This window comes from Aspergillus candidus (genome assembly GCF_002847045.1).
Source record: "Aspergillus candidus strain CBS 102.13 unplaced genomic scaffold BDW47scaffold_99, whole genome shotgun sequence".
NCBI lineage: Eukaryota > Fungi > Ascomycota > Eurotiomycetes > Eurotiales > Aspergillaceae > Aspergillus > Aspergillus candidus.
The window spans coordinates 1-54,270 of record NW_020194104.1 but is presented as its reverse complement, the minus strand read 5'-3'; the positions used below and the strand labels follow the sequence as shown (position 1 = coordinate 54,270).

General features: G+C 51.9%; 19 protein-coding genes across 19 annotated transcripts; 7 read left to right on the top strand and 12 right to left on the bottom strand.

Annotated features, from left to right (window-relative positions):
- Positions 1-81: 81 nt before the first annotated feature.
- On the bottom strand, positions 82-2,898 carry BDW47DRAFT_135276 (putative C2H2 zinc finger domain protein). The gene is made up of 4 exons (XM_024818292.1): positions 2,658-2,898; positions 1,551-2,628; positions 738-1,514; positions 82-677 (listed from the first exon to the last, which is right to left on the bottom strand). Exons 1-4 carry the CDS (start codon positions 2,775-2,777, stop codon positions 145-147), a joined length of 2,508 nt encoding a protein of 835 aa, XP_024667302.1. The 5' UTR covers positions 2,778-2,898; the 3' UTR covers positions 82-144.
- Positions 2,899-6,801: 3,903 nt separating this feature from the next.
- BDW47DRAFT_114295 (60S ribosomal protein eL21) lies at positions 6,802-8,053 on the bottom strand. The gene is made up of 4 exons (XM_024814624.1): positions 7,959-8,053; positions 7,791-7,858; positions 7,658-7,705; positions 6,802-7,540 (listed from the first exon to the last, which is right to left on the bottom strand). Exons 1-4 carry the CDS (start codon positions 7,992-7,994, stop codon positions 7,216-7,218), a joined length of 477 nt encoding a protein of 158 aa, XP_024667301.1. The 5' UTR covers positions 7,995-8,053; the 3' UTR covers positions 6,802-7,215.
- Positions 8,054-8,227: 174 nt separating this feature from the next.
- On the top strand, positions 8,228-9,392 carry BDW47DRAFT_114292 (40S ribosomal protein uS4). The gene is made up of 6 exons (XM_024814623.1): positions 8,228-8,287; positions 8,355-8,392; positions 8,457-8,475; positions 8,555-8,653; positions 8,721-8,954; positions 9,012-9,392. The coding sequence occupies exons 1-6, from the start codon at positions 8,280-8,282 to the stop codon at positions 9,187-9,189; spliced, it is 576 nt and encodes a 191-aa protein (XP_024667300.1). The 5' UTR covers positions 8,228-8,279; the 3' UTR covers positions 9,190-9,392.
- A 26-nt stretch (positions 9,393-9,418) lies between these two features.
- Positions 9,419-10,763, bottom strand: BDW47DRAFT_114290 (uncharacterized protein). The gene is made up of 3 exons (XM_024814622.1): positions 10,395-10,763; positions 10,123-10,342; positions 9,419-9,984 (listed from the first exon to the last, which is right to left on the bottom strand). The coding sequence occupies exons 1-3, from the start codon at positions 10,608-10,610 to the stop codon at positions 9,563-9,565; spliced, it is 858 nt and encodes a 285-aa protein (XP_024667299.1). The 5' UTR covers positions 10,611-10,763; the 3' UTR covers positions 9,419-9,562.
- Positions 10,764-12,965: 2,202 nt separating this feature from the next.
- On the bottom strand, positions 12,966-14,419 carry BDW47DRAFT_114289 (uncharacterized protein). Its single transcript, XM_024814621.1, has 2 exons — positions 14,163-14,419; positions 12,966-14,041 (listed from the first exon to the last, which is right to left on the bottom strand). The coding sequence occupies exon 2, from the start codon at positions 13,725-13,727 to the stop codon at positions 13,419-13,421; it is 309 nt and encodes a 102-aa protein (XP_024667298.1). The 5' UTR covers positions 13,728-14,041; positions 14,163-14,419; the 3' UTR covers positions 12,966-13,418.
- Positions 14,420-16,854, top strand: aspE (septin). The gene is made up of 2 exons (XM_024814620.1): positions 14,420-14,967; positions 15,036-16,854. Exons 1-2 carry the CDS (start codon positions 14,453-14,455, stop codon positions 16,159-16,161), a joined length of 1,641 nt encoding a protein of 546 aa, XP_024667297.1. The 5' UTR covers positions 14,420-14,452; the 3' UTR covers positions 16,162-16,854.
- An 844-nt stretch (positions 16,855-17,698) lies between these two features.
- On the top strand, positions 17,699-20,952 carry anxc4 (annexin ANXC4). Its single transcript, XM_024814619.1, has 2 exons — positions 17,699-20,492; positions 20,561-20,952. Exons 1-2 carry the CDS (start codon positions 18,171-18,173, stop codon positions 20,870-20,872), a joined length of 2,634 nt encoding a protein of 877 aa, XP_024667296.1. The 5' UTR covers positions 17,699-18,170; the 3' UTR covers positions 20,873-20,952.
- Positions 20,953-21,497: 545 nt separating this feature from the next.
- Positions 21,498-22,272, bottom strand: BDW47DRAFT_114283 (uncharacterized protein). The gene has a single exon (XM_024814618.1). The coding sequence runs from the start codon at positions 22,200-22,202 to the stop codon at positions 21,678-21,680; it is 525 nt and encodes a 174-aa protein (XP_024667295.1). The 5' UTR covers positions 22,203-22,272; the 3' UTR covers positions 21,498-21,677.
- A 1,343-nt stretch (positions 22,273-23,615) lies between these two features.
- gta1 (glutaminase GtaA) lies at positions 23,616-26,268 on the top strand (the record flags this gene model as incomplete). Its single annotated transcript, XM_024818291.1, has 8 exons — positions 23,616-23,809; positions 23,867-24,159; positions 24,217-24,659; positions 24,718-25,301; positions 25,357-25,559; positions 25,610-25,753; positions 25,802-25,937; positions 25,986-26,268. 8 exons carry the CDS (start codon positions 23,616-23,618, stop codon positions 26,050-26,052), a joined length of 2,064 nt encoding a protein of 687 aa, XP_024667294.1. The 3' UTR covers positions 26,053-26,268.
- A 770-nt stretch (positions 26,269-27,038) lies between these two features.
- Positions 27,039-29,226, bottom strand: cps1 (Gly-Xaa carboxypeptidase). The gene is made up of 3 exons (XM_024818290.1): positions 28,639-29,226; positions 27,275-28,581; positions 27,039-27,217 (listed from the first exon to the last, which is right to left on the bottom strand). The coding sequence occupies exons 1-3, from the start codon at positions 28,962-28,964 to the stop codon at positions 27,156-27,158; spliced, it is 1,695 nt and encodes a 564-aa protein (XP_024667293.1). The 5' UTR covers positions 28,965-29,226; the 3' UTR covers positions 27,039-27,155.
- A 225-nt stretch (positions 29,227-29,451) lies between these two features.
- BDW47DRAFT_135264 (MDR family MFS transporter) lies at positions 29,452-31,359 on the bottom strand (the record flags this gene model as incomplete). Its single annotated transcript, XM_024818289.1, has 4 exons — positions 29,452-30,200; positions 30,278-30,704; positions 30,770-31,149; positions 31,273-31,359. The coding sequence occupies 4 exons, from the start codon at positions 31,357-31,359 to the stop codon at positions 29,502-29,504; spliced, it is 1,593 nt and encodes a 530-aa protein (XP_024667292.1). The 3' UTR covers positions 29,452-29,501.
- Positions 31,360-35,619: 4,260 nt separating this feature from the next.
- Positions 35,620-35,938, top strand: BDW47DRAFT_114274 (uncharacterized protein). Its single transcript, XM_024814617.1, has one exon. It carries the CDS (start codon positions 35,641-35,643, stop codon positions 35,839-35,841), a length of 201 nt encoding a protein of 66 aa, XP_024667291.1. The 5' UTR covers positions 35,620-35,640; the 3' UTR covers positions 35,842-35,938.
- Positions 35,939-36,933: 995 nt separating this feature from the next.
- BDW47DRAFT_96936 (WSC domain-containing protein) lies at positions 36,934-38,427 on the top strand. Its single transcript, XM_024820333.1, has 2 exons — positions 36,934-37,469; positions 37,564-38,427. Exons 1-2 carry the CDS (start codon positions 37,160-37,162, stop codon positions 38,124-38,126), a joined length of 873 nt encoding a protein of 290 aa, XP_024667290.1. The 5' UTR covers positions 36,934-37,159; the 3' UTR covers positions 38,127-38,427.
- Positions 38,428-38,560: 133 nt separating this feature from the next.
- On the bottom strand, positions 38,561-41,903 carry BDW47DRAFT_114270 (uncharacterized protein). Its single transcript, XM_024814616.1, has 4 exons — positions 41,594-41,903; positions 39,924-41,406; positions 38,809-39,876; positions 38,561-38,743 (listed from the first exon to the last, which is right to left on the bottom strand). Exons 1-4 carry the CDS (start codon positions 41,793-41,795, stop codon positions 38,680-38,682), a joined length of 2,817 nt encoding a protein of 938 aa, XP_024667289.1. The 5' UTR covers positions 41,796-41,903; the 3' UTR covers positions 38,561-38,679.
- A 652-nt stretch (positions 41,904-42,555) lies between these two features.
- Positions 42,556-44,630, bottom strand: BDW47DRAFT_96924 (UPF0016-domain-containing protein). The gene is made up of 3 exons (XM_024820332.1): positions 43,688-44,630; positions 42,726-43,632; positions 42,556-42,670 (listed from the first exon to the last, which is right to left on the bottom strand). The coding sequence occupies exons 1-3, from the start codon at positions 44,276-44,278 to the stop codon at positions 42,600-42,602; spliced, it is 1,569 nt and encodes a 522-aa protein (XP_024667288.1). The 5' UTR covers positions 44,279-44,630; the 3' UTR covers positions 42,556-42,599.
- A 1,095-nt stretch (positions 44,631-45,725) lies between these two features.
- Positions 45,726-46,719, bottom strand: BDW47DRAFT_114264 (SEC14 family lipid-binding protein). The gene is made up of 3 exons (XM_024814615.1): positions 46,634-46,719; positions 46,178-46,549; positions 45,726-46,107 (listed from the first exon to the last, which is right to left on the bottom strand). Exons 2-3 carry the CDS (start codon positions 46,490-46,492, stop codon positions 45,754-45,756), a joined length of 669 nt encoding a protein of 222 aa, XP_024667287.1. The 5' UTR covers positions 46,493-46,549; positions 46,634-46,719; the 3' UTR covers positions 45,726-45,753.
- On the bottom strand, positions 46,720-47,513 carry BDW47DRAFT_114262 (uncharacterized protein). Its single transcript, XM_024814614.1, has 2 exons — positions 46,842-47,513; positions 46,720-46,775 (listed from the first exon to the last, which is right to left on the bottom strand). Exon 1 carries the CDS (start codon positions 47,259-47,261, stop codon positions 47,037-47,039), a length of 225 nt encoding a protein of 74 aa, XP_024667286.1. The 5' UTR covers positions 47,262-47,513; the 3' UTR covers positions 46,720-46,775; positions 46,842-47,036.
- Positions 47,514-47,987: 474 nt separating this feature from the next.
- Positions 47,988-50,451, bottom strand: BDW47DRAFT_135262 (sodium:solute symporter family protein; the record flags this gene model as incomplete). The annotated part of the gene is made up of 4 exons (XM_024818288.1): positions 49,916-50,451; positions 49,602-49,863; positions 49,265-49,542; positions 47,988-49,205 (listed from the first exon to the last, which is right to left on the bottom strand). The coding sequence occupies exons 1-4, from the start codon at positions 50,201-50,203 to the stop codon at positions 47,988-47,990; spliced, it is 2,046 nt and encodes a 681-aa protein (XP_024667285.1). The 5' UTR covers positions 50,204-50,451.
- Positions 50,452-52,172: 1,721 nt separating this feature from the next.
- On the top strand, positions 52,173-54,243 carry BDW47DRAFT_130072 (putative MFS transporter; the record flags this gene model as incomplete). The annotated part of the gene is made up of 3 exons (XM_024817058.1): positions 52,173-52,377; positions 52,443-54,118; positions 54,190-54,243. 3 exons carry the CDS (start codon positions 52,173-52,175, stop codon positions 54,241-54,243), a joined length of 1,935 nt encoding a protein of 644 aa, XP_024667284.1.
- Positions 54,244-54,270: the final 27 nt, after the last annotated feature.

The following is a 54,270-nucleotide window of genomic DNA, read 5'->3' as shown; positions in this document are numbered from 1 at the left end:
AAGGAAAAAGAAAAAAAAAAAGAATGAAAGAAAACAGGTAAAGCGAAGAATAAAATTAGAAATAAAAATAGAAAAAAAAGGGGGATAGAGTATGAACACCTCGACAAACAACAATGCTGGCAAGAACGTATGGTGATGCAGTCGTCAAAGAAAAGAGAGCTGACTCAAGTCTATACTGCCCGAGTAGCCCGGACCCTGCACAATATTTGCCAAGGTACTCATAAAAGCGCTCACGACAAAACTCTTTTCGTCATCAATAACAGCCCCAGAGGCTTGGAGCGACTTGAATGAAAGGTGGTCCATGAGGCCCGCATTCCAGTCCCCGATGACCTGCACGATATGCGAGAGCAAATTATAAGAGTAAGGCATGCAAATCTCTGCATCAACCTTCGGGGATTCCAGAGTGTATGGGATGAGACCATTGTCGTCGAGGTGATCCTGTTCAACAGGTTCGGCGTCTGATTGTGTTTTCGCGACGGACGCATGCAGTGTGAGGAGTCCGACCACTACCTGCACTGTGCCTTTCAGCGAGTGTCTTCTGAGCGACAAGCGGCATGTCGCAGACGGTGTAGATTCGAGCAATAAGGCAGTCTTTCTCCGCTTCTGTGAATCTAGCCTGTGGTCTAGGGGAATCCGAAAAGGGATATTAAACACATGGATACCTTGCCTCAACGACCCTAATTCCATATGAATATCAGTGTCCGCCTTCTAGGAGGATAGAGGGTAATTCGACATACCTTGTAGAAACCGTGCAATGTAACGATCTCTTTCGAGGGATATCCTTTGCTGACGCCAAGTATCAGAGGAGAAACGTTCCAATCGCGGTATGATATAATTGGGTGCGGTTGCGCCGTCTTCATAAGCACGGTGAATGGCTGTTTTGTCTAGAAGGGACCCAGACACGGAGTTTCGGTTTCCACAAGGCGCTCTTAAAGCACCTTGCTTTCTCGCGATGACGGTCAAGGAGTTATGTAACTCTTGAAGAGCTATATCACGTTCTCCTGGATGACGACCATGTGCTTTTTCTTCGGGGTGTGAAGTCGGCAAAGACTTCAAGGCCATTCTGGTTTTGTCCTTTCGGTAGGGAGGAAGTGAGCGGGACTTCCTCAGCGCGAGCGCAGACTTGGGATCAAGAGGGCCAAAATGAGGAGACAAGGCTTCATCCGCAGGGTGAGGCATTTGCAGGTGAGGCATTTGCAGGCGAGGCATTTGCCGAACACAGCTCTTATCCGCACAGTTGTGACAGCGGTCGGCTGCTGCACCAAAAGTTTTGCATCTTGCACAGCCGTCGATACTGTGTCCGCAAGACCTGCATCGTCGAATCTCGGTAGTGTCAGGTTCCCGTGGGAGACTCTTGCCCAGAATTCCATTGGTGGATCCTCGGAGATGGGTCCTTCTATCCTCGGGCTGGTCGCTAGGATCCAACGAATCGTGCTGAACTGGCATCGCTGGTGACTTTTTTTGCGTGTCAGTGTTTTGGGTTTGGTGGTCCGGATGGTCCTTGCATTTCTCGACTGGATCGAACTTCTCTCTCTTGTTTGTTGACTCACATTGGCTGGTGTGTTTATCGTGTGGATCCTGGTTCCTTGGTGCGCTGGACTGACCTTGATGGGGATCGACTACATCCTTGGAGCATTGGTTGTTGTATCCGAAAGATTGTCCAAAATGAGGATTGGAGGGGCCTCCAGAGTAACCATCCCCGTTTCCATACGAAAAAGCGGAGGGTCCCCCAGGCCCGCCAAAGTTATTGAAAGACCCGTTTTGTCCACTGAAGCTACCGCCACCATTTCCGCTGTCGTCGCTGTTCTTTCTACTCCCAATGTGGCTTGTCTCGCCGGAATTATTTCCCAAAACACGACAGTGCCTTGCAAAACACTCGAAATAAGCAGCATACGAGTTCACAGGTTGAGGACAGATCCCGCAGTTCTGTGGCGCAGGTAGCCTCACTCCAAGGCTGTTGACTTGCCCTGCCGTCAAGCGTCCTATTAACCCGTGATATTTTCGATAGTGATCGTGTACCTTGTCCCGTCTGTGTGTATACCAGGGGCAAACAGAACAATTGTACTTGTACTCCGGTTCGTGTCTGTCGGTAACGTGCCGCTTGAATGCCCCTCGCTTGGAGCATTTTTGGTTTCTGCTGCTCGGGCACAGGAGACAACGATAGCTGAACTCATCTTCTGGGCTTTCGGCGGGGGACGGCGGTATCCTCAGCTCGATCACGGATTGGACCATGGACTCAAGCATTGGAAGGGTTTGTGACAAGAGATCCTTAAGCTCACTCAGTTGGGAAACTTCCAGGCAACCGAGGCTCGACTGTACAGTCGCACTAAGCCGTTGCAGATCGGTTCTAACGTCGCTGAGGGGATCGAATGTATAACCGCCAGTAGGTCCGGTCCAGGTCGGGTTGAAAAGTTCGATACAAGAAGCCTCTAGACCCTCCAATTCCGTGATGTGGGAAGATATTCCAGCTAGGGTATTTGCATTTCCCGTCACAAAGCCCTGATCCCCACCGGGTATTGACCCAAAGTCCGCTGCTAGGGTATCTGGGCCTCCACTGCCTGGGGAGATGGGAGACGGGTTCGAGGATGGGCTCTGAGACTGTGAGTGACTATCTGTCAGTCGAGAGTTCTGTACTCTTGATGGCAAAGGCAACGTACCTCCATGCCTGTGTCCAGTCTAGGTACCGATAACAGGGGACCCGGATTGTAGTCTGGAACATTAAAGACCAGTGGACCCTGGCCCATGACGGGCCCTTGGGCGCGACGGCGTTGTGTCATAAAGGGCAGGGGATTGGGTCGCTGTCTTGGTTTGGCAAGACAGCAGGGGATAAGAGGATCAGGTAAGAAGGACGACGATCAAGGAGAGATACTCGAGCAGAGAGTGTTATAAGAAGGCGAGGTATGCTAAAGATAATATGGATCAATCGGCAGTATATCTACTACCTAGATATATAAGGTAATTGACCCAAGGCCAACAAGGTAAGGATTGACGCTCTGATCAAATAGTACAATACCAGATATTTGACCAAAGGATGTCGACAGTAAGATCGACAAATTATATAGAGGGGAATAAAATATATTGACCACCCCTCTCCCAGTTGTGAAACTCGAGTGGAAGAAAAGTGAGAAGAGTAAAGAGAAATTGGAGGAAACTGGAGGGTCATCCAGTACTTAAGTGCTCCCTGAGGGAAAGCTATGTCTAAATGTACATTTCGCCCGTTGTTCATGACACCATCTAGGAACAAAGTTTGTGCCCAAAAAAAATACACGTATGCCCTAAAAATCATTTTTCCTTCGCCCTGGGCGATATCCTGCAGATCGGCTATTGAAAGTACTATAATTCATAGATATTGGCAAACCAAGCCCTTTATGGCGGTATGATTCTCGACCGTCCATCATTCCAAAGCCGCCTTACCAGAGTGGACTCATATGGGACGCATGATAGGCTGGTCCGGTCACTCGAAACGCGGTGTTTTTACCCCCTGCAAACAGATCCTGGAAATACTGGGATGGCTTTGCTGGGCGATGGACATACTTAGGTGGAAATCCATCCAACTACAAAGCTGTATTCTTGTTGGTTTCGAGGTATCTTGGTTGCCTGAGAAGAGACTCGAATGTGAGGCAAAGGGCACGGAGAAATACGGATACCACTGCATATACCTACCACCAAGCGACGACAGCGGAGAATTCTCAGTCGCCTCACCTTCAAATCTACTAGTTCGGACATTGACATCTACACAGGACGTTTTCGGGGATGTTCAACTTTCTTTTCCCTAGCGGTCTTGTCGATGTGGGCTCCCGTGGCGTCAACCGTGGATGATGGGCTTCAAGCTCCATCCCGCTGATGGAAATCTTGGTACTACACTAAGCACACTGCATCAACCTCCGATGATCTGGGAGCCGGTATTGGTCCAGCGATAGCCCCCTGACATGGGGACGATACATTGGAATTCAATTAGTCCGTGACGTAATGCGGCTCTGCGTCTGCCCTCACATTATCAGCTGGGAAAACAAGAATAAAAAAAATCTTCTCGAGGAAACATCCCCATGAGTTTCCCATACTGATACATCAAATCTGCATTTAGTCCATATCGCAGGACGAACTGTATTCGACTAGTAACGTGGGGATCCCATCGGACCCCACCAGCCCGTCAACATGCCAAAGCAAGTATTCCCCGCTTGGAGTCTTCCCGTTTCCCCAAGCTACTAAAGCCAATCTGACCATCATCAATTTCTCCTGCCCGATGCGAGCCCCGTAATAGTGGCAGCAAGGCTCTCGACATTGTCGGTTGCACTGCCTCGTTATTACCTAAGTCATCATCAGCCACGATCAATCCTCATTATTTCAATGGAGGAGAAAAGGATGGAGGGGGCTCAATGGTGTGCCTCACTGGCCCACCCGCTCCTCACGACCTGCAACCACGCCCCAGTCTAACCTCTACAATGCAACATGAACATGAAGGTGAATACACAGCCATGGGGGGGTGACAAAGCAAAAAGAAAAAGAAAAGAAAAAAAAAAAAAAAAAAGACAAACACTCAAAAATAAAAATAAAAAAACCTATTCTTTCCAACGGGGACTACAATGGGACTGGCTTCGGGAGAGGCAAAAAAAGCAAAGACTGACTGTCGAGTCCATCCCCAAGGAGCCTTCAGTGAACTGGAATGACTCATGGCGACGATATGATACGCGAACCCGTATGAAAATAAAAGTATTGTTTACATGGGACTAATCGTTAAAGGTAGGCTATGATCCATCACTACTTCATACACAACTCCAGGATCCCAACGGAAAATAGATCCCGAGTGGCGAAATAACTATAGCTTAGCTTCCCCAGCATCGGGTGGACCGAAATAGATTCAAAAACAGAAACGACGATCGTAGGAACCCCTTGCCTAGATTCACAGGTGCCCTTTTGTGCTTCCCATATGTAAGACCACTCTTTTGATATCTTGTAAGATTACTCCGTTGTTATCTTGTAATACCACTCTGTTCTTATAAATTGATAGATATACTTTACTTGACTTGGATGCTGTCAACCTCGGGAAGGGGGCGTGGCAGGGAAATATCCGTCGCTGTTTGTCGTTATGATCTTTAAAGTTCCCTTGCACGGAGACAGCCCCGCAAGCTTGTTCTTTTGTGTCCTACTGATGTCGGTCTAAAGCAGCACAAGCCAGTCGGGTATGATCATTAAAGACAGTTGAATGACAGTTCTAAACGATTGGAGAAAGACCTGGAACTGCACCCGCACTGCACTATGCGGCGATATACATCCGTGCGCATGTGTACCATGTATTTTCTGCCATCTCCGAGATCGCCCATGTTCGGCGCTTTGGAATACAAGCCATGGTACTGGGACAAGATTAAATAGAGAAACCCTCGACCGGAGATCGGCTGTCCAATGATACTCCGGCGTTCATACAACACAAATGGGTTGGTTACTTTCTATTTTGGAGTGCCCAGGCTATACTCCATACCATGATGCCTATTTGATCATGGCAGTGTCCGTGCTTTGACAGAAACAGCTTGAAAGGCACGGCCATACTCTATGCGGATCGGCATAATGGGAGGGGGCTGACTCGCTAGTTGTCGTGAATAGTATGGGCGGAAGAGGAAAGGTAAAGATAGAAAGCATGGTGATTGAAATTAATAATCAGACAAAAAAATAAATAGGAGATAATAATAATAATAATAATAATGGAATTAAAGATGTCAAAAATAATGAATGATAAATAATAAATGAAAACATTACTCACCTCTGCCACATCTGCGGGTGAGTTCAAATCCCACCCGAGACAAGCCAGCTTGACTCAGAAGTATATCCTAACAAAGCATAGACATGACGCAAAAGCAAACACGTCCCATTCCCACTACCCATACTAAGCACCTGCCGACGCATCTCATAGTAAAATGGTCAAAATGTTAGCAACGCGCAGAGGCCACGAGACGCGGTCGGACCCTTCCTCCCCCTTGAAGGTTGGTAAGAACCTTAGTAGATAGTCAACACACCTCCATCTTCAACACACCTCCCCAAGACGAGCCGCAGCAGCTGTCGACGTGGCCTTCGGCCAGTGCAGTGCAGTGCAGCTTCGTAATTCGCAATGCCAGGATCCAAGGGCCCGCCTGATACCGACAGTGAAGCCAGATGCCGAGAAGCCGGTGGCGTGTGCAGCAGGTCAATCAATTAATTAATCTTGATATCGATAGGTAGGCCCGATCGAGGGTAATGTCGAGAGGGGTAATGTCGAGAGGGGAAATGTCGAGAGGGGGCTGACTCGTGTCCTTGGCTTTGTTTGGGGGTGGATGGTGAGTACGTAGTAGCTAGGTAAGGTATCTTTGGCATGTGTCACGAGTGTGGGAGAGTCGCTGATGCTGACACAGCCCCCAATTCGCTTCATACTGATGTTGACGTGATTCTTGCATTTGATTCGTGTGTTTTGGCCATTGTGAGGGCTTGCTTGTTTCTGTGTCTGCCTGGTGGATTCCATGGAGGGAGGTTACGGATTCTTGGGAGGTATGGGAGTCAGTAGACTAGCACGTGGGACGGTCCTAGGCTTCATGTGGATCTTGTATGGTTCACGAGTGATGCTAGATCTCCCAGTCGAGAATAATTTACTCGACTCGTCCATCAATGGGCATTTTCGAAACAATGTTTCCTAGTCTGGTGGCAAAGTTCGCAGACGGGATTTTGCATCTGTGGCCGGGAGATAAGGCTTATCGGCGAGCTTGCTGCAGGAAAATCTTTGCAGTCATGCGGAGTACATCCAAATCGGAGACGTCAAATATACGAAGGCTAGTAGAGAGATAAGATCACTTGTTCGGGTCCATTCACGATTTCTACATCTACAGGTAAACCAAGTAACGCTTGGTGGCAAATCAAACACTATCGATCGCTACCGATGGTCAAGGGTACCCGGAGATTTCAACGTTGGAAAAACGCTTCCATACTCTGAGGGCCAGAGTCCAGGGTCCATCCCTGACATACATCAATGTAGGGATTTAACGGCCTGGTCAACACCTCGAGCCACCGCCAATGGAAAGAGGAAGTGGAAGATTTTTTTTTGTTTTTTGTTTCATTCCAGGGGAATCTATGCACAGGCTTGAGATGTGCTAGTACATCCGACAACCCATTTTTTCGCTTCGTCTCAATGAAAATCCACCCATAGATGGAGAAACCCAGAAACACCGAACAACCGCAGCAACCGAACCGTTTCGTTTAGATGTGGGTGTCGTAAGGGACGGGAGTGATGGTCTCGGCGGAGAGACCCTGGACAACGTGGGCCTCACGGGGCTGAGCCGGCTGGCGCTTCAGATGCAGGTGGATGCCCTGCTCCTTGGCCTGCTTCTTCTTCTCGGCGTTCTCACGGACACGGCGGATGAAATCCTCACGGGAGCGGGAGTGCTTGACGTGCTCGAGGCGGACGTTGATGCGCTTCTCGAGGTAGCGGTTGCGGACGATCTTGTACAGGATGACGCCGACGGACGACTTGGTCACGTTGTAGACGACACCGGTCTTGCCGTTGTAGACCTTGTGGGGCATACTGTTCGTAGAATCTCAGCAAGAACATTCCTTCAAAAGATTCGAGGATCTGCAAATGCTACCAAATCCGAATGACCGAATTTCATCGCAATTTGCAGTGGGCGGAAGTTTTACTGACCCCTTCTGGACGGCACCGTTGACGTGGACATCGACGATGTCACCGACCCTATAATCGCAATATTAGACCCTGTCATTTCCCCTTCTTTTCTCCCCTCCAATATATCATAACTCTCGGTGGGAATTCGGCGTACCGGTAGGTCTTCAGGTAGGTCGACAGGCGGATGCTACCGTGCTCCTTGAAGTTGCGGCTGAAGGCATACTAAACAGGACGATATTCGTCAGCGCACACCCTTTTTTTTTTCCATATATAGTCGTCCTCCCGGAATCAGAGAAAACGATTTCAATTCGCATCGACATACCCGAGTGCCGCGTCTCAAACCGTGCGAGTGACCCATGTCGGCGGTGTTGGTGGTGCTGGAGTTAGAAACTTGTCGACAACGAAGAAGTGCCTCAAAGTCTCGGCCGCCTTTGCAAAGGTGCGGACTTGCTCGGGTGCTTAGTGCGCGGTCACCTGCCCACCCAGGGTGTAGCCCTCACGCTAAACCACATCCGGGTCCACTTTTCCGCTCGCTCGCTTAGTTCCCGCTCTCCAAAAGAACATCTTCGGCTTCATCGTTGCATTTTCCGTTGAAGACCCGTGCAATCGACAAACTCGCGACAACGCGCAATCTGCAGCAGTCATGGCCCCGTGAGTAAATTGATGGCTGTGAATTTTGTCGGTCGCGTTATTCTAACCAGGATTTTTTCTACGACAGGCGCGTTTACTCCAAGACCTACAAGGTCCCCCGTCGTCGTAAGTACAGCCCACGAGAAAGAATGACTTCGCGAGGCGATAGCAAATGCTAACTTTTCCCCAGCGTTCGAGTCGGCTCGTCTGTTAGTACTCTCCGGCCACTAATCAGAAGCGTGCTTCTGGTTATGTCGTGTGTTTCCGTCCCTAATCATGTGATTCTAGTGACTCGGAACTGAAGGTTGTCGGCGAGTACGGCCTGCGCAACAAGCGTGAGGTGTGGCGTGTCCAGCTCACTCTGTCCAAGATTCGTCGTGCTGCTCGGTATGTGTTTCTTTTTTTTCGCGGGAGTTGATGAAGTGGGGAAATGGCTAACCAGTTGCTTCAATAGTGAGCTGCTCACTCTCGACGAGAAGGACCCCAAGCGTCTGTTCGAAGGTAACGCTTTGATTCGCCGTCTGGTCCGCATCGGTGTGCTCGATGAGACCCGCATGAAGCTCGATTACGTCCTGGCCCTCAACGTTGAGGATTTCCTGGAGCGTCGTCTGCAGACCTGCGTCTACAAGCTTGGCCTCGCCAAGTCCATCCACCACGCTCGTGTCCTGATCAAGCAGCGTCACATCCGGTATGGCGACTCTTTCTCCCAGTAGAGGAAGTACTTTGGCTGATTCATTTGTTACAGTGTCGGTAAGCAGATCGTCAACGTGCCTTCTTTCATGGTCCGCCTGGACTCCCAGAAGCACATCGACTTCTCCCTCACCTCGCCCTTCGGTGGTGGCCGCCCCGGCCGTGTCCAGCGCAAGAAGCTCAAGGCCGCCCAGTCCGGTGGTGGTGACGACGCTGAGGAGGAGGAGGAATAGATTATTCAAAAAGGCGTACAGCGGGGTTTCGCAATGGAATATCAAAATTCGGGGGCTTCATTGCGACTGCAGCATAGCGTTCAACGTTGTACGATCATGCATCTCAATGAATGAATACCATTTGTCCTTGCGGCTCTCCTTCGGATCCTCCATCTTAATTCATTTATACCCCACAACGCACGCTAAGCAGATTAAACGTCAAATTGTATATGCCCATGATCTTCATATTGTACGGAGTAGCCAGTAGCCACCCCACCCCGCCCTATATACAGAATCGAACTTGCATGAACCAGAACCCACTCCGAAACGCCAATTCCTAGCTAGTGTCGTAAATCATCCGCGTAAATTCCACCCTGGGAATTGGTAGGTGTGGCTAGCCCTCCACATCCACGAGCCTTTTCAACACCTCTTCGGCACTCCTGTACCACCTCCCCATTTCTTCAAGCCCGTCACTCTCGCCCTCTTCCTTCCTCCGTCTAGCCTCCCGGGCCTGCGTAATCGCCTCCATCTTCCGTTTCTCCAGCACCGCCAACTCCCGCTCCATCGTCTCCGCCTCCCGCGTCTTCCGCGGCAGGGTATTCTGCACCGCCGCGAGCTGGCGATTGAGCGCCGCCAGCTCGGCCTCTCTCTCCGACAGTAGTGACAGCGTCGCCGGGAGAGACATTTTCTGGGACGATGACCCGTCCATATCAGACATCTGTTTCGCACGTAGTCCAGCGATCGTGGCATCGAGGCTCTCGATCGACTCGGGGAGGGTAGACAGCTTGGTCATCTGCAATTGAACGTTGTTATAGCCTGTATTTTTTTTTTTTCAATGTTAGCTTTCGTCCTTCCACATACCCTTTTTTTCTGTCTGTCCCATCCGCGCATAGCGCTCACGCTACAAACGCACGGCAACCAAATCGCGAGGGGACGCAAGAACAGCAAACTCACGAGCCGCAAGATCCCTCCCCGTCTTGTCCATTTCTGCCACCATCGCGCGAACCTCCTCTTTGCGCGCCCGTAACTCGGCCTTCACCTCCGCCAACTGTGCCTCCAGCTCCACGTTCTCATTGTGTCCGACGACAAGGGGCGGGTCACCGACGATTGCGCGGAGGAATTTCTCTTTCGTAACCTGTTCGACGTAGGAGAAGCGTAGTTTCGAGAATAGTTCCTTCACAACTTGTTAGTTGCTTGGCTGGATCACAACGTGAAGAAGGTCGCACCTTGTAGTGAGTCAGATCCGCTTCGAGCGAGGCCGGGGACGGATTATCGAGAGTCGAGGCATCTGAGATCCGCTTGGAGGGCGATAGGCCTGGGTTTTCGGCGTCTGGGGAGAAGATAGGTTCGCTGACGCGGACTATGGAGAGATGGGTGCGTAGGTCGCCATTTTCTTGCTGTAATTGCTGGAGTTGCTGTAATGTGTCTGCGGGGTCGGTCATGCTTTCTCGGGGGTGGGTTTGTTGTGAGGCGGGTTCTTGTTGGGGGTTGTTTGTTGTCGTTCGCTTCGGCGCAAGTAGTGTATGCCGAAAGTATATTCAAGTCGGTAAAACGGTAAGTAGTCGGGGTGGATGGGTCTGGCGCGTTGATAGAAGATGCGATGTCGAGTAAACAAAAGATTGAACGCACGGGGCAACCAAATCGAACTGCCGAGTCGGCAAGGCGGGCGGTGAAGAGGACTGTAGTACTATAACAATCTGAGTGTATTTCCATCGACTTCATAGTACTTTATGAGATTCTTCTTGATGGATTCTATAGTACTGAAATAGTTGGTCAATCAAGGAATTGGGCTGAAGGTCTTCTATTTGGACTGTGGTTTGGACCATTCATTGACTCTTGACCTGCTCCATGAACCTTATGCTAGTATTTTGAAGACAGACACTAACAAACGGAGTACTTATGCCTCCCACTTTTTGCATAATTTTGAGATGTCTACATGTCCAAGACTGATAATGCTTTATTACTAGGTGGGAATTTGTCTTCAAACAAATGGTGACGGCGTAATATTGTAGAAAACCATACACCTTCATGTAGTGTGATTTGTATAGACCGATATATATTTGTGTCAGCCCCCAGAAACTCTAGCCACGACCTCGGTATATCTCCAGCCCAGCAAAAACGACTAAAATACATTGTAATTTGGAAAACGAATTAAAGTAAGCACCATTGTCAAAAGACGAACGTTGCCAATGAACTATTGCCTAACAATCATGTCAAGGAACTCAGCGCAACGTCTACTGAGTACTAGAACTAGACAGCCAGCCCGACCTGATCGGCACCTACGTAGCCGAAACCAGCACCCAAAAGGGCAAGAGTATAACCATCGAAAGCAAAATCGACAGGTACAATCCGACATAAGTACACTCGTTCTTTGAACCAGACACCACGAGGGCCAGAAGAAATGCTGCGGCAATTCTGAACCTTAGTCGCTGCAGGGTCTTCCTGCCGGGACATACATAAGTCGGGTCATCTCCACTCATCTGAGCAATAGTTCATCCTGTCAATTCCATCACCCCACAGCCACAATGGGCCCTGTTCACGACACCCCGAGGGAGAGCTCGGAAAGCATTGATCAGGAACGGGAGCTTCGGCTTAGCTTGAAGGGTACCTGCGTCTGGCATTTTACCTACTAAATTAGTACAAGTGCTCCGTACATACGGGCGTTATGGCGGATCCCATCAGGTCACTACCTTTTTTGGACAGTAGTAATATTAGCAGAGCTAGGTGGTCTCTGTGTTGGTAGGACAGGTGTTGGTGTGAACCATCTTACCGATGTTTTTTATTTTGTTTATTTTCGCTTGTATATGTATATATTTTTTTAGAAACTCATTCTGACAAGCATGGCCAAGATCAATCCAACTCAAACGAACCCATTGTAGAAACCATCTGACAGGAATCGAAGGTCCAAATAGGATCAACGAACCGGAAGTGAACGGCCGTACCGATTAAGATGAATGGATCCCAAACCATGCAAGCGAGTTCAATCTGCCCGGCTAAGGACTGAACAGTTTGATTGCGCGCCAATGAGACCAGCGGAATGTGGTTACCGTATCGATACAACCATCGAGGAAAAAGGGGGAAACCAACCGACCTCGGGGTCCCTGGATTTTGTTACCGCCTGCATGAAAGTCTTACCACAATGCTTTCCAAGGCTTCAAAAAGAGGAAGTGATGCATGTTAGAGAAAATGTATTGAAATTGAACCCCTCGTGGGTCGAATGGCGGGAATGATCGAGGAATGACGATTAGGACCGTCGATAATGCATGCCATATGCACAATATGAATCTAGTGAATCGGGATTCGGAGAGTAAAAAAAACAAGCCCCACGTGTGTTGTATGTGGCATGTATAATTGCATACTATGCAGTTCGGATCACCGCTTGATCCATGATGGAAGGAAGAAACATAGGTATTGATTGGTATTGGCTCCGGAGTACGGAGTAGATACTGTTGTAAGTTGCTTGGATGCGGACCCTCTTTTTTTATTTTTTATTTTGTTTGTTATTTTCCCCTCGAGGATGTTTTATGCGCAGTGCCCTTATTGATTCTGCCCACGCCTGATGAAATGCAGAGATTGCAGAGAGATTCATGTCGCGGCACAGATTTAATTAATAAATTTGCGGCATGTGTAGATTTTGTTTCCGCCCGCAGTCCTTGATTAGTTCGGACCTCACGATTCAATGAGGTGGGAGGAGGTATTCTGGGTCCATCCATGCTGGGAATCAGTCGATGCAGTCATAGCTAGGACGGTTTGACAATGACCCATCGGCAAGTTGGCTTCCCTCTTGAGGTCGCACCCGCAAACTCAAGCAGCAAATCAACGCGCCGCATCTGCTTGTGCATGAGGGAAGGAAAAGCTGAATCGGCCTCAGCCCGCCCACTCAGAAGCCGAGAATGCAGGCATTGAGTCAAACCTAACCTAATACACTTAGAGTAGTTCCAAAGTGGGGGAGCCGTAGTCTGGAGGTCGAGCCCCCCTGCTTAGCTGCTTTCTGCGTTGCCCCTGAATCTTCTCCGGCTCTTAAGGTTCTCGAGCCTGCTCCGCCGTCGCAGACGAACAGCCGTTACTACTAAAAAAAAAACAGAAAAGAAATTAAAAGGGACATCAGCAAGCTCTGACACCCTCAAGTACGTGACTGGTCACGGGCACCGGCGGTTGATATACACGCAACCAGGCTTTTGCAAAGCGCATCAACGCAGGCGAATTGGATAGAGGCGCATCTTGATTCTGGTCTTTCTGGCCGATCATCATCAGTCTCGACGCCGTCTTACTTTCGTTTGACTTTTTTTCATTACCTTTTTTCCACTTCTCCCCCGACTTCGTTTCTTCCAGTCTCCTTTTTTACCCTTTTGCTTCTCCATCTCGCACGCCGCATCAGTCGGATCTTGTGAGCAGGCATTTTTCGCAATTTTAATCCGGGCTACGCCGCAGCCGGCGCACAAAGAAAACACTTGAGAAAAAGAGAGAAAAAAGAAACAAGAATTAAATAAACAAATAAAAAGAAAAGGAGACCCATTGCTGCACTGCATGCTGCAGCAACCTCGTTCTTTCTCACTCATTTCACCATCTTGACTCTTTCCTTCTTGCAAAGATACGCGACGGGTATTGACAAACGCTTGCTGGGCTTGTGATAGTCAGTTCTCTTCGACGTACGACACTTTTTTGGCTTGCGCCAGAACGTCATATCGACCCCTCGATTTGTCAAGCCACGCCGTCTGACGTCTTACAATCCGGGCCGACATATAATCTGATACTCCCGTCAGTCGCAGTTCCATAGGCGCGCAGAGAGGAACACGAAGGACCAAGCTGATTCGGAACTGCATATAGAATTAGCTAGGATTTATTCGAGTGTACTGGGAGGGAGCAGTCCGCTGTAAGTACCAACCATATATCGTTCGCGATAGACTCAATTGCCGCCTGTTTATATGCAGTTGACAATTAGTCTGTCCATCGCGATTGTTCCCTTGTTATCTCACTGACATTGTTTCGGACAGTTCGACAGGAAATCTTTGATCTATTGTTCTGATTGTTATAATCAGATTGAAGTACGCAAGAAGGTATTCCAGGACCTCGTGTTGTGTCAGAGATCTATATCTGAGACAATCGTGCATCGGGGGTCCCCACTTTTGTTTAATTTGCAACAGACCCTCATCTGTGACTGGCAATTGAGTGATTGGAAGGTGCTACCCTAGAGGAAAGTCCAGGGTAAAAAAGAAAAAGAAATAAGAAAAAGAACAGAAAAGGACAGGACAAAAAAAAAAAAAAAAAACCAGCTCAGCCCACCATGGCGACCGCATCATCTAGACCCCGGACTCCGAGTAACACTCAATCCCCCCCCGAAGGTCTTCCTGCCATCACGGAGAACGGCAGCAACCAATCCAAAGATCAACGCAGAACGTCGTCCCTCGGCTTTCTCCGTCGTGCTAAGTCTACTGAACCGTTATCTGGCAAGAGCAAGAAGATGTCCAAGGCCCAGGCATTGGAGGAGGAGCGTCGTCGGCGCGAAGCGATGCCAAAGCATGCACCTCGTCTTCCCGATCTCTCGCCCACCCCGATCCTGGAAACCTTTGGCGGGGATGAGCGTCATGATACTGTGGGTACTCTCGTCAGCGAACCTAATCCATCCCAGCACTTGGCGCCTCGCAGCTCCGTGAGTACACCAGTGAACAACGAATATGACCCATACGCTCGCACGGAGAGTATGACCCATCGTGGCCGCTACAGCTATGCCAGTAGTGCAGTGAGCACGGTGAACAACCCCCGCAGACTTCGCCGTCGCAGGGACCCTACCCCCTACAAGTAAGATTGTGCCAAAGCGCTGTCGTGGGAAGATATGAGCTGACGGATTCGTGTTTCTAATCATCTAGCATTCTTGTTGTCGGAGCTCGTAATTCTGGCAAGACGTCGTTCCTGAATTTTCTCCGGAAGTCGCTGGAGATGCCGGCTCACAAGCACCCTACGCGCGGCCCTGAAGAGGAGGAATACTACGATCGTCATGCCCCGGCCAACGAGGGTTTCATCTACCACTATCTAGAGACCGAAATCGATGGAGAGCGTGTGGGGCTGACGCTGTGGGACTCGGAAGGGTTCGAGCGGGACCTTGTGGACATCCAGCTGAGCGGGGTGACTGCGTTCCTGGAAAACAAGTTTGAAGAAACGCTGAAGGAAGAGATGAAGGTGATTCGTTCGCCTGGCGCTCGCGACACTCACATCCACTGTACTTTCTTGATCCTCGATCCGGTGCGGTTGGACGCGAATATCGCGGCTGCCGAGCGAGCTTCCCGGGGCAACCCCAAGGCATCCGATAAGCCGGTCACAGGAATCCTCGACCAGAGTCTCGATATTCAAATCTTGCGCAAGATGCTGGGCAAGACCACCATTGTTCCAGTGATTAGCAAAGCCGATACGATTACCGAGGCCCACATGACCTACCTGCGAAAGGCCGTTTGGGCTAGCCTGAAGGAAGCCAACATTGACCCTCTCGAGGTGCTCTCTTTGGATGAACAGGAAGAGTACACGTCTTCCGAGAGTGCCGACGAAGAAGAGGACGAGGAAACGGAGGATCAGAAAGAACATGCTCAAGGGGAGACGGCCGACAATGCGGACGACAAGGAAAGCAAGCCCGGCCCTACCCCCGGGTCGCCGTCCGGCCGAAGCGCAAGCAGCCGCAAGTCATCCGCATCCCAGGCTGCGGCGCAGCGTCTGCCATTTTCGACCCTTTCGCCTGATTCGTATTCCTTAAATGCCGGAGACGGGCCAGTTGGCCGCAAATTCCCTTGGGGCTTCGCGGACCCATACAATCCCGAGCACTGCGATTTCCTGAGGCTGCGAGATTCGGTGTTTAGCGACTGGCGATCGGAGCTCCGCGAAGCCAGCCGTGTCATCTGGTACGAGAGATGGCGGACCAGCCGCTTGAATCCCCACCTGCCCGCTCCGGCCCCGCAGAAAAAGCAGTACAGCGGAAGGATGGGTCCTTCGAACTACGCCTACTAGAAGGGTTCGGAATTCATCCCGTGTATTGGTGTCTTGATAGTTGAGTCTTTGGGCGTCTTGTATTCCCGACCCATGCGCACAGCAAGACGGCAGGGCCTCTTGTGCCTCTTGTGCCGTTTTTTTTCGTGTTTTTTCAATCTCTCAATGGGGAAAATTAGAGACGCACCAAAGGGCATGTGGCCTATGAAGACCCTAGCACTTTGATCTGGCACAGGAGGGACAGCTATTCTGCTGGAATGGTCCCCAGAAGTGTGGAGGGTTCTCTGTTGGGAACCGTCACATCTGTGTCTACCCACCAAGAATCACGCCGTTTTCCTTGGACCGGACTGCTGATTTCTGCTTTCAAAAGCCTTGTCCGCATATCTTCCTTCCATTCCCCCCCTTTTTCCCTATTTGATTCCTGCTTTTTTTCTGATTTGCGTGGCCGTTTGTTTACCTTCCTTATACCACTGTGTTCCTACTATGATATCATTTGATGTTTCGGTGTCACTATTGGGCCAGGGGCTGACCAGCTCCTGGGTACGATCTATTAGGCACCTTTTTCCTTTCTTCTCATTACCTTCACCCTGTCTATTATTTTTCTTTCTCCAGACCCCATTGTGTCATTTCTCCCTTTTTCTTTCGCCCACTTGTATTCTTGGTCATCAAATTTGTGTCCGAACCAGTTACCGATGTTGAAAGTTTTAAGATGAGCTATTTTGACCATTTTGATAGTTGTAGAGGTGCTATCGACGTAGCTTACCCAGTATTTCAATAAGCCGATCAATGAGATCGCTCTGATATCACCATAGTAATCCCACCACCGCTTACAACCCCACATTATGAGATCTTTCCCTGTCTTAATACTACTAGTCAATACCAACCTGGCACGAACCTAGGTAGGTACTACCCCAGGATGATAATTCCACAGACCAATGACGACAATCCTCCTGCATAGAGCTCCATGGAGCGCCCGGTGGGTATCCCCTTTGTAACCCGATCACACCCCACGAGCCCCACCAGGAGAAGGGACGGTGCTGGATCCCTATCCGTCCGTGCTCTGCAGGAGCCTGGCTAGTCGTCACCTGTTTTACAAGGACAGGTAGGTAACAAAGAAAGAAAAAAAAAAAGCAATAAAAAGGGGAATAACGGGTGAATACGACATCCAACAGATTAGTCCCGCAACGAAGGATTCGTAGTGCATGCCATATGGATAGGTAGGTACCCATGAAAAACGACAACGGCTACCTACCTGTCGAGCAAATACTAGGGCTGAAAGAGGCGGCGGATGGGGTCGGACATGAAGTCTCATGTCGGATTGGCTGTTGTGGGGGAGATGAGGGGCAGGCTTGCATGGTAAAGGCATATTTAGATGGGGAGCGATACGAGACTGGTTGCGCCATCATTCGCGAGGCTGAGTTGGGTGGGGAATCTTCGTTTCATTCTATTTTGATTTGGGTTTCTGTTGCGGCTCCTTCATGGCTGCTGTTTTGGCTGTGAGGAGGAAGTCTGATGCTGTGCGACACCGGGTTTGGAGGGGATTGGGGGGGTCGTTTGGGCTGTGTTTTGTTGATTACTGATGGAAAAACCCAGAGAAATGGAGAAGAAGAAGAAGAAGAAGAAGAAGAAAGAAGGATGAGACGCAGGTATCCCAGATGAAGAATGACTGAAGATTACCTTGGAATGCTGAATTGGTTATTGTTCGCGCCAGCTGACGATCTTCGAGCCACAGTCACGGACTCGCCGAAGCGCTCGTCTTCTTCCCCTCCACCATTACTCTTGTTTATCTTCCTTCTCTTTCCTTCTTCTCCACCTTCTAACTTCTTCTCTTTCTCTTCTACTCCTTCTCTCATATCTAGTTTTGAATTTTGGCGATCTCAAATATCAGTTTTGCGACTATACTATCCATCGCACTGGTGTCACTCCACCCTCCGCTAATCCCATACTATCCAGAGTTCGACGCGACCGTCACTGGTTGCTACAGGCTATCTATCTGATCGCAGTCGCTGTGGTTCCCCCGTGCCCGGACCATGTCACTCCAGGTTGGCGACCCACGGTCGCGTGGGCGTTCCAAATCTCCCGGCGGGCGGATCCGCGATCATTCCAGATCTCGCGATACCCGCCAACCGTCCGCGAATCCACGCACAAGCTCCCAGTACCTCACCTCCGATCCGCTCGATGATGACGGTTACCACAGCTCCCGGACGAGAGGGGCCAGTCCCGGCGCGAGTTATCGAACCAGCTCACGTTACAACCGACATGGTTCGGACTCGGATCACGAAGACCGATCGGAATATCTGCTGCGTCCTGAACGCAGCAGTCGCGATAAGGTCTATTTGTCGGATACGGGCGAGGGAAGGTCGGGCAAGCGCAGTAGCAGGACCTATGCGAAATCTCCCGCCCGTCAACCGGCTCGATACGACGTGGAATCGGATGATGATATTTTGGATTCCGAGGATGAGGCGCTGGCCTATGGGGACATGCCCGGCGCAACAGAGCGTGGGTTCTATGGGTCCGGGCGCTCGCCTCGATCATCGTCGTCTCGGGTGGATCCCGCGATGATGTCGGGTGCCCTCAAGGCGGAGGATTTCTACAAACAGCCAGCATCGCGCTCCGGCGATCCTCGTCCGGCTGAAGCTCCCGGCGCTCACCCCAGCTACGCGAGACCCGACCCGTTCAAATACGCCATGGACCCGTCGCAGTATCTCCACGGGCCGAGCGCTGTGAGTGCGGCGCCGGGGTATACTGGCGCTCCCGCGACAGCAGGCGTGCCATCAAACTGGGCGGCAATCCCCGACTGCGAGCGCCCGGGTTTCGTGCCCCCGTCTTCGCAGGGGGAGGGGCAGGCCATGCCGGGAGCATTCCCGCCCGCGACTACCAACTACCCCCAAGTGCCGGCGGCGCGCGCGTTTCCAACACCGCAGTATGCCAACCCGGAAGTGCACCAATATGCATCGTGGGCAACCAGCAATGCCTACGTACCTCCGGTCACCGCGCCGGCCCACCAGCGCCATGCATCCGGCAGTGCGACGGTTCAATACGCCGATCCTCCCCAGTTCCAGTATGCCAATATCGACCCCAATGTCAAGTATGCCTCGAAGAGCTCGTCCAATGTGCCTTCTACAGCAGCGCCACAATTTACGAACCTCCAGTCGGCGGACCCCAAGTATCAGGGCGTCCGGTACTCGGCGAACCCGCAGTTTTCCGCCGCACCGACGGGCCGTGCAGAGAGCAAACCGCAATTTATGGAGATCGCGCCCGGCGGACGTCCCGCCAGCGCCTCGTTCTCGTCTGGCAATAAGCTGTCGGTCGCAACCGCGGATCCGAACTTGCGACCGGCCAGTCCCATGCTGGAACCCTACAAGGGCACGTACCAGAGCATCTCACCGATGCCGTCCCCAATCGTCATGCCGGGCACATTCGACGAAGAGGTCTCGGATCTCGAGCCGCTGGACGGGCCCTCGGACGCGGATGCCGACGCGCGCAAAAAGCACGGGCGGAAGAAATCCAAAGACATCAAGGACAAAGACAGCAAGGGCCTCAAGGAGCCCAAGAGCTCCCGATCCAAGCGGGACAGCAGCCGCGTCCGGCACGAGCGGCACTCGTCCAACGGCCATCTCGCGGAATCGCTTGTGCTGATCTCTCCCAGCAGCGCGCGCAAACGCGTATCCTTCTACGATGCCAGCGCAGACGCGGCCGCTATGCAGGAAGCCCTGTCCGGGCGGACGGACCCAAAGGTCCTCATCCGTGTTCTGCCCCAGCTGACCGGCGACGAAATGCTCGATCTCCGCAAGGAGTACAAAAACTACGTCAAGCTGCACGGGAAAGGCGTCAACATCGCCAAGCATCTCCGAACAAAGCTAGGCCACAACGCCTTCAGCAAGGTATGCTACGCGACCGCGTTAGGGCCCTGGGAATCGGAAGCCTTCTGGGCCAACTGCTACTACCAGTCCAGCACGTCACGGCGCGAGCTGCTGATCGAATCCCTGTTCGGGCGGAGCAACAGCGAGATCATCGCGATCAAGGAGTGCTTCCGCGACACGCGGTACTCGAACAGCCTGGAGAAATGCATGAAGGCAGAACTCAAGGCAGACAAGTTCCGCCTCGCGGTGCTGCTGGCGCTCGAGGCGAAGCGCCAGGGCGAGCGCGACCCCATCAACCTCGATATGGTCCAGCGCGACGTCCACGATCTGCACCGCGCGCTGATGTCGCGCCACGGCGGCGAAACAGACATGATCAACATTATCGTGCCTTCCAGCGACGCCCACCTGCGCGAGGTGCTCCGCACCTACGAGAAGATCTACGAGCGGAACTTTGCGCGCGCCATGATTGCCAAGTCGCAAAACCTGGTGGTAAGTTCCTCCCCTTTTCCTTATCGCATCTCTCTTCCTCATCCACTAACACCCGAGAACCACTACAGGGCGAAACCCTAGCCCACATCCTCAACGGCGTCATCAACCGACCCATGCGCGACGCGCTTCTCCTCCACCAAGCACTGCGGGAGTCCCGCAGCGGCAAAGAGCGATCAGAGCTGCTCATCTCGCGACTGGTGCGGTACCACTGGGAGCCGCAACACCTGGAGCTCGTCAAGGTCGAGTTCCGGAAGCGGTACGGCGAGCGGTTGGAGGAGGCGATTGCGGAGGAGGTGCTGCCTACGAATGGAGGGAGCGAGTGGGGGGAGTTTTGTATTGAATTGGCGAGGAGTTCGAGGGGGTTGGCGAAGAGGGTGTGATTTATTTTATTTTGTTTATCTATATTTTTTTCTTTTTTGGGATGTATGGGTGGAGGGATGTGTTGGTTGAAGTCTTTAATGTTGAATGAACGAGTGAATGAATTATGGCTAGACGAAGCATTGATTTATTGAGCGAGTGTAAGGTAGGAGATAGCCTCGGAGGTAGCTACCAGGTTGGTATGGCGCACATATGTGGATGTTACATTGCAGAACCCATACGGTGTACACTCTACACCAATGGAGGACACGAATGAGCTGGCTGTACGACCGTTCAGACTACTTAGGTAGGTAGGTACCTACTGGGTACACAACGCTGTACAGCTGCTCAAAGAGCCAGCGTGGTCGGGGAGAGATTTTGTAATACTACTGTCAAGTCAATCCGGGGAGAAGTAGGTAGTGGGGACCGAGGGATAGGTTCGTATGAACCTATGCAATGCGGATTTGATATGCATTATACAGACAGGGCTAGGACGAGCTTGTGAGAGACGGGTGGTTGCATTGCTACTGAGGTGTATAGGTACATGCATACTACCTAGGTAGGAGGAAGGTTTGGTGTATTAACTATAAGATAATTTGGCCCTATTATTTGGCATAGTGAGAAATTAAACAAAATAGAATCAGATCGGTGAGATAGAGCGAGAAACATCAAGCGAACGAAAAGTTGGATAAAAAAGAAGGCGAAAAAAAAGACCAGTACTCGATGAGAGAATATAACCTACACTATGCCCAACTCAATATGGTCTGTCTCACAGTCTATGCAGACGCACATAACTAGTTCCCAATTGAACGCAGCGCGTACCACATATCATTGGAATAGAACACTGCTTCCTCCTATCTCTCCCTTCCTCTGTTCAGTATACCACTGTTTGGGGACGCAAGTTGAGTCAGGTCGTAATGGCCGCCAGAGTCTAGAACATACCAGCCGGTCTTGGGACATTCCTGCCAAACACGCTGCGATCGGCGACAACGTTTTTTTCTGTAGATGCCCCTTGCGGGAGATCTCGCCCAGACAGGAATGCTGAGATCCTTTTTTTTGTCTTATTCGTCTGTAGTAGACTTGACATGGGGTAGTGTGTGCTGGAGAATGGGCCAGATGGAATGTATTGTGGAGGGTCTGGACCTGGCCCAGGAGAGCTAGAGACTGTCGCGTGATGTGCATGATGGACGAGGCAAACAAATTGTGGATGGTATGTCTTGGATGGGATCGGCCTGATGTTGCACCAAAGTCCGGTGGGAAGGAAACCCCGAGAGACGCAAATGCCATTCGATGGGTCGGCTGGTACCTGCGTTCAGAGGGTGGAGCAGCAGAGGAATGTCCAGTCAGGGACATGATAGAGTGTATGATGGTCTGTCTTGATGTCTGATCATGGAAAAGACAAACAAATGCCTCTCTCTTTTTTGATCGAATAACCAGTTTATACTATTGATCTGATAGATGTGGGGCAGTGATTGAATCCATGGAATAAGGTTCGGGAAGAAGCCATTCTTCCTTGCGGTTCAGATTGGCTACCAGTAAAATAGTAACCATGGACCGAGATCGATGAAGTATATCCTGTCAGGTTTGTTGATTGTTGTTTGTGGGGAAGTGATGGTCGAGTATGAGGCCATATTACAGATGGGTTAAACTGAGAGTTAGATCGTGTAGATGAGAGTCATTGGCAGAGATGAAGCTCAAGAAGGCCAACTGTAGATAGTTGGCTGCACATGATCTGATCACCATCAAGTCACTTCTTCCATTTCTCTCCCCTCTTCCTCCTGCATATCCAAACATCGCAACTGCTGTGACTGGAACTAAACACATTGATTTCTTTCCCAGTGTCACCTTCCTATCTAGTTTGACATTGTCCTGAACTTTCTATTTAACTCTCAACTCCAAATGATTTGATTCATCATGCATCGTCTGCCACCAGTATATAAACCGCCCTTTCTGCACAGTCCCCCACGCCCTCGTCTATCCATCTCCTGCAGTCTTTCGTTGAACATACGCATGGTTGAAAATTTGGACTTATTTTTATTCCTACTCCAACATCCTTTCCTCCGTCCCCTCGCCTGTTGGAGATAGATCGGACTGGAGCACATTCTTCTTCACACCATACTAATTCCCCACCTGATCCCTAAACTCACGCTAGAGACGCAACGAGCAAACATCAATCAGCCCTACTCTGATACTACCCCAGATTTTCCCACGCCTGTTGGGCTGCAACTCGCCCATCGGGGCCCCGCTCGGAGGATCCTCGCCTGATCAGGTCGTCCTTGGCGTGTTGGATAAGAAGCGACTATACAGGACAACCTTTTACTCAAGCATTTCGCGGTACAGTTCCCCATACAACCCCTCTTCCCCTACCCAATACCTTTTTGGACATGTGCATGGCTCTAAATTGCATGTGGTTCTCTCCACACCGGACTTGTCGGAGACAGGGTTAAATAGGTCAGGCGATGCACTTGTTTGGTTATTTTGTTCGGGCCTGGTGGTCATGCTTCATATTGAATTGTCCGTTGAGACCATTGTGAAATCAACCCACTAAACCAAAGCAATGATTTATTAGATTCCTGCCAAGGTCCCTCGGTGCCCTTCTTCCGGTATGTGCGCTTATCTATAAAGCGCCGATGAGCACCCTAGTTGACATTCCAAGGTCCACATTCTTTCTGTCACTTTCGGCACTGGGCCGCCGAAAACAGAAGCGATCGCACGTTATTTAAAGGGACTGTGCTTGCTACCTGAGGATCATCATAATCTATAGCCATGTTCAAGATCATTCTCGCCTTTCTGGTCGCGTCGCTGATTTCGGCGGCCGACGCTGCCTCGGCCTTCAGCCCAGCCCGCCCCCCTGCTCTGCCACTGGCTGTGAAATCCCCATACGTGAGTACTTGGTTGTCGGCTGGCAGCGCGGGTGGCAATGGCGGTTACCTGGCCGGAGAATGGCCCACCTTCTGGGAGTGAGTCCATCTCGTCGGGTCGCTCCAACTGCTTGCTAACCATGTTTCCCACAACAGAGGCCAGGTCACCGGCTGGGCCGGCCTGATTCGTGTTGATGGCACTACGTACACGTGGATGGGCCTGCCTGGCAGCCTGACCGTGAATCAGACTGCCTTCGAGTACACCTCGACGAAGAGCATCTTTACCATGCACGTGGGAGATGCCGTGGAGATGAAAATCACCTTCCTGTCACCCATCACGCCCCAGGATTTGAGACGGCAATCGCTCAGCTTCAGCTACCTGCACGTGGATGTCGTTTCTCTTGACGGCAAAGCACATGATGTGCAACTGTACTCTGATATATCCGCCGGTAGGTGTTCCCCCACCGCGTCCATATATGGTAGTGAAGGTTGTCTGACCCGTCCAGAATGGGTCTCCGGGGACCGCAATACCGTCGCGCAGTGGGACTACGGCACCACGAAAAATGGGGTGGCGTACCATCGCGTTTGGCGCCAGACCCCTCTGCAGTTTTCCGAAAATCGGGAGCAGGGCGAATGGGGCGACTGGTACTGGGCCACCGATAGCTCCAATGAAATGACCTACCAATCTGGCATCGACGACGACGTCCGCGGTGCCTTTTCAAAGAACGGAAAATTGGCCAACGAGAAAGACCCCAATTTCCGCGCGATTTCGGACAAGTGGCCCGTATTCGGGTTTTCTCATGACCTCGGGTCGGTGCAGGACACAGTGAGCACGCTGTTTACCATCGGCCTGGCTCAGGAACATGCGATTCAATACAGCGGTGCTTCCAAGGATCCACATTCCCAGCCATCGTTATGGAAGAGCTACTTCAGCACTGGTGTGGATGCTGTGAGTATCGTCCCGATGGGGTTGTTGTTGTATGGGCCCCAATTAACGATCAATTTAGTTGAACTTTTTCCATCGTGATCATGACAGATCGAACCAACTATCTTCAGATCTGGACGAGGATGTTGCACGCGATTCAATTGCAGCGGGCGGCCAGGCCTATCTGACGATCACATCGCTGAGCATCCGTCAAGCTTTTGCTGCCACCCAATTGTGCGGAACGCCAGACAATACCTACATGTTCTTAAAGGAGATATCATCCAATGGCAACATGAACACGGTGGACGTCATATTCCCCGCACATCCCGTGTTCTTGTATACCAACCCAGAGCTGCTCAAGCTACTGCTGAAGCCTCTCTACGAGATCCAAGAAGGTGGAAACTACCCGAACGACTACGCCATGCACGACATTGGCAGCCATTACCCGAATGCCACCGGACATCCCGACGGCGCGGACGAGCCGATGCCGCTGGAGGAGTGTGGCAACATGATCATCATGGCTCTGGCCTATGCCAAGAAAGCCAACGATGCTCGTTACCTGGAGGAGCATTTCGATTTACTCCGACAGTGGACCGAGTACCTTGTCGCGGATTCCATCTATCCTGCTAACCAGATCTCCACCGATGATTTTGCAGGGCCCCTCGCGTAAGTTAATCCCGGCGAGAGCTGAAGAACCGAGGATAACCGTTGACTATTGCAGAAACCAAACCAACCTGGCCCTCAAGGGCATTATCGGAATTGAAGCCATGTCCGTCATCAGCGATTTGACGGGTCGGAGTCACGATTCCTCGAACCAGACTAGTATTGCCCACAACTATATCGACCGCTGGCAGGTTCTCGGCGTGGCCCAAGATGCGAATCCACCGCACACAACGTTGTCGTACGGAGTGAACGAATCTCACGGTATGTCCAATGATTATGGAGAGAATTTTCCCGCGCTAATATGTCTCCAGGTCTTCTATACAACTTGTATGCGGACCGGGAGTTGGACCTGAATTTGGTACCTCAATCGGTCTATGACATGCAGAGCGCTTTCTACCCCACAATCCAAGAGGAATTCGGAGTCCCGCTGGACACTCGGCATGTGTACACCAAAGGTGAGTGGGGCTTGAAATGCTTCCCATGGCAGACTACTAATAACACAGGTGACTGGGAGCTCTTTACGGCGGCCGTGGCGTCCGCAGAAACTCGGGACATGTTCCTCGAACACATGGCCCACTGGATTGATGTCACTTCGACCAACCACGCCCTGACCGACCTGTACGATACCAAGACTGGAGGGTCAGTTTAATCTTTACCTTTCTTCGCTGCATCAAACTAACAGATTAGGTATCCCCGAAACAAATTCATCGCGCGCCCGGTCATGGGTGGCGCTTTTGCGTTATTGATTCTTTAGTCGTGCGGAAGAGGAAAGCTTCGTTCACATCTTTAGGTGTTTTAGCCTCTCTATTATCTATATTTCATTGCTAGCTGCGGACTTGAGATTTATTATTACCTGGGCAGAGGGTGATTTCATTCTTACTGTGGTCTGTCTTATCTTGGCCGATGGCTGGATGACGATGTCCTGTGCGTAAATATTGGTACTCAATTGATGCATACATAGTATGTTATATTTATCTTGGTAGAGTCCAATGACTCCTGGACTCGAAATTGTGTAGATTGGTGTGATGATGAGTGCAGTTTTCAGGTTGCTGAGATGTTGGAATGTCGGGTCTAGCCCTGTAAACCGAAGCACGCCGATCATTTGGATAAAGGGTGCAGACTTCGAGTATCCATCACTTTTTGAGAGTGAGAACTGACCAAGGTAGAATTGACCATTAAAATAGTCATTGAAAAAGAACCCAATAGTTCCACTAAATATAAGCCCACTTATTCTCCATCCTGCGATGGGAAGTCACAACGTGAGGTAGAAGTCTAAAGGTTGATTAGTACATTAGTTTTAGGTACTCACCTCAGTTATTGTGGACTCTGGTGTTGGTTATGCTTCGTTTTTTCCCGGTTTTTATTTTTTATTTTGTTTTACATTTTGGAATTATTTTTAATGTATACTATATTTAGTAGATAGTGTGTTATAGTTGTTCATGTTGAAAATGATGGGCTTGATTAACTTGTTGTTTTGTTCTGGAGTGTGTTGGGGGTGATATGGGAGGATTAGTACATTGACACCACCTACCTACGTGTAGATACAGTTACTGTAGTTCGAGATTATTCAAGGACTCACTCGATGGTGGAGTTTGATTCGCTACTGTGGTAATTTTGATGCAAAGCTCTAATATATAGGCTCTATAGTAGGTAGGTAGGTATTAAGGGGGATATTGGATATTGTTTGAAGTAGTCAAGTCGTTTCTGTTCATTCCGTGCTGATGTAGTTTTCATATACTATCTAGATGCTACCTCGTTAAAGCTGTGATGTTATCCTATGTAATATTCGTCAGACGTGAATATCCTGATCATGCATAGTCCGTTTATATAGCGTATCCAGTGTCATGTTTGATAGATTCAAAGATCATCCAGGACGACATAATCCGTTCCGTCCCAGGCGTCGAAAGCTCGAATCAGATCTACAGAATTCTGTCAGCAAACCCTTCTTAAACGAAGCAAAGGTAGTTAAAGCATACCATAATACAGCACCATAGCCTCCAAATGCGCATCCATACCGATCCTCTCATCCACAGTATGAATATTGAACGTCCGGCCCTGCCGCGACGGACTCCACCGGTAAATATTGCGCGTCAGGCCCCAGTAAAACCGGGTATCGGTGTTACCGGTCATGATATCCCCGCTGACGACGACGGTGCGGCCCTGCAGACTGGGGACGGACTCGAAGGCCGAGCGCACGGTGCCCGCGAAGCGGGTCCACACGGCGTCTTCGTTCGTAGCGGTGGGGCTGATGGGCGCGGGCGCGAGCGGGGCGCTCAGGACCGTCAGGGCGAGGTGGTTCTGGGTTTGGCCTGGGTTGGGCACGTTGTCGGTGGGGAAGAAGGATGTGGTGAGGTTGTGCTTTTGCGCGATGGGGGTGATGAGTCGCTCGGCGCGCTCTTGGACGAGCTCGGGCGTTTGGTGCAGCGCGACGCGGTAGTTGACTACGGCGGAGATCGTTTCAGGTAGCGCGTTGGATTTGACTCCGCCCGTGATGATGTCTGCCGCTTGGGAGGTCTGCAGGGTGAAGCGCACGGGCTCGCCGCGGGATTGGGCCAGTTTCTCGGCTAGGGCGATGTGGTCGGTTGACTGGAGGGCGGAGGCGAGCCAGGGCTCGACGGCGTTGGGGGAGTGGCGGACTTGGCATTCGAGCATGCGGCGGGATGGGTGAGCGTCGTCGAGCACGGGGACGAAGAGATCCTGGCGCTCTAGTTCGTAGATGATCTCTGCGAGGATGCCGATGCCGGTGTGGGGCGGCGGGATGGAGCTGTGGCCGCCGGGGACGTCGAGGGTGAGCACTACGTCGAGGGCGCCCTTTTCGCCGACGCCGGGGAGAGCGTAGAGCACGCCGGTTTCGCCGTCTGCGTCGTCGAGTTCCTGGAGACCCATGCCGCCCTCGTCGAGGATGAATTCGAAGCTGTCGCGCCCGTACTTCTCCTCGAGGAAGGTGGCGATCGAGCCGGCGCCTAGGAACCCGTGAGACTCTTCGTCAAACCCGAATGCGAGAACCACCGTGCGGGTGGGCTGCCAGTCTTGCTGGAGGAGGTCCTCGATCACGGATAGCAGCCCGATGAGGACGTTCTTGCAGTCGCTGGCGCCGCGGCCCCACAGCCACTCCCCATCAAAATGACCCGCGAATGGCGGGTGCGTCCAGTCCGAGGGATCATTGATGGGGACGACGTCCTGGTGGGCGGTGAAGAGAAGCGGTTTGCGGGAAGTGTCGGTGCCATTGAGGGTGTAGACGAGGCCTAGACGATTGACGCGGTCGAGGCGGGCCTTGGCGTGTCTGGGTTGTTTTGAGTCTTAGGGATCTTGGGGTAGATGTTGGGGAGGGAGGACCTACGTCTGAGGAAAGAGAGTTTCAAGCAGTTTATGGAAGTCGAGGAATGGTGCGAACTTCTCGTCGTATGGGTCTTTCATGTAGTCATTGACCGTCGTGGGGACCTGCACGGCCCGCGAGAGACGGTCTGCCTGCAGCGACAGGAACGACTCATCCTGGACGAACCGCAGCGACGAGAGAAGGTCATCCTCGGGCAATTCGACCTTGGGAGCCAATGGACAGAGGCCTTGATCCGAGTTCAACCCAGAGGTAAGCCAGTGTTGGGGAATGGGGATCGTGAAGCTGGCGACGGAAGGGATCAGCAACCCCGGGATGATTGTGCGACGCATTCTCTAGTCAAATCCACTAGAATGTTGTCACAAGATGGGAAATCTAGATGGGGAGATGAGGACGACGAAAGCGGGAAATGGACCGTATTTCACTGCGTCGATCGTCGTGCGGAGCTGGTTCCTAGTTCGCACAAGGGATGCATCGTGATTCGGTTCTCCGGATGTTGAAGCTGGCGGGTTGAACCGCTGCGGAGAAAGGCCGAGGGAGGTAGACCACCGGGTATACCCCGACAATTCGATAGCAATATTCATACTACTTACTCTCGTCAAGTGGAACGTTGATAATGTGGATAGTACTTGGTTATGGTTTATTTCAAAAGGTATTTGGTACAATCAAAGGGTGGATGGATCATTCCTTGGATCCCGCCAGATCAGTACATTACTGTATACGGCTTCGCGTGCACAAACAGATTATATTTAGTGGTTTTGATCATGTGACCTCTATGGACTCCCTAAACGGATCTCACGAGTCAAGTGGAACACCCAGCGAATGATTATAATGGATTGAAACGAAGAAGAAGCTGCAGGCCGTCCTATCTATTTCCCTTCCTCTTCTCCAGGGACAGGTTTCAGGGGAACGGTATCGCTCGTTTTCTCCTCCGGCGCCTCCGGCTTCTGATCAGGGACTCGCTTCCATTGCAGGACGAGACAGCCAAAGAAAGACAGGGCGCACATAGCCACGCCAGCGTAAAAGGTCTGAGAGACCGCTCGGCTGTATGCCCCCAGGACCGACGGGAGAAGATCGGGCGGAATATTCTCTCGGAGCAGCGTCGCGCCCTCTTCAACGAGGGAGCGGTCGGCGGACGGGGCGCTGACACGCAGATTCTCCACGAGACGGTTGTGAAAGACACTCTGTCCGATGGTTACCGAGACCGCGCTGGCCAGTGTTTGCACGAAGCAAATGGTCGCAATGGCCATCACTACATCGTTGGATGAGAAGATCACCCCTGGTATGACCATTATATTCTGGGCTCCCAGGCCGAGGCCGACACTCAGCACTACCTGGAACCCCAGAATCTGAGCTAGGGTGGATGATGGATGCAGCATACTCAGTAGGCCGGCTCCAACGGCCGACACCGCCGAGGACACAATCAGGAAAGGAGTATAGTACCCGACCAGGGAGACGAGGATGCCCCCGGCCAAGGATGCAATGACCAGCCCCAACTGGAGAGGTAAGGTTGCGAGACCGGACTTTGATGCAGAGAATCCCTTGATGGCTTGAAACCAGATGGGCAGCTAGATGGCAGGAAATTTCCTTAGTTAGTACTGGTGCGAGTTTCGCTGAAAAGAGAGGCAACGGAGACAAAACATACATAATAGATGAAGACGAATAGCGCCGCACAGTTGAAGGCCGCGTACCAGATAACACCCAGCATATTCCGGTTGCAAACCAGGCGAGGGGGGAGCGTGGCTCTATCTTGAGCGCGGATTTGAACACCTACGAAGATGGCCAGCAATACGCCGCTCAGGACAAAAAGCATGATGACCCTCCAACTGTCCCAAGCGTATTGCGAACCCCCCCATGCGAGAGCCAGCAAAAGCGTGAGAATTGCAGGAACAAGAAACAACAACCCCAGCAGATCCATGGTCTGCAATTTTTCCCGCCCGCTGAGATGTCCAGACGGCGGCTCGTCAGTAGGGAGAAGAAGTGTGATCACAAGGAAGGTGAACCCGCCTATAGGGAGGTTGATATAGAAACACCACCGCCACGAGGCATGGTCCGTCAGCAAGCCACCAATCCTATAAGTATTGATGTTAGCTTCATATCCGTACCATGTTGTCCACGGGTCACATAAGAATCTCACAATGGTCCTAGGACGCTGACCACCCCATGCACACAGCCCAGGCATCCTAGATAAATAGGCCGTTTCCGCAGAGGAATGGTATTGGTGACAATCACAATAGCACCGGCATTGATGCTACCGGCCCCAAATCCTGCGATGCTACGGCCCGCGATCAGAGCACCCGATGTGGGAGCTACTCCGCAAATGAGAGATCCAATCTCGAATATCGCCACTCCTATGAGAAAAACCCACTTCGCTGGGTACATCGTGTACAATTTACCCCATGGCATCTGAGCCGCCGTGAACACGAAGAGATACGAGCTTCCGTACCACCCGACATCATTCAAAGAATGGAACTGATTAGTGATTTTTGGTATAGCGGTTGCGAGCACCGTTTCGTCCTGGAATATGGAAAAATGAATGAGTCAATTCCGTGTCCCTATGGGAAAACCCAAACCTGGAAAAACCAGAAAGAGAGAGAGAGAGGCGCGAGGAGAAGAGAGAACAGCCTTGAGACTACTTACTAATGACACACAGAATACTGTGAGGCAAAGGCTGATCGTGACGATTATAGACTGTCGAAGCGATGGGTAAATTGGTTCTTTTTCCATAGCAGGCCAGTGTCGGTAGATTTATCCCGGGAGGGCGATAAAATTGACTGCGTCCTGACGTTCGAGTTAACAATGCCGAATATCCTGTTTGGGTCAGAAGCGCTGGCTGTTTTTGTGCAGACGACGCCGTGTCAGGTTGCCTGGTCAGATTGACTGGGGACCAAGGTTGATAAGAGAGTAGTGGTCTTCGAAAAGAAGCCATGAGGGACCTGTGGCATAATGTGAGACATTGAAGGGATGGGAAAGAATGTAGTAAGTTCATTCCCGACAAAGGAGCAAATGCCTTGCACCAAGTTATCGCCCACACCAAGGAAGAGACAAGAGCCGACAAGTTCAGCAAGAATGGTATGCAAACATTCGACAGATACCAAGTCCAGGCCAAGTCCTTGGATTCCCCACGATGCGGAGCCTTATCACCACTCTCTTGATATCCCACGTCCTACGAGCTTTTTGCAAAAGCGGAGGCTGGGACAGAAACTGATTTTTGGATCTCAATGGAGGCGATGTTTGTAAGGCCCCCTTGCTTTGAGTAGCCTACGGGAGTTCACAACCCCGTTTTCCCATGAGCACGCAAGAGGCTATATCTTCCAGGATGGGTGGACTGAGAGTAGCTATGTGGCCTGGGGTACGGATAGGGTACCACTGTATGTTACCGGGCCTTAACATCGGAAATGGAGCACCTGCCCGAGAAGATCACTCGTTTGAAACCACAACAGTGCTGACAACGATGTCAATTAGGCATCCAGAAGCAATGCGCACTTGGTCTCTGGTGAATTACCAAATGACCATCCAGAAACCCTCGATATTCTCTCCTCTCGAGCCCCAGTTTTGTAAGCGATAATCTGTTGAGCGGATTAGCCAGAACTTCCCACGCCTGTAATGGACGCAGGGTGGGATATGGGGAAGTATTCACGTGGGATTGCAAAGCCTTGCTCAAGCATTCTGTCGCCCACATCAGCCAGGCTTGCAGAAGGAGCTTGTTTCTTGAACGTCTCTGAGAATGTGAAGACAACGACGGAAACCCCGGTGGTTGGTTCCCGCATCCCCTGCAGTGGTGAGAGTTGATTAAGCAGTGGAAATACCCAGTGCCTTCAAGCTGACTGCCAATGGCATAGGACACCCCAAGCAGTTGGCTGATTTTCGGTCGATAACCTTCCAGCCCAAGATGTTAAAAGTTGTAGTACTGGCTTACTACCGAAGCGCCGGACCGTGAGAAGCTCAAAGTGAATTTGCTCTGGGAACCACGTAGGTCGGATGATTCCAACATGAGGTCTTCAAGAATAAAACCGGAATCTCTTCAAAGTAGCCAACCTACTGTGGAAGGAGCAAAGCCAAATTTCTGGCCCGAAGCATTGATTGATACTACTCGCGGAATGCGAAAGTCCCTACGAAAGAAAAGAGAAAATTGATGAGCAATCGAGAGAGACACAGGAAAAAAAAGGGCAAGACAAATCCACCACTGGCGGCATCGACATGGATTGGAATGTCAAAACCCAATTCGCACTGGAGCTTGTCCTAATACGTGACCACGTCGCGTATCGGATCGCAGTGTCCTGTATAAGTGGTGCTAAGCGAAAGGAAGATTCCGACTAGGTCTTGAGTTACCATCAGCTCCCTATTCGTGATCCGGATTCTTCAAGAGCAAAGGAAAGGCTGACTGGTATGCTGGTCAACTTTGCCCTGCAGTGGTAGTGGGTCAAGGCGTTGTGCTTGTTGATTAACAACCAGTGATCTCTTTTCCTCTGTTTTGGCAGTCGTGTTTTTGATCTTGATGTTTCTTTCTCGCAACCCTACTACACAGAAAAAATTTTATTTGTTGTTTTGGCTTCCTACATAAGCCAGATTGCATGGTGATTGTTTCTTTTCATTAGTCAGTTTGAAATCCAGATATCACGGTTTTTGTCTTCATATAGGGGAAATCAAGACTTCATTGACGCCGATATACCCGGAGACATGCCAGTATCATGCATATAGTCTTTAAGATTTTGAGATCCTCGTTATTCTCAGATTCTACAGCTGCCCCGCTTGCATTCTCTTTAAACAATCAACCGATGCGGAGTGGATTGTTTCAGTCTGCTTTGTATCTCTGCTGCGCTGCTTCTGATGGAAGTGAATCAGCTGACCACACCTGACTACTTCCATCACCTCCGTGATTATGCTTTCCATCTTCATCATCTTCGCCATCAGCTTTCAGGTCAAGTATATCTTAAATTCCATCATCTTTTCAGACAAGAGATAATTGTTCTCATTAGCTTCATTGGATACTGACTAGAACATTAATCTAGACCCACGTATCATGCGAGTGGAGCTCGCTGACACCGTTATCTCCCAGGACTCTTTCACCGGCCTTGCCAAGGTTTCGATAGAGCCGCTGTCGAAGACTCGGTCCTTTTGCTGATATACCGCCAAAGCATCACTCACACCTAGCATCTCAATACCCGTGTCATGCCGCAGGATGTCAAGGTTTTGGAATTGGACAATAAGTTTGGATGTCCGCAAAGTCGCGGGCCAATAAGTGCGTAAACGGCGATGTCACTGAACTGGCTGCTATCGAATGGCAAAGATTTTACGCTGTGATTTGTTCAAGTTTGTCGGTGACCCTCCTCCCTTTATCTCTTTGAAACACGACAATTGATATCCTCATTTTTCATGGCAGAGGGTCTACCAAGGCAATAGTGTCTAACTTGCACGGTCAAGTTGATATCAAAAATGAGGATAAAAGACCCCGACTCATCAGAACCGATTCGCAATCTCGCCTTATGTCACACTGGACCACGCTGCTGCTTGCTTGTAATATACAACACGCCCTGATAGCTTGGTGGTCAAGACAGGAGCTTGGTTGCAACTTGAGAAGCCATATGGCCAATGCTAGTGTACCCTTCGGTCTAAATACATATCCAAGTCAAATGATCGATCATAGATGAAGCACGGCCGGCAATCTCCTTCCCGCGTCGGTGGGTATATGGATGGGTGTCTGATATATTGCTGATAATCCTTACGAATTGTGCTGATGGCAAATGTGCGGTCAAGGTAGCTATCCTACTTCGTCAGCACCTGGTTTGATCAAGAATAACTAGTAGGTCGGGTTCTCCAAGAGATCCCACACGACATGCGTCGCAATTTGATGAATTGAATCTAGTCACAGTCGCCATACTTATCACTGATTTCGTAAAAGGGTCCCTGAGCAATATCTTTGAGTTTGTGTGAGTATATTGAGAGATGCTCATGATGAATTATCCTGCGACAACTTAATTGTTTACTGTCTCAGAAATGTTTTGCGTAGGGGCACTCTGCAGATTTCCCCAATCAAATTCGTAGACGAAGATTACAGTGAAACAACTGGGGTCAATCATACCATCTGTGGGTACAGTATTGATGAGGGTATGAAACATTTTACTTTGATGAGGTTGCAATGCTTCGCTGCGGGCCCAGAATAAACCTTGCGTGAATCAACAATTCGTGCCGTCTCGGGTATATCCGTGGTCAGGGATTCTCATGTCTCCTAGGTTTACTTCTATATCCTTTCCTGGGGCTACCAGGCTCTCAAGAAAACTGCACGTTGAACAAGTCTAGGGAAACTGACCTTGAAAGGATTGTCGAGTACGGTCGAAATTTTCGCCCGTTTGAGACCGCCGGTTGAAGCACCGATTATTCCCAGTCGGGGGCGGCAAGGCTTCCCCAAACCCCCGGGATTGGGAGCGGGGTGGAGGGCCGCCAAGCATGCAGAACCCCAGACTCCCTACTTGGACTGGTCTGAATTGGACATGGGTGATGGACGAATTGATTTTCTAGATGTTATGAAACTCATATATACATATATTGCATGTGTAATCTAATTAAATCTCTTTAGATAGGTATCAGGATTCGTGTAAAGCTTATTATACAGATTTTGGTGAGGTTTAAAATATGTATATATGTTGTACGTATGGGTATAGATCTTTATCTCGGGGCAGTAATAACCGCCCACTTATAAGCTTTATAAGGCTTTACTGACAAAGGTGCGTCTTTCAAGATAGATCAGGAAGACTAGTCCAACCTTCAATTAGTGGAATTTCATATCGAATCTCGTTGGAGAATTAACCTATCTGTAATGCCAGGACGGCACGTTTTTATAGCAGTTCCATTCTAGGCTATCATTCCAGAGCTGTAGATCCGGTCTATTCTTGGGATTTCTCTAAACCGCTTTTATACTTGGAGTTCGATAACGTAAGTGATGCCTTCAATTCCCGTGTGACCAGTTGTATATAGACCCAACTGGCTGTTAAGTAAGGGCGGATACTGATGTACCATCCAGACTTTACCACCATCAAACATCGCTTGCATTCTATAGCCATTCATACGAAAGCGTACATGTACTCCTGTCATGTTTCTAGTAAAATCATGCTCAACGAGCGTAATATATCCCGGTTCATCTTGATTAGCGTAGTACTCACATTCCTGTACCGAATAAGTCGGGCCGCAGATGACCTGATCGGTCAGTGACAGGCTGACAGTGTTTTCAGCTCATTCTTTAGCCAACGCTCGATGTAGTCTCCGGGCCAAAGTCGTACCGTAATATTTGTCATACCGTCGTCGATATGATGCGATCTCTCCTGAGTCTGGTGGCACCCCGCCATGACGCTAAAATCTCTTCCATCGCACATGCCCAAGGCCAATCCCCAGTGTTGGTCATGGAATACAGGCGCTCGGCCGAAATGACTGCGGGTCTCTGCCAAGCGACTAGGCGGGGCCAGGAATTTGCTCGTCCTGGCGATCATGTCGTGATGAAGTCATCTTCAAAGCCATTGTGGTTGGATTAGGAGGCTGACAGGGTAGGGGGTCGCTGGGCTGAGTCTCTTTCTCTCGCTCACAAGCATGTTGATATCCTGTCGCTTTTGCCCTGTTCAATTGATGCCGACTGACTGGAGGGTCCGCTGGTTCTCTCATGGTCGTCACGCCTTCAAAGGTGTGGTGGATAGGTCCATTGTTTCTTTCCGAGCGATGCCGGGACTCCTCCACTGACGGAGACCCTTGCAATCCTCAGTGTGAGTGTGAGGGACAATATGACGGTGCTTGACTTTGAGACACGTTACCGATCGTCAGGCACGAAACACCCCAGCTCAACCCTAGCTCCATCCCAGCAAGCCAGTGATGAGCCAAATCCAGAGAATATGACCTCAATCCACCCAACAGGGTTAGGGCTTCACCATCGATCCCAATTCCAACAGGGCCTGTCAAATTTTCATCGGCCCCTCCACGAGGGAAGATTCTTCTAGGATTTTGGCTTGAAGAAAACAATAGTGGTCGATCAGTGACATCACAGCCATCCACCAAACGGCGTAAGCGACTCCCAGCCAGGATGGAAAAAGCAAGAGATCGTCCGCAGTGGGTCCGCCGATCCCATCCGCCGAAGGGATCTGGAGAATGTCCGCCGTTTCAGGACTTTTCCAGGGTTTGTTTCTGACTTTCCAGGGGGAAGTATGGTTCATTTCATCCCTAGGGCCCGAAGGTCTGACGAACCGTTCGATTCGTACGGAGTATAAGACATGTTGGTCCCGTTTGATGTCGCAGCGTTACTCTAAGTAACACCGGTCCTTCAATTTATCTCTGTCTCTCTCTTGACGTTGCATGTCTGTCGTTTTGTTTCATTGACTCTAACTGATTCATTCAATTCATTTCCATTTCCAATTTGTATACTCTTCATTCATTCACTCTACCGACCAAAACAACACATCCCACACACTCCTTCCACCCAGATCATTCAACTGTGTTGAATCATCCAAAATAAACACTCAAAAAGATAAAACAAACAAACACAAAAATGACGAGCAAAGTCCTCTCCCTGGCTTTCATTTCCCTCGCCCTTTCCACCGGCACATCAGCCTCCATCCGCCAAGGTTGTTACAACAGCGCAGGGGACCTCCAATTGATCGGCTCCGACGCAGCCCCCAAAGAGACCTCCTACCTGTCGCCAGCAACATGCCAGCAGACGTGCAAGAAGCTCAACCACCAAGTCTTTGCCCTGCATGATGCCAACAAATGCTACTGTGGCGACGAACTGCCTCCCTTCGCGGCCATGGTCGCCAACTCGGAGTGCGATGAGGATTGTGCCGGATATCCGGGCTTAAACTGTACGTCCTCTCTTCATCCCAAAGAACACAAACATATACCATTTTTTTTTTTTTTTTAAAAAAAAAAGAAACTAACACAAAATACCCCAAATAGGCGGCGGAAAATCAGCCTGGACAGTCCAATCCAGCACGATCGCAGTCCACCACCAACCCGAACCCAAGCTCCGCCTCCACAAACGCACCTCGCCCATCCCTGCAAAAGACGACGAAGAAGACGACGGCGACATCTCCCACATCATCACCGCCTCCGACGACGCCGACTACGAACCGGGCCACACCCTCAGCGTGAACCCGACCATCGTGCAAACAGGCGGCAGCGCACCCCCCTCCAAGAGCGGCAGTGCCAAAGAAAACAACAAAAGCCCAGAAGAACCCGTGCAAACGAGCATCCTGACCGCGCCGACAGCTGCGCCCGCGAAGGACGGAGCAGGAGAAGGTATGGCGCGCGTTGCGGCGTCGTCGACGATGGTGCCCGTTGCGTCTGGGACGGCTTCGCCCTCCAGTTCTTCGGCGCCTTCGTCGGGTTCGGGGTCCGGGTCGGGCTCGGGGTCGTCCGCTTCGAGCTCCCCGTCGGCGAGTCCCGGTGCGGGGAGCCGGAATGGGGTGTTGCTTGGGGCGATGGTCTTGCCTGTTGTTATTGGTGGTTGGCTTGCGTAAATATCCTGCACTCTTTGTTCTTCCTTCGGTATTCTTTCTGAAGGGGCGAGCATCGCTACCGAATGGGAAGATAAGGGTTATGTGCAGATGACAGGGCTTCTTAACCTTGGCTATCTGTTGGCCGTGTGTCCCTGGTGGATGCATGGTGGGATCTATTCCAACCGCTGGTCGGCTGGTTGGATCCTACACTCCTACTATGTCTGGTAGGAGTTAGTATAGTATGTACTGTACAAATACCGGAGAATAACTCCACGACACTCGCTACATAATCATATTCCACTGGATGGATTCAACATCGAACATTGAGTCGACTCAAGGATGGAAATAGACCAATATTTAAAGTAACAGACATATTTTGGTGAATTGATATTCATCAGTCCAAAGCAATATCCACTGGTACTATGGAAATGAGCGGAAACACAGACGCAGAACGCCGAAACACCACGGGTATCATGTCGCTGGAAACAAGTCGCCAATCAAACAAAACAAGTCATTCAAGCGCTGAGCCCCAATACCTTCCAAATGTAGGCAGCGATCATTTGTGTATTGTCGGCTACTTTTTCGAACGGTCACGCATGGCGATTTTGTCGAAATGCGTAGGAAGAGGCACACCTTCCCTGTTAAGCCATGAGTCAATGGGCCGTTCACAACTAGAAAAGATGGGGGGGAGGGGGAAACTTACTTCGTCCATCGCTCGCGGAGAACTCTGGCCCGACCACGGATCTGCAAATCGTCCTTGTCGAATTTCTCCTCGCCGGGTCGAACCCCCTGCGCCAGATTTTCCTCCCTGATGACCCGCCAGCTCAGACCGAATTCTTCGATCAGTCGGACGAGCCGTCGGGTTTGACCTTCTGTCCACTTCTGCTGATAGACGCGATTTTTTCCGCGACCGATGACGCCTCTCGATGCGTTGGGGGGATCTCCGGGTCGGGGTTGGGAGGAGGGTACCGGGGATTCTTGGTGTTGCTGTTCATGTTGTTGCTCCTCCGGAGCTGTGGTTTGCGCGAGGTCTTCGCTCAGCTGTTGGCCGGGGTCCTCACGGGGGTGGTCGTTAAGTCTCTGGCGTTTGGCTGGGTGTTGTGCGGGCTTTTCGGCCCGTCGACGTTCGATGCCCACGGTGCGCTCGTCGCTGGTGAAGTCGTCGCTGTCGGAGTCGTCGGTGGATGATTCGGTTACTGATCGTCTGCGCTTTCTGGAGGCTTCCTCTGTCGGACGTCTCCTTTGGACACTTTCGGCGTCTTGGATCGGTGATACCCTATATGCGTTGTCCTGGCGGTCGATGAACGTTGCTATACGGGGCCCTTGCTGTGCGGCCACCGGGCGCTGTGATGCGGCGGGATGCGCTTTGGCCGCCTGCCAGAGTTCCATGCTCGATGGGATGTGACCGGCCGGGTGCGGCGTGGCGGATGCTTGCGCTGTGGGAGTCCCTCGGCGGGAGCTTGGAGTGGCTCGGATCCTGGTGACGACCGGACTGAGGGACTGTTCGGCTTGAGCGTAGAAGTCATCGTCCACGTTAAAAGTGGACTCGTCGGCCAGAGGGGATGCGGGTATCTCTCGGTCCTCAGGTGAAGCTGCAGCCTGCGGGATAGCTGCCATTGTTTGCCGGCGTGGCTCGATCTCCTCAGGTGCAGTCTGGGGAGCGGATTGAATGACATCTGACTGTCGACGAGGGCCTGATTCAGAGAGGCGGGCGCGGTTTTCTCTTTGTCTCTGTATAAGACGCTCCATAAATCCGGTCCTCAAGTATGTGCTGTGTACTGTTAGCAAAAGACTTTCACCGATCGCGGGGACACTCACGGATGGGCCTTTGGTGCCTGGGATTTAGACGAAACAGTGGCAGTTCCTTGATCACTTCGTCTTTGTCTTTCTCTCTCTTCTGTTTCCCTCTGTTGCCTTTCTCTTTCTTGTCTTTCCGCCTCCTGTCGTTCCTTCTCTTCTCTTTCCCGCTCCTCTCTCTGTCTCTCTTTCGCCTCCCTCTCAATCTCCTGCCTCTGTCTCTCTCTCTCTTCTCCGAGTAGCTGTTCTCTGACCTGCTCCCTGATAGCCTCCTCTCTTGCTTGCACTCTCTCGCTTTCCTGTCGCTCTCTGTGGTGCCTGTCTGCACCCACACTGCGCCGGTCTGTACCCATACTGCGCCGGTCCACACCAATACTGCGCCGGTCCGTACCCACACTGCGCCTGTCTGTGCCCATACTGCGCCGGTCCGTACCAAGACTGCGACGATCCCTAGTGGGAGTGAAAAAGCCCTCGCGGACTACATCCACGCTATCCTGGCCACTCAAGTCGGCATCGATCTCGTCGACCCTCTTGCGAATCCACTGTGCAGCCCGCAGGGCAAACCGTTGCCAAGGGAACTGTCCTTTGAGGCCACTCAGGACTTCGGCGCGATCGCCAGACAAATACATGCCGATGTCATTGACACGTTCGTTAACCGGGCCGCAGAAAGCCTCAGGAAGGAAGCCATCGGTGCCTCCGAATCTGTCCAGGCCGAAGCCACGGAGGGGCTCGTCATCGTCGAAGACGCTCTCGTCGACGGGGACCGTGTAGAACGTCTCGCCGAGGGACTCGTAGGGATCGAACTCCCTCTCATGTAGGCTCTGATCTTCGAGCTGCGTGATCAACGATTGAGTGCGGATCTCGATCGCGAAGGAGAGGGTATCGCGCTCGAGCGTGCTCTCTCCGACGGCTTTTCTTGCGCCGCGCCCGACAAGGTCGCTCAGAAACATGGAGGGGAACAGCGCCTCCAGATTGCGGATTATTTGCCTCACCGGTTGCGCCCGAGACTGCGTCAGAATTTCGATGGCCAATTGGGCACAGTTCGCCTTGTATAGTACAGGCTCAGGGCTCCAGCTCTGACCCAGCGTCCCCTTTTCCTCTAGAGTTGCGTAGAGGAGGTCGCGAACGCGTCTCACATCGATGTAGTCGTTTCCATCTTGGCCGAACTGCGCTACCTCCTGCACTAGCTTCTTCTTCCTATTGTTGAAGAGTCTGCTCTGCGGGTTCCTGGAAGTGTGGATTGTTTTTGCTGCGTTGACAGCGCCGATGAAGTTAACAGAACCAGCGGGGACAAGCAGGTTGACGATGTCCTTTGCTTTGGACTCGAGATCCGGCAGCTCGTCAAGCATCAACTCCGGATCAAGAGACGAGGTGTCGACCTCCGTGGGATTGATAAACGTCGTCCCTGAGATATTGGTCGCATCCTCGGGCGAGTCGGGGATGAAGTCGGGTCTGTAGTGTTTATGCAACCGTGTCGGAGACTCTTCCACAACAACTTCTAAGGCTGTTGGCAGTGAGCTTAAGCTCAACAAAATAGAAACAGAAGACAATCCAAAAAAATTCAAATAGACAAGATATCTATCACAAAGTAAAAGCGCAAAAAGCATAGACAGTGTGCTCAATGACTGAAGTCCAAGGCCATGTATAGGCCAGCTGACTAAGAAAAGATCAAGTAAACAAACAAAACTTACCGGCCGCTTTGCGTCGTGCTCGAGATGGGGTAACAACTGCACTGCCAACTTCACTCCCTTTTTCAACCTCCCGACTCTGACTCCTGGTCATACGTCTCTGGGGCTGAGCGCTCCGTGCCATGTCCACTGATGTTCCCTTGGCGTGTTTAGCCAGGGAGGCGCCGTGCGCACGAGACACTGAGCGCGATCGTGAGCGTTGCATACCAGGCAGGTCAAGCTGGACGGTCAGTCGGTCAGTCAGTCTCTGATGCCACAGTAACCCGCCGAACCAAGTAAAATAACGGTGAAAGTCGAGGGAAATTGATGAGTTTGTCGGTCGTTATTGAAAGAGAAGTGTTTTTGTCGACCTGAGGTTGATAGCTCTGGGGACATAAAGAAAGAGAGACGGCAGTGTGAGGCTGGGGTACGTCGGCTAGGGGTTTTAGGGTAGAATCACTATGTAAACCGATTACGTGAGCCGATTATTCACGTGATGTATTACAAGTGACCCTAGAGACCCTAGAGACCCTAATGACCCTCGAATATCTCCCCACCTGATCTCACGAAATTGTGGGTCCAACAAGGCTGGATCACCTGACGCTGTAAGTAAAACCTTTCTTTATTTGATACTTTACTTCCTTTTCTGTTGTATTGCAAGGCTCTTGTTGGATTAATGTTTCAATTTCTTCATCTAAGAAATAGATCGATTTATTATTTCCTTTTTGAAAAGCACTGATCAAACTCTCATATCAAGTAAATCGTACGACCAGCGACCGACCATCCAATATCAGATACCTATTTGCACAACGGCGATGGGATTATGTAGGAGTAGGATAATAGTATTACATTTCGCAGAACACAGCCCAAGTACGTTCAAACAAATACTACAGTAGTAAAAGCGCAATGAAGAAGGACGGTTGCGTATTAAATCCATTCATAGGAGGGTACACTGATTACTTTCGATCTATACTTTACAAAAAATCGTAACAGCCACAACGCCTGATCGCAGCCAAATCCAAGCCTCAAGCTAATAGAATAACGCTTCGATCAAATAGATGGCTCCGAAGACCAAGAAAGCAATGGCGCCGCCGAGGGTCACTAGGATTGATGTTAGAGCACAGCGGAGGATAAATCAGTGGTTGGAAAAACTTACCGACGCGCATGCTAACACGGCCTGCGATAGCACTTCCACCGATGACCGCCGCTGCCGTACATAGACCGTGGCCCGTGATGGCTCCTACGGTTACCCACCAGTAGTCCTGGCCCGCGGCCATGGCGATGGTGGCGATCTGGCTGCGGTCGCCCCACTCGCCCAGGAAGGTCATGACGAACGTCTGGACCCAAGCGGGGCTGAGAAGCAGCGACAGCAGGTTGTTCATGCCGACCAGGAAGTCGTCCCACCGCCGACCCCGACCGGGCGACGAATCGCGAGATGAGGAGGACGAGACGCTCTCGGGCGGCGAAGGGAGGCGGTTGGCCGACGAGCGAGACTTGCGCCGACCGGGCATGCGACCGGCTTCCAGAGAATGAGGGGTAATAGAAGAACGGCGGCGGTTCATGCGCAGCTGCTGGTGCTCCTTTTCCTCGAGTTCCATTTCGACTTCCTTCATCTCTTCCCCGACGCCCTCGTCGGGAGCCATGTCGCGGCCTTCTTTGAGCATTTTCAGCCCGAAGACGAAGAAGAGGATGGCCGCCAAGAATTTGGTATAAGTCTTGGGGATGAGGGTGGGTACAGCGTGTCCGAGGATGGCCGACAGGATGGTCATGCCAATGAGGGCGCTGAAGGCGGCCGAGAAGACGAGCAGACGGGGATGGCGCATGGCCATCAGAGCGGCGACCAAGAACGTCTTGTCGCCAATCTCGGAGACGACGATCATGGTAAAGGAGAAGAGCAGAGAATGGAAGGCGCTGCCCTCTTCCTCAGCAACCAATGTACCCCCTACCACCGACGAGCTATCGCGGGTCCCCGAATTATCGAGGCCAAGAGGATCGTTCTTGACGGACGTCGGGGCCTTGGGATGGGGGATGTCGTGCGGTTTTTCCGGCAGGGCGGCAGGTTTCTGAGACGGTTAGCCTACAGTCACGTAGGGATCATGGCGTTGGGATCGGGATTACCTCGACCTTCCCCAGGTTAGGATTGCCCGAATTTTTCGAGTCCTTCACCTCGACCTCCTCCTTGGACGGAGGCATTTTCTGCTGCTCGCTGTGCGGCGGAGGCGGTGCCTCCTTCGGAGTGTCTGGCGTCTTCTCGCCAGCGTTATACGAGGGTGTCTTGATCTTCTCGGACACACCACCCTCGGTGCCCCGCGTACCCTCCTTGGGACCTACCCGGTTTCGATCGTCCATGACGCCGTCGTTCGAGTACGGGATCGGTTTCCCGTCGGGGCCTGGGTGTTGGGACTTGGGGTCGGGAGGAAACATGTCATCCGACGATTTGGCACTGCCCTGCTTCTTGCGATCACGGTCCGCGCTTGTTTCCACCCATGGGCCCGCATGTGGTCGTCCATCTTTGCCATCGACGGGGGCGTCCAGCGTCCCACGAGGAGAGCCCTTGGGGGCCGCTGCGAGGCTCTCTACGTCCGGGAGGGCGGCGTTCGCATTGACGACGTCGCGCTCCGCGACCGTATTCGCATCGTTGGGGTCGGCTAGAGCTGTTGCGATAGCAGGGAGGAGAAGGAGGGCGGACGAGATGTGGTGTAGCTTCATTATGGTAGTCTGTCGAAGTATAAGAGAAAAAAAAAGGAAATGAGCGAAAATAGTCTCCGAGTTCACTCAGAATCGATCATGAGCGGATGAATGTAAACAAGAGGCGTCGCACGAGGCGAAACCAGTCGAATGCAGGATGGAAGTTAGGATCGGCGATCTTGTAACATGAAGCCACGACGCTTGATGCGAGGGAGGACAGGCCACTGAAGGACAAGGAGAGTGTAAATTGAACGGAGAATAACGAAAAAGAAGCGAAATATCGGAGTAATATTAAAACAAGATGTAAAAGAAAGCCAAAAGTGAAGTCAGATAGAAAGGAGACAGAGCAGACGCAGACAGGAGAGGAAAAGAAGAGAAGAGAGACGCAGGTGGAATGGCGGCCTTCTTTTTTGGGCGGCCGGAGACAGCCTCAGGCCCTGCTTAGGGGGTTCCAGCCGTCTCCGCGTCACGTGTCCTCTTGGCTGTGGCCGCTTGCGTCGAATGGACGGTCACCTTCCACTCCGCTCCACTCCTCTAACCGGCTCTGACAAGCATCTCCCTGTCATGCTGTTTGTGACGCCTGCTTTGAACCTATGTCGAGTATCTTAGGTCACTGCTCAAAGCAACCCACTGCGATTGGCAAGATACCATCCCAGAGTTTGGCCGCTTGGTGGGGTAGTGGGGATAGAACGATACTGAACGGACACAACCCAGGCAAAGGAGGAACAGGAATGCTCACCACTAACATGGTAGATATTTCCCCAGCTTCCTCACGCATATTTTGACATGCTCCGCTTCGACCGCTACTTCGACCGTTTGCTCGTCCTCTCGCCGCGGCACCCCCTCAACTGGTGCCCCACCTACGACAAATCCACCGGATACTCTTCGTGGTGCTCCTCCAACACCCAGAACCTCGCCTCGAGATTATCATGAATGAGTGATGCGCAGACACGCAGTCTGTCTCGAAGCAGACAACCCAGAAATCGATGAAGTAAACACTGGTGGAGTACGAGGTCCAGTGGCACGGAGTGACGGGAACCGAGCCCTCAACCTTATGTGTAGCTCGTAGACGATCAGATATATTGAGGATTTGGCACATGATGAGAACAGATGTCAAAATAAAAGATACACAAACTCGGGTCCAAGAGCAATAATCCCAAAAGGCTGCGACATTACGGTTGGTCTTCGCCAGGAAAGGCAGCGACGTTACTCCCTAAGTACCGTGGTAGGTCGTAGGTACTGTAGTATCCGACATAGCATAGCTAGGGACAAACGCACGCATGTCATTGATTTGGGGTCCCACTGCAAGGAGAGAAGATCGAGACGTCGAACAGTGGCATGACTACCTAGTTATCAGACCATCATCTGACCCACCCAGTAATCCATAGGAATAATACAAAGGAATCTGCACATCATCCAAACCCGAAACATCGCCATATCTATCACAAACGCATCTATCAAAGGTATACCATACTCTATATACACAGTGTGATAATTCACCGATCCCCCAAAACAGCCACAGTCTCCCTACGCGGCTTACCCCCCTCAGACCCCACAGCCACCAGACATCGCCGTCCCTGGTCGTCAACCACCCACTTCATCGGGCCCGGCGGCAGCTCGTCCACCTTGAGGAGGGCCTTGGTAGGCTCATCGAGCAATGGCCGCTCGCCGTGTTTCCACGGGTGTGAGCCGCCCAGCGAGGCGGGCAGACTGGCGGTGTCGATGTGCTCCTCTAGCGTCGGGAGGACCTCAGACGGGGTTAGAAAGATCAGCTTGTCGGCTGTGACGGGGTCGACCCAGCCTTTGAGGAATTTCCAGATGGTGGCGAAGTAGGAGGGGGTATTGCAGACCTGTTTGTCGGTTAGTTTACCATATATAATGCTTTAAAGTTGGGAAACAGAAAAGGGGGAGGGGGGATACAAAAATCTTATGGATAGTCTCAGGATAACACGTCGTCAGGAGAGAGCTAACGTCGCGGGCAAACACGCGCAGATCGAACCCCTGCATCATGTTCATGTTCGACGCATCGACAAGGATGATCGCGCTGGCGATGGGTTGGCACGGATTCTGGAGCGCCGAGCACAGAGGGAACACGAAGCGGGTGATGTCGTCAAAGATGGCAGACGCCAACTGCAGGAGATCAAGAGTCTGCAATTGGTCCTCACCCTCGACGGAATGGGGCAGGAATCGACTGTCCTGCCAGCCGGCCAGCGTCTTCTTGTTCATGTTAACCATGTCGACCTGACAAACGGGGAGGCCCTTTTTGTCGCGCGCGCCGGTCCAGAAGGGGTACTTGTTGGTCTTGTCAGTACTCAACCTCGGTAGATGAGGTGAAGTAGGCTACAAGTGCCTACAATTAAACATGGGATAACTCACCACCCCCTTGGCCGTCTCAAAGTCCTGCACGCGAATGCGATCATGCACCTCGAAGACGCGATTCTTCTCCCGGAACTGCCGCGCCGCCTGGAACTGGTTTAGGGCGTCGTGGGGGCTGAATTTGCGGGCTTTGAGATAGCGTCTACGGGGGTCAGCCTTGGTCGAGGGGTTCGTTTCATGCGAAGAGGGGGAAACGGGCGCCGATTACAGAAGAGAAAACTCATCGCAGATAGCATCAGGGGCATCCCCGGGTGTCATCCCGCTGGGGAGATCGAACAGCTTCTGGTCCGCGCATTGGCGGGTAAGGCTGAGGAGGTTTGTCCGTTGCTCGTCGGACAAGCCGTAGGGGTTGGATTCGTCGACGGTCATGTTGGGCGTTCTCTTGCAGTCTAATTGGGAAAATTCAGATCGAGAAAAGAAGAAAAGAGCAAGCTATCGTCGTCACAAACACAGATCCAATCTCAAGGAAAAGAGAGAAAAACGAAGTCAGAAATGGGGAGAAAAAGCTTCGGCTTACAGGGCGGCGCACGCGATTAGTCAATCCCTGCTGTTTTGAGGGAATTCCGAGCTGTCTCCCCTGTAGCTCTTCTTCTGGGTCTGTGATTTGACTTGACTCCACGGTGTTCATTCACTCCTTCTCCCCATCCGAGTTCTTGACACCCGGTCCATTACGACTTCGTCTTCACGTGGAGCCAAGATCTCTCCCCGCACTCGAATCGACCGGTCATCTTTTGTCCCGGACGATGTGGGATTTCCCCGGATAACGACCGCTCCGTCGACGTATTCTTCACGATCGTCAGTCCGGTCAGTTGAAATCGCTTAGTGGGGGATCCCAGACCATTGTCTTAATACGCCTCTTAATACGCGGTTGCGACCTATCAAATAGGTCAGTGATCAGATAAGAAAAAAGGTTAGTTTGACCATCGGCTAGAAGATAATCAATTTTTCTTATTTTCCAAGAACAAAGTAAGAATAAGTCAAAGTTGTATAATGAAAAAAAAATATGTAAGGAACCGAAAAATAAAATAAAAAATCAAGTCAATTGTAGAGAATCAGAGGATATCACAATGGTTATCTCCAAAAGAAGAAATTCAATGAACAAAAAAAAAAAAAAAAAGAAAGAAAGAAAAAAAGATCTATTGCACAACTGCGCAGTACTTTGCTACTATAGAGTCTTGTATTGTACAGTATAGTATATATATACTCTGGTCTTCGGCCCTGTTTTCTACCTACCCTTTAGCAAGGTAGAGAAGCCTCACTTAGAGTTAATTCCATGGCCTACTATTTTGGCAGCCCATTTTCCGTCTATATCCAGATAGTAGCAGCAGCTATGCACCCCACTATCGTCTACTGCCTACTTCCTATTTTTAAACCATCCCCCAACACTTCCCATCACGCCCCGAACACCCCTCCAAATCTCCCACCGCCCATCATAAACCGGGTACACGACAACCGCTCCGAACGCAAAAAACTGCCACGCGATAGCGACCGTCGTCCAGCCGGCGAAGAACGCCCGGCCGAAGATATAGTCGCGGTAGAGCGGGAGCGGCCACGCGACGAAGGTGAGCAGCACGAGGACGCCGAAGGTGGCCCAGGCGATGCGGTACCATCTTGCAAGGTGGGCGAGGGTTTGTTTGTCGAGTGGGTGGACGAGGTCGTCTGTTTCTGTCGTGGTGGCTGTTGCGGTTTTGATGGGTGGTTTTTCGTTGGGGGATGGAGGGGTCGTGTCTGTCGTACTACCAGCGGCGGACGTAGTGACTGTGTTGTCTGGGGAGGGCTCGGACTGGGTTACTGCCGTTATGCGGAGAAATTCGCGCCAGTCAAAGGTGGAGGGACGGTAGGCGGAGAGAAGGAGTGAGTAGAGGGCGGGGGAACAGCAGGCGGCGATGGACCCGTAAAGACTAGGACACTCTTTCATCGTCGTGGCGAGGGTGATGGACCCATACATGGACTTTGCGGTGGCTAGCCAGACGGCGAGCCCCGAGACAAAGCCAAGGATGGGGGCCCAGGTAGCCGCGAGGCGGGTCTGTCGGGACCAGGTGAGAGTCAGGATGAGTGGCAGGATGCCGGAGGACGTCAGGATGGGGCGGAAGTAGCCGATCCAGGTCATGTTGGCGCCGCCGTAGTTGAGGACGATGGAGAAGCCGGTGATGAAGACGGCGTGGAACGCGACGGAGAGGTGGCTGACTCGGATGATGCGGCGGTCCGAGGCGGCCGGGTTGATGTATGTCTTGTAAAGATCGAAGGAGAGGATGCTGCTGACGGCGATCATGGACGAGGAGACCGTGCTCGTAAGGGCCATGAAGACCAGGACGAAGAAGGCGACGACGCCCTGGGTGCCGAGGAGGGCCTGGATAGCGTAGGGCATCACGAATCCCGACAGGATTTCGCCCTGCGTGAACTCGCCTGGCCATGTGGGGAACAGTGGCGTGTCGTGAATGGCGCGGGCCGCCAGGCCGACGACGGTCCCGAGGCCCCATGGGACGCCGAAGATGGCGACTGCAGCCAGGTTATAGCCGGGAACGGTGGCGTTGACTTCCGTCGCGAAGGACTTCTGCCAGAAAGCGGTGTCCTGCGTGGGTTAGAACCTTTGCTGGGAGACGTCGCTGTTTTTGAGGGGGCAAGACGAACCATTACGACTAGAGCTAGATTGCCGAACTTGAGGATGAGCCCCCAGATGATTGCATCGTGGGACTTCATCGTCAAAAGCGATCCCTGGTAGTTTCCGGGGATGTAGTTATCGGGCGCCACGGCGGTGACCTTGTCGTATAGTCCGTACAACCCTCCGATGGCTTCGTGGCTGAGGATCGAGAGTGTGAAGTAGATGATCAGGATCAGGGCGACAGCTGTGTGAAGATAGTCCGTCAAAAATGTGGCTTTGAGGCCTCCCACCGCGGTGTACAGCACGACTAGCAATGTAATTGTCAGACACGATCGCACGGAGTGCCACAAGGGAAGAGCACAGTACCACCCAGAGGAATGAGAATCGTGGCAGCCACGAAATGGATCCCCGCAATGCCATGAATCAATTGCGAACCAGTCAGGATCATGGATGCACAGCCAAATATGTTGCAGCACAGGTTCAGCACGAGGAAAACCACATGTGCCGCCTTGCCATATCGCAAGCGGATGATCTCCAAGGAGGTGTGCGCGTACGGAACTCGGAGCTTGGCCAGCACGCCCAGAGCCGCCATCAGAGCGATCTGGAAGCATAGACCGGAGCCATACCACTGCCGAAAGTTAGACATCGATCGCCAATTACACGCGCTTCCTAGACCGTACCATCGGACCCGCCAACCCAAATCTGTAGCAAAACACGGCGGAGAACACCGTCTCGTTGATCCACATCCATGAGGAAAACACCGCGGACGCAGTCAGCCCCGTCCCCACGCTACGATTAGCGACCATAAACATCTCGGACGTGCCCGAGTCTTCGTCGAGGTAAGCCTTTTGAATCTTGACGGCGATGAGAATGACGCCGCAGAAGAGGATGCCCAGGCCGATGAGCAGCCCGTAGCCCGTCCCCTGGGAGATCAGGGTGACTCCCGCCGAGGAGATTTCGCTTGACATGATAGCTGTAGGAATTTTGGCCGGGGGGAAATCCCATTCCCATGTTGGTCCCTTCCAGCCTATTTAACGACCGATCTCGATCGCGATCGACCATTTTGGGACATCTCAACGACCAAGCAATTGAGGAGACAAATGGCGTTATATGAAGCCTCGACTTAGGACCGCTAGCACGAGAGAGGGGACACGAGAAAAGTGGGATAAAGAAAACATCAGACACTGAACCCTAAAAGGGCTGAGTTAGTGGTGGTTGATTGGACGCTAGTCCATTGCGTGCTGGATACGCCGAATTGCAAAGCTATACACGGAATCTTTGTTCTGAGACCTTGGGGATTCGTTCTCCATGCTTGTTATCGGTTGATTAGTTCTAATTTCAAAGGTGAAGTACTAATTCCAATGGATACGAGGATTTTGCCAATTCTCATCCATACGAAGGGAGCCCATTGAGATATCCCCTTGGGCAGGATCCCTGCCATCCGCGGTAGGGCACGAACGTGACAATGCGGATGATCCGGTCGGAGAAAACCCCGTTTGATGCAGCCAAGCCTCGTGGCCGATTCCCTTTTCGTCGTTTTCGCAGAATCCACCAGGTTTCAAATGATATCCTCGAGCAAGGATGGGCTGACAGTCGCTCGTTTCAGCTAAGCCTCAGTTGAGCTAGACCTCATCGACCACAGCTTCTTCTCTTCTCCCCTCGAGGCGGTGTATCCTCTAGGCATTGTTTCTCTCGGTAAATATTTGATCTGATATCACTTCGACGCCGATCTCCAGAATGCATATTGGTCGGGAGGGGGGGGGGGTTGGTTCGGCATGCAGTCCAAACCTCGCGGTGACGGCGGATGGAAAACCAAGGATTCAAATCGGGAAAAGACTGGGGAAATCAATTTAAAAAAAGAAAGAAAAGTCTGTCACATTGCATGAATCGGTAGGTGATGGATGCTCGCCAACGCCAAACATCACGATCTCCCCCTCCCGATTACGCGTAGGGGGATGGTTTCCAGGTCGTCCCCACTACCAGCGCAGAGATCTGGTGCAGCTTGTCTGATGTATCAATACCTATCATGACAGCGGTGAAGTAGAAACAGGGATTCACAGGCTGATGAACTGGTGGTTGCAGTGAATGAGTTGTAGCCATGTGTTGGACGTGGTCTGTTCTAGTATGGATACTCTGTAGAGTGGTGTTAGTACCATAGTATTGATATGAATTGTCAGATTAATAGAGACAGAGATCTGGGGATGAGAAGATCACCACATGGTCCAGTAAGGGATCAATCCAAATCCAGATAAGCATCAACATTGGATGTTTTGAATGTAGGATGACGACATTCGATAGGACGGATGGTAGAGATGAATGGTCGAGAATGGATGAAAACGTCAACGGAAGCCCCACTATGTACACTATGCTATGCTTATCCTTATCCAGCCTGACTAACTGACTTTGCGCGTGACTGAAGCTCTGTCCATCGATTCATCCCTCGTGATATTCTCTTTCTCTCCACTCCATCTCTCTCTCTCTTCCTCTCCTGTCTTGTCTCTCCATCTCTTCATCCTCATTCGTGCCAACCTATCCTTTGTCTCTCTTGGACCCCGACCACCCCCGCATCATTTGATTCGCCCTGGTCAGCATGCATTCTTGACCGACTGATACAATATTATCTATCACCTTGAATCATCCTCTATATATTGGTCGTGATACCTTCGCCCCCTCCTCTCGAAACCATGTCCTGTGATACTACGAATTTCTTTTCGATTTCCTTTTGCTTTTCGTTGTTGTCTTTTGTTTGTCAACCGTGATCGAGATCGTTCTGTGCCAGTGTATCTGACACCGTTGTCGTTCGATATTGTACCCCCCCCCCCTCATCGCCACTGGTGGGTCTCTCCTCCCATCGGGATCCCTTGCACCTCAACTGAGGTCAGAATCCGATTGGTTCTGCAACGGGGCGTATTCGTAGGAATCGGCCGGCGTGAAAACATGACGGCCGCAGACGACTCGGGATGCACAACCAAACCTGAAGACTATGCCCAGGATGCCGGTCATCCCCCCCCAGCCACCCCGTGGTGGAGGCGCTGGGGACGCTCCCCGAGAGAGGAACCGGGGTTCGTTCCAGCTGATGGAAGCTATCGTGCCAAGTCTACGATGGGCATCCTCAGCGATAAAGAAACCGACCAAGTGCCAGGTAAGTGGCTCTCGTGGGACCGGGACTGGGACCGGGTTTTGGAACAGATTACCTAACCGGATCAGGCACCGTTCTCCTCCTTGCATCTCATCGCAACGAACCGCTCGGGTTGAGACGCCGAGAAAATCGTGGATCCGCGACATCCTTGCAGTCCGCCTATTCGCGTGCCTCCTCCCGATCCGCAGTACCGACGAAGAAGACGTCCGATGGTCGGGTGATCTTGGATCCCCAGCCCGATGATTCGGGCAACGATCCCCTAAACTGGCCGGTCTGGCGCCGGGATGCCGCTTTGATCGCCCTGGGCTTTTACTCGCTCATGGGCGGCGGCATGACCCCCGTCCTCGCTGCAGGATTCGAGGCAGTTGCCACGACGTATGATGTGTCCACCCAGAAGGTCGCCTTCACGACGGGTCTTTACATGCTGGGGTTAGGCGTGGGCTCGGTGATCATGTCCCCAACGGCCATCCTGTACGGTAAGCGTCCGGTCTACCTCCTGGGGGCCACGCTTTTCATCATTTCGGCCGTCTGGTGTGCCGCCTCCCCCAACTTCGCCAGCCTGGTGGTAGCCCGTGTGTTCCAAGGCATCGCGGTCAGTCCTGTCGAGTGCCTGCCCTCGGCCACCATTGCGGAGATCTACTTCTTGCACGAGCGCGCCTACCGCGTGGGCATATACACGCTACTCTTGCTCGGAGGCAAGAACCTGGTCCCGCTGGTGAGCGCGGCCATTATCGGCCGGATGGGGTGGCGCTGGGTGTTTTGGATCGTCGCCATGGTCGTAGGCGTCTGTCTGGCGATGATCTTCTTCTTCATGCCAGAGACCTTTTGGGATCGGACCCCGCGCCCCCGCCCCCGCAAGCGGCCCTCCCTCTACCGCAGCGTGTCAGACGTCGTCACCCACGGGTTCCACGGGCGACCGCCGCATACCCAGCGCCTTCCCGACTCGGCCCCGGAGGAGCCCTTGCGCTCGCCCTCGCCCGCCCATCATGCTGATGGGGCCCCCCACGTAGGGTTCGTCAATGAGACGCTGGGTTCGGTGCGGGACGAGAAGGACGACCGTGGCCCAACAGATGCGGACTCCATTGCGCCGGCGCCTCCGCCCGCAGGGACTCGGGGGAACCTAGAGAAATCTGACGCAGACCGTCATCCCCCACCCCCGGCTCACGGCACGTCCCATGCGGGGGATCTGGAGGCGGCCCGGCTAGCGGCTCCCTCGTCCACCCGCAGCGACTCGGTCGGGCCGGCGGCACCCCCAATCACCACAAGCATGCACTACACCAACCAGCTGCGGGATCGGTCCCCGGTCCCGTTCGTGCAGTCGCTGCGACCAGGGCAGGGGCGGATCTCGCAGGATAGCTGGATGCGGGCGGCTTACCGGCCTTTTGTGCTTTTCGCGTACCCGGCGGTGCTGTGGTCGGCTGCAGTGTACGCCCTGTCCGTGGGGTGGCTAATCGTGGTGTCCGAGTCGGTTTCGCACATCTTCCAGGGTCGGTCCCACTACCACTTCACGGCGCTGCAGACGGGGCTCGTTTATATTTCGCCCTTCGTGGGCGGCCTGCTGGGGACCGCCGTGGCCGGTCGGGTGTCGGACCTGATCGTCACCGCCATGACGCGGCGGAACGGAGGCGTCTACGAGCCAGAGTTCCGGCTGGTTATGGCGGTGCCAATCGCGCTGTCGACGACCACAGGACTGATGGCGTTTGGCTGGAGTGCGGAGGAGGAGGACCCATGGATCGTGCCGACGGTATTCTTCGGGCTGATCTCATTTGGCTGCTGTTTGGGAAGCACCACGGCCATCACATATGTGGTGGATAGTTACCGACAGTATGCCGGGGAGGCGCTGGTGACACTGAACTGGTGCAAAAGTAAGTTTTTTTTTTTTTTTTTTTTTTTTTT

Bases quoted from the DNA above. Each gene is read 5' to 3' on its own strand.
- BDW47DRAFT_135276 (XM_024818292.1), bottom strand. From the start codon at position 2,777: ATGACACAACGCCGTCGCGCCCAAGGGCCCGTCATGGGCCAGGGTCCA. The intron at 2,629-2,657 runs GTACGTTGCCTT...TCAAGAGTACAG, and splicing joins GACTGGACACAGGCATGGAG to AACTCTCGACTGACAGATAG. The intron at 678-737 runs GTATGTCGAATT...ATATGGAATTAG, and splicing joins CATTGCACGGTTTCTACAAG to GGTCGTTGAGGCAAGGTATC.
- BDW47DRAFT_114295 (XM_024814624.1), bottom strand. From the start codon at position 7,994: ATGGGTCACTCGCACGGTTTGAGACGCGGCACTCGG. The intron at 7,859-7,958 runs GTATGTCGATGC...CGTCCTGTTTAG, and splicing joins GTTTGAGACGCGGCACTCGG to TATGCCTTCAGCCGCAACTT. The intron at 7,541-7,657 runs GTCAGTAAAACT...TTCTACGAACAG, and splicing joins AACGGTGCCGTCCAGAAGGG to TATGCCCCACAAGGTCTACA.
- BDW47DRAFT_114292 (XM_024814623.1), top strand. The intron at 8,654-8,720 runs GTATGTGTTTCT...TTGCTTCAATAG, and splicing joins AAGATTCGTCGTGCTGCTCG to TGAGCTGCTCACTCTCGACG. The intron at 8,955-9,011 runs GTATGGCGACTC...CATTTGTTACAG, and splicing joins ATCAAGCAGCGTCACATCCG to TGTCGGTAAGCAGATCGTCA.
- BDW47DRAFT_114290 (XM_024814622.1), bottom strand. From the start codon at position 10,610: ATGACCGACCCCGCAGACACATTACAGCAACTCCAGCAATTACAGCAA. The intron at 10,343-10,394 runs GTGCGACCTTCT...CAAGTTGTGAAG, and splicing joins CGGATCTGACTCACTACAAG to GAACTATTCTCGAAACTACG. The intron at 9,985-10,122 runs GTGAGTTTGCTG...AAAAAAATACAG, and splicing joins GGGGAGGGATCTTGCGGCTC to GCTATAACAACGTTCAATTG.
- BDW47DRAFT_114289 (XM_024814621.1), bottom strand. From the start codon at position 13,727: ATGAGTGAGAAAGAACGAGGTTGCTGCAGCATGCAGTGCAGCAATGGG.
- aspE (XM_024814620.1), top strand. From the start codon at position 14,453: ATGGCGACCGCATCATCTAGACCCCGGACTCCGAGTAACACTCAATCC. The intron at 14,968-15,035 runs GTAAGATTGTGC...CTAATCATCTAG, and splicing joins AGGGACCCTACCCCCTACAA to CATTCTTGTTGTCGGAGCTC.
- anxc4 (XM_024814619.1), top strand. From the start codon at position 18,171: ATGTCACTCCAGGTTGGCGACCCACGGTCGCGTGGGCGTTCCAAATCT. The intron at 20,493-20,560 runs GTAAGTTCCTCC...GAACCACTACAG, and splicing joins CCAAGTCGCAAAACCTGGTG to GGCGAAACCCTAGCCCACAT.
- BDW47DRAFT_114283 (XM_024814618.1), bottom strand. From the start codon at position 22,202: ATGTCCCTGACTGGACATTCCTCTGCTGCTCCACCCTCTGAACGCAGG.
- cps1 (XM_024818290.1), bottom strand. From the start codon at position 28,964: ATGCGTCGCACAATCATCCCGGGGTTGCTGATCCCTTCCGTCGCCAGC. The intron at 28,582-28,638 runs GTAGGTCCTCCC...AAAACAACCCAG, and splicing joins GAAACTCTCTTTCCTCAGAC to ACACGCCAAGGCCCGCCTCG. The intron at 27,218-27,274 runs GTATGCTTTAAC...AGAATTCTGTAG, and splicing joins GGCTATGGTGCTGTATTATG to ATCTGATTCGAGCTTTCGAC.
- BDW47DRAFT_114274 (XM_024814617.1), top strand. From the start codon at position 35,641: ATGTACCATCCAGACTTTACCACCATCAAACATCGCTTGCATTCTATA.
- BDW47DRAFT_96936 (XM_024820333.1), top strand. From the start codon at position 37,160: ATGACGAGCAAAGTCCTCTCCCTGGCTTTCATTTCCCTCGCCCTTTCC. The intron at 37,470-37,563 runs GTACGTCCTCTC...TACCCCAAATAG, and splicing joins CGGATATCCGGGCTTAAACT to GCGGCGGAAAATCAGCCTGG.
- BDW47DRAFT_114270 (XM_024814616.1), bottom strand. From the start codon at position 41,795: ATGCAACGCTCACGATCGCGCTCAGTGTCTCGTGCGCACGGCGCCTCC. The intron at 41,407-41,593 runs GTAAGTTTTGTT...CACTGCCAACAG, and splicing joins AGCACGACGCAAAGCGGCCG to CCTTAGAAGTTGTTGTGGAA. The intron at 38,744-38,808 runs GTAAGTTTCCCC...ATGGCTTAACAG, and splicing joins CTCCGCGAGCGATGGACGAA to GGAAGGTGTGCCTCTTCCTA.
- BDW47DRAFT_96924 (XM_024820332.1), bottom strand. From the start codon at position 44,278: ATGAAGCTACACCACATCTCGTCCGCCCTCCTTCTCCTCCCTGCTATC. The intron at 43,633-43,687 runs GTAATCCCGATC...TAACCGTCTCAG, and splicing joins CTAACCTGGGGAAGGTCGAG to AAACCTGCCGCCCTGCCGGA. The intron at 42,671-42,725 runs GTAAGTTTTTCC...CATCAATCCTAG, and splicing joins CCGTGTTAGCATGCGCGTCG to TGACCCTCGGCGGCGCCATT.
- BDW47DRAFT_114264 (XM_024814615.1), bottom strand. From the start codon at position 46,492: ATGGTTAACATGAACAAGAAGACGCTGGCCGGCTGGCAGGACAGTCGA. The intron at 46,108-46,177 runs GTATCCCCCCTC...ACCGACAAACAG, and splicing joins AGACTATCCATAAGATTTTT to GTCTGCAATACCCCCTCCTA.
- BDW47DRAFT_114262 (XM_024814614.1), bottom strand. From the start codon at position 47,261: ATGAACACCGTGGAGTCAAGTCAAATCACAGACCCAGAAGAAGAGCTA.